Raw genomic sequence first — 72,089 nt, forward strand, 5'->3', positions numbered from 1 at the left:
CTTTAATGGACAAGGCCAAGGATTGGTTATACGAGTTGGCTCCCGGAACAGTTACGTCTTGGGAGAGTATGAAGGGAGCGTTTCTGGAGAAGTTTTTTCCAACTTCTCGCATCATTCTTCTTCGTAAAAAAATAAGTGGAATTCAACAAGATGAAGGTGAGTCTTTTCCTACATATTATGAATTATTTAAATCACTTGTTGCTTCTTGTCCACAGCATCAGATGAAGGAGGAGTTGCTTTTGCAATACTTCTACGAAGGGCTCCTACCACTAGAACGTCAAATGCTCGATGCCTCGGCGGGTGGAGCATTGGTGGACAAAACGCCTATGGCTGGAAAAATCTTGATTGCTAATCGAGCGTTGAAGGCTCAACAATACGAGGGTGTAGGCCAAAGAGGACCCCCACGGCAACAAGTTCATGAGGTAAGTTCCACATCCAATATTCAATCTCAGTTAGCTAATCTTACTTCTATTGTTTCACAGATGGCCGAGGGAATAAAGATGCAAGGACCCATGGTGTGTGGCGTATGTTCTATCCAAGGACATGCTTCCGAAAAGTGTCCTCAACTCATCGAGAATGGTGGATGGGAGAGCGCTAATGCAGTTGGGTTTCAAAGCCAAAATCAGCCAAGACATGATCCATACTCCAACACGTATAATCCGGGGTGGAGAGACCATCCAAACTTCAAATGGAGAGAGCCACAACAATCCCAACCACAAGGAGGCTTTAGGCAACAACCCCGGGGTTTCTATACCAAACCATACGCACCCCCTCAAGTCCAACCACAATCTGCCACAAATACTTCAGGTAATGCTTTGGATAATGATACACTTGCTAAGTTACTAACCACTTTGACTCAGGGGCAAGAAAATCAAAATAAAAGGGTGGACCAACTAGAGATACAAATGGGACAGATTACCGAAGTTGTTGGGCAGATTAGAGACCAAGGAAGGCTTCCTAGTTCTACCATTCCAAATCCAAAGGGAGGGTTTGAATCAGCCAAAGCAATCACCCTAAGAAATGGTAAGGATGTTGGAGTAGGTTCTTCATCAAAAACAGGTCACAAAGAGGATGAAATGATGCAAATGGAAGATGAGGAATCAAACCAACCCACGGCACTTCCACCTTTGCCGCAAGTGTCCATGGCCCCTAAACCATCAAATCTGTCCAATAAGGGTAAGAATGTGTTAAATTCAATTCCTACTAATGTTTTTCCTTCGAATGTCCCCTTTCCTAGCAGATTTTTGCAATCCAAGAACGAAGAGGAGGAAAAAGATGTTCTAGAGACGTTTAGAAAGGTGCATGTCAACATTCCCCTCCTTGATGCCATAAAGCAAATCCCGAAGTATGCCAAGTGTTTAAAGAAGCTTTGTACAACAAAGAAACGTGTCCGGGAGAAAGAAGTGGTGCATGTAAGTGAGAATGTCTCTGCCATGTTGCAACGCAAACTACCCCCCAAATGCAAAGATCCGGGGAGTTTTACAATTCCGTGTGTCATTGGTAATACCCGTTTCAAATCTGCCATGCTAGATTTAGGAGCATCTATTAATGTCATGCCATATTCTGTTTATGCATCTATGAATCTAGGAGCACTTAAACATGATGGTGTAATCATACAATTGGCCGATAGATCTAACGCTTATCCAAAAGGAGTTTTGGAAGACGTTTTAGTGCAGGTTGATCATTTAATCTTCCCGGCGGATTTCTATGTCCTCGAAATGAATGAATCAGACCATGCCCCTTCATTGCCCATCCTCCTTGGAAGGCCATTCATGAAAACGGCTCAAACGAAGATTGATGTGGCCAAAGGATTAGTCACTATGGCATTTGGTGGTGACATGATTAGTTTTAAAATTTCTGAATCCATTGAGACTTCTAATGTTGTTCATTCTTGTTGTGCCATTCATAAAATCGAAAAGATAGGACCGGACCGTTCAGCACCAAGCACAAAGGATGCATCAACAACCATGCAAGATGAAGGAATTGGAATGGAGCACAAGGACCACATGGCCACTGCCCTCAAAGTGCTCAAATTGGCCGAAAGCATCATGGGAATGTTCACATTGCTGCCACTTCATCACAACACAAAGGTAAGCCACCTAATCCAAATCCAATTCCCATTAAAGTTGATAGGTGGTTCCCTTCTTTGGTGCAGATACCCAAGCAAATCCCCGATGGTGGGCGCATGAACGTGAACCTTAGGCAACACAACGCACCCATCAACAAACATCACTATCCATTTCCGTTCAAGGATGCAATGTATGCGAACTTTATGGAGCATGTTGTGGAGGAGACCCCACTGCATGCCGTGGGTTCCAAGGAGGAGTGAAGGAGCTCTTCGTCCGGCTGCAAGACGTAAAAGAAAGCGCTACGTGGGAGGCAACCCATGCATTCGACAAAGGCAGCCCTAGGAATCACTCCAATTCCAGATTTACGTTCCTAAAACCCTTCTCTTTTGTTGTTGTTTATAATCTGCCAGTTTATTTATTTACTTGCTGTTTGTGTGTTTAATTTTGTTTGGTGTGATTTTATGCTTGAAACATTGAGGACAATGTTTAATTTAAGTGTGGGGAGGTAACTAAGTGTTTTTTATGCAAATTCGTGGGATTGTACCACCCATTACTTAGAGACTTGTTCATTGCTGTTTTTAAGTGTTTTTAAGCAGTTTTGGTGTGTTTTAGTGTGTGTTAACATAAAACTCCGAAAATCACATAAAAATTTGAAAAAAAAGTGTTTTGAAAAGCCTAAAAAGAGTGTTTTGAGTCGTTTTTGTGTGTTTGTGTCTAGGGTACCTTCCAACACAATGATGAGGATTCGGTTTGTAATTGCATGGCTGTTAAAGAAAGTTATTAACATGATGAAAGTTTGAATTACTCTTTGCTTATGCTTGGTTGTGATTATAGCTTATGAATTCACATGCAATCACAAAGGATAAAAATTAGTTTTTGTAACATGCTTGAAGGAAGGAACTCAAACAAACGCTACAACCTTGTGAGACTTGAGCCTAAACGTTTATTTGGAGAGTTAAAATCTGTGCATTATTGTTTTCTAAGTCGTTGCATGATCTCATTATTCCTTGCTTGGTTACTACTTAGAAGGCGTTTCATCATTTAGTTCCAAATGCTAGAACTCATGCCCATTTCATTCAAAGCATGTTATTGATTTGCATAACACATATTCAAGATGAAGTTGTGTAGTTACCACCACCTTAGCCGAAATGCCGTGTACCCTACTTCATTTTTATGTTTAAGTTAACCCCATTGTGCCTTGTTAGCCTACATTCTTTGTTAAACCACATTAACCTCACCTAGCCTAGATTAGGACCATCCTTACCCTTGTTCTTGAAGCATAGTAAAGCATGATTCAAATTGAATTCCTTTTGATTTATATATGGCAGAAGACAAGTGTGGGGGAAAGGTTTCAATTTGGGTATTTTGGGTGCCATAGAACACGGTAAGAAAAGAAAAGAAAAAAAAATGAAATTCGTGGAAAAAGAAAAAGAAAAAGAAAAAGTGTGTGAAAAGAATGAAAAGGAGTTGAAAAGATGTGAAAAAGAGTCCCAAAGTATTGTTTGTTGAATAAAGGGTCCAAAACTTTGAATTCGGCCCTAAATATTGCTTGAATCTTCCCTTCGTGTTTAAATGTTGATTTCTGCAATCTAAGTGAATTCTAAGTTTCAATTTCATTACTTGGCTTGCTATTGCTTTAAGAACGTTTGTTATCCATATCCTTCATTTGTTAGCCAACACCCCAAGCCCCGTTACAACCCTTGACTTCAATCTTGAGTGTTATGTGTTTCAATTTGTGGAGTTTGAATTTGGTATGAGCATATGGTGTCACTGGTTCTCGCGTCTAAGTAGTAGCATTCCATTCATGAGATCATATCTAAACATGTTTATTAACTCCATAAATTGCTTTCTTTGTGATACATATATGTGAGCGTTCGTTTCCATATCTACATCAATCTTCTCATATATAACTAGTATAGGGTGTGTAGTTAGAAAATCTGAGTGAAAATTGAGTGCATATCTTGTAAGGAATTGAGTGATTTCTCTAAGGCATGTTACTACATCAAAAACATTGTTTTAATTGCTTAAATGTGAACTAGTAAGTAGTGACTATGATTAAGCATGTGCTTAAGTGTAAAGATGACTAAAATCTGTGGGGAATAACGATTTTTAACATGTCATGTGCATTGGAAATCCCTGAGGCAAATGTTGGAAGGTTTAGGTTGTGCTTTATTTGTTTTGTTTTGTTTTATTTCTTTGTTTTGCTCGAGGACTAGCAAAAGCTAAGTGTGGGGGAATTTGATAGGAGCATATTTATGCGACTTAATTGGCTTGTTCTCGTGCATTTATGTTATGTTTCGTTAGCTATTTTAGTGTTTAAAGTTACTTTTGTGTGTTTTCAGATTCTAAAGGCAAAGTATGCATTTTGGAGCCTTTTGGAGCAAAAGGAATGGATGAATTGAAGACTTGAAGAAATTAGGATTCCTAATCAACGAAGGATTCCTAATTGACGAAGGATTCCTAATTGATGAAGGATTCCTAATTGAAGATGGATTCCTAATCACATGAGGATTCCTAGAAGAACAAGGATTCCTACTTGAAGTAGGAAAGTTAAGCCAAGGTTTCTTATTTTGGTTTGACCTTTCCTAATCCTAATTATCCCTATGTTCCAGCAACTTTGAAGGCCTTTTAAGCATTCTAGGACACAAATTACACATTCCTTGCATAGTCCTCATTCTTGCCGCACCTTTCCCACCTTCCCTCTTCCTTGCCGTGCAAGGGAGGGAGTTATTTCCTGTTTCCTTGCTTGTAAACACCTCCCTAATCTGTTTTAGGTTAGTGCCGCACCTTTTGGCTAATTTCCCTTAAGTTTCTGATTTAATTTCCTATTTCTAGAAGCTTTTGACTTAATTTCTGTTTACCAAAATAGTCTAGGGTTTTTAATTTCCTAATCCCTTTAAATAAACATCCTTGTGCAGCCACAAACATCCCCATTCATCCAGAAACTCACCATTCACGCCAGAAATTGAACTCCATCTTCAACAACCCCATTCCTTCACCATTCACCATATTTTCTGACCCAAAACCACCCTAGCCGCACCACCCATCAGCCCTAAACACTTACATACATCCTCCATCCATTCTACATCATCCAAGAACCCAAGAACCTACCCATAGTCCCTGTGCCGCAGCAAAGGAGAGGAAGAAGAAGTACTTGGAGATTCTAACCGTTCAACATCGAATCGTTGGAATATTTAGGTGTTCTCTTTCTTATATTTACAATGTATGAATCTGTTTTCCTTTGTTTTGTGAACATGAGGAACTAAGCATTTTGGCTAGGGGGTTATTCAATACCATGATTATGCTTGCAAGATGAATTGATTACGTCTAATTGTTATTTCATGAATTGTGAATGCAATTTGCTTAACCGTTTGATTGATGACTTATTTTTGTGTGTTAATTAAGATGGCCAACTTAGTTTTCATGCAGGAATTTGAAGCTAAAACATAAGGAAGTTTCACCTAATAGTTACAACTTTATGTTTGCAAGTAGTGGAGGTCGCTTATAAACGATCGTGTTAAGTGAATTCTTGGTAAACGTTTCATGCTTTTCATAGTAACAATTGCCTCGTCAATGCTTATAGTTTTCATGAAGCTTAATGATCTTTGATTATATCTTTATTGTGCTTTTCACGTAAGGAACTTTTAGAGAATGTTTTGAGTTATTGCATGTGCATTCCCATCCAATTCACTAACTTTAGGAAAACTTGAAGGTTAAAAAAGTGCTATCACAGTTAACCTAGGGCGTTGAGATTCATAATTCATCGAAAGAAACAATTGGAAATCAAAGTTGAATGCAAGTGTATCATGTGTGGAGAAGAACCCTCTAGTTGATCTATCACCCATCAATTTACTTAACTTTGTCTTAAAATCTGTTTACTTTGTTCTTGCTTTGTTTTAATTAATTTCGTCCAAAATCAACCCCACCTTATTTCTCTAAGGTCTAGGGACAATTTTTCTCACACCTTGCACTAATCTTCCATTTCTCATTCCTGTTTAGCTTAATAAAAGGTGCATCGTGCTTAATGGAGTGAGACCACACTGCCTCTCTCAAATGTGCAGCATCTCTGAACTTTAATCCCTTTTCAAACTTTGGATCATCCCTGTCGGCTTCTTCATTAAACTCAGGGTAGTTGACCTTCTCATCACATTCTGAACCTGAATCGTCAACATTGTGCAGGCCATCTGAGTCTTGTCTCTCATCATCAAGAGGAACGTCTTCTACATCCCTTGCATCAATAACGTCTTTTGGATGTTGGTTCCCAACCCTTTCATCCCTTTCAGTAACCCTTTCACCCCTTTCAGTATCTCCAACGACACTTTCTACAGTCGTATCATCTACTACACGACGATCATCATCTTCCAAACTGTAGTCACTGTCCACAAACTCATTATCTGTAATGTCATCCTCTGCATTTACTGCCACAAACAATGCATATTTGTTAAAAACCTAAACTTTGCAAAAATAATTGAATACTGAAATTAAAATTGTAAAAATAAATGTTTCAAAATTTTTACCTTTATTAGTTTCTACTACGGTCCCTTCATTAACTTCTTCAGCTTCATGACCCTCTTCAGTTTCATCACCTTCATCATCAGCATTGAGAGGACCATTTTCAGCTTCATCTCCACTTCCTTGTCCTCCCTCAGTTGCTTCATCCTCATGTTCATCATCACTATTGTAGGCTATGTCATTCAAAAGACATAGCCGTTTTTCTAAGTCATCCGCACTCCTTTTTGCTCTACCCTTCTTCAGTTTTGATCCACTTCCCTTTGTAATCGAAATTGCCACCCTCGATTCCTCAATATCTTCTATAATGACACCTTTTTTTTAATATGGCACTCTCATATAGATTCATCAAAAGCTTATGTTTCAAGGCAGCTTCTTTCGGACTTAGATGTTCTAGGTACATTTCTATTTCCCTAACCCCTGGAACATACTTTCACATTTCACCCACATCTTGGTCCCATTCAATAAGCCTTAATCCCTCACAATAAGACATCCTAGGAATCCTATAGTGATACAACATAAACCCATCATATCCTAACTCCTTAACCATTTCATCAATCTCGAAAAAGGACATGAAGTCTTTGTCTACGTAATCAAACCAAGCCTCAAACCCTCCCGTATATGCACTTTCAGACCACTTCCCACCGTGGTTAATTTTAAGGCTAAATAATTCGGGCATCCCTACAAAGTCAAGGAGAAAGGTGAAAACAACATAAAATCCTGGAGGCACATGTGGGAAATGGTGAAAACACTAGTAGGACCATGAGGAAAAAAGGTGAAAACAAAACCATGAATACAGTTTCACCTTTTTTTCCTGAAAACATAGAAAAAAAGGTGAAAACAAAACCAATGGGGACCACGATTGAAGACAAACAATTGAAAAATTGAAAGCAAAACCACGGGGACCACGATTGAAGACAAAACCAATGGAACTCACATATCCCTAATCCCTAAAATTCAAAATTGAAAAATCGAAAAAGGTAGGTTACTTACGATAAAGTGGTGTTTCACCCACTTCGATCCTCCTTTTATCCCACCCCATCGGCAGCGATGGCTTCACGACAATCTTTCCCAGAAACGTGTGTGCAACGTACGACGGTGACGTGGAGCGACGGTGAGGTCGACTGACAACCCGTGGGTAGGGTTTCGGATCGAGATGGGAGGTCGCAATTTTCCGGGGAGTGAAAAGTGGTTTCACTTTTTACTTTTTCACTTTTTCACTTTTTCTCTGTGAGATGGGGGGTCGCGATTTTTGAATTTTGAGGTGGAGTGATGGCGTGCGAGGTCGAGCAGACGGCGAGGTCGAGTGATGGCCCGTGGGTAGGGTTTCGGACGGAGATGGGGAGTCGCGATTTTCTGGGGAAGTGAAAAGTGGTTTCACTTTTCACTTTTTCACTTTTCTGGGTAAGATGGGGAGTCACGATTTTCTGGGGAAGTGAAAAGTGATTTTTGATTTTTGAATTTTGAATATTTTTTTTCACTAAAACCCCTCTCTTAAAAATAAAAAATAAAAAATAAAAAAAACACGTGGACACACATGGCGATCCATGTGGCGCCCAGTCATTGGTCACATGGGCGCCACGTCATAGTTAACTGGAGACTTAACAGTTTGACTAACGGATGTATGAGACTGTCCCAAAATTTACACTTTAGGTATGACTCTGAGAGAAAAAAAACTTAATGTACTAAATGTTGAAAACCACTAAACTTGAGGGTAGTAAACAATCTTTTACCCAATAAAATAATAAGAGAATATCTAGTATAGTGAATTTTCTATATTGACCTTTGCTTCGTAGTTCCGTAAAATCTCAATCGTAACTCTGATTTCGTTTTCACTTATGCTCACGCTTTCGTATCGTCGAGTACTACAAGGATAAGCTACAAGAATGGGTCATACGTCTCGCTATACGATACAACAACAACAACAACAACAAAGCCTTTTCCCATTAAGTGGGGTCGGCTATATGAATCCTAGAACGCCATTGCGCTCAGTTTTGTGTCATGTCTTCCGTTAGATCCATGTACTCTAAGTCTTTTCTTAGGGACTCTTCCAAAGTTTTCCTAGGTCTTCCTCTACCCCTTCGGCCATGAACCTCTGTCCCGTAGTCATATCTTCGAACCGGAGCGTCAGTAGGCCTTCTTTGCACATGTCCAAACCACCGTAACCGATTTTCTCTCATCTTTCCTTCAATTTCGGCTACTCCTACTTTACCTCGGATATCCTCATTCCCAATCTTATCCTTTCTCGTGTGCCCACACATCCCACGAAGCATCCTCATCTCTGCTACACCCATTTTGTGTACGTGTTGATACTTCACCGCCTAACATTCTGTGCCATACCGCATCGCTGGCCTTATTGATGTCCTATAAAATTTTCTCTTGAGCTTCAGTGGCCTACGACGGTCACACAACACGCCGGATGCACTCTTCCACTTCATTCATCCAGCTTGTATTCTATGGTTGAGATCTCCATCTAATTCTCCGTTCTTTTGCAAGATAGATCCTAGGTAGCGAAAACGGTCGCTTAAGTATATAAATGGATAGAGACAGGAAAGCAAACACAAGATGTACGTGGTTCACCCAGATTGGCTACGTCCACGGAATATAGGAGTTCTCATTAATTGTGAAGGGTTTACACAAATACATAGGTTCAAGCTCTCCTTTAGTGAGTACAAGTGAATGATTTAGTACAATTGACATTAGGAAATATTGTGGGAGAATGATCTCGTAATCACGAAACTTCTAAGTATCGAAGTGTGGTATCGTCTTCACTTGCCTTATCTGTCTCTTAGGTAGATGTGGCATCTTCTCTGGAAGTACTTTTCCTCCATCCAGGGGTGGTATCTTTAACTGGTGGAGATGCACAAGGTAATGTATCAATTTCACTTGAAGCTTACTTGTAGTTTCAGGCTTGGTCAAGCGCGATACAAACCATGTAGTAGGAGTCCCCCAAGTCGCCGAGCTAGGGGATCTGCTGAAAGAGGTGACAGACAAGGTAAGCAATCAGAGCTCCAAGCAACCAATCCCAGATCAGAAGTTTGATTTCGAGTTCCGGCTGATTGTTCTCATTCTCCCTATCTTGCAGGGAGCATGAAGGATAAAGATAAGAAAAATGAGAAGAGATGATATGAGATACTTTTGCTTTTGAAGAAGTAACTTTCCACAGGCTTATTCTTGAACTGGGCTGGAGGGTTTTCTGGTTTCCTCCAGAGTGTAAGGCCGACTGAAGAATTTGAGGGTCAAAACAAGTCCATCAAATCTAGAGTACGTTCGACCCTGCTGATATGGGATACTTTTGCTTTTGACAAAGTAGTGGATGTATCGGCACGTGTGCTGTTACGATTGTCTCCACATGCTTCCTTGTATCCTTCTCACTTGCCCTATCTGTTCCTCAGGCAGATGCGGTATCTTCCCTGGAAGCATAAGATGTTGAAGATGAGTACTCGAGAGCAATGCCAGGTAAGTAATCATGTAAGGGGTTTCAGGCAGTCAGTTCCTGACTGGAAGCTTGATTCCAAGTGCTGACTGATTGCTCTTTTTCTCCTTGTCTTGCAGGTAAGAACAATGCCAAAGGAAAAGACAGGGAAAAAGCATGATATGGGATACTCTTGCTTTTAACCCTGATGATATGAGATATTCTTGCTCTGGTATAGCTTGTTTGGAGAGGTATTATCGGGGGGAAAGCAAGCTGAATATTTCGAAAGGCTTCGTTGGGAGTGCCCTTTCAGATATGAGAAAGGGTTGAGCATTTTTGCAGGTCTGCCTGTCTGTTGGGAATGGAGGTCGACATATATAAGAGTCTCCCTAACAACAAGTAGTAATGTTATTCCTTTACCCTGCTTGGTCATAGCACGGTAGTGGGAGCTACCAGCTTCACATGTTTTAACTCTGTCAGAGCACTTTGAAAAAGTAGTCTATGGTATCTGGAAAGCTGATGTTGCGTGTGAAGATTACAGACAAGCAATCCTGTCGACGATCTGGCTCTCGAGATTCGAAGAACGATGCCTCTTCGATTTTTGAGAAAGCAATCCTGCTGGGGGTCTGGCTCTCGAGATTCGAAGAACGATGCCTTTTCGATTTTTTAGAAAGCAATCCTGCTGGGGGTCTGGCTCTCGAGATTCGAAGAACGATGCCTCTTTGATTTTTGAGAAAGCAATCCTGCTGGGGGTCTGGCTCTCGAGATTCGAAGAACGATGCCTCTTCGATTTTTGAGAAAGCAATCCTGCTGGGGGTCTGGCTCTTAAGATTCGGAGAGCGGTGTCTCTTCGATTTTTGAGAAAGTAATCATGTTGGGAGTCTGGCTCTCGAGATTCGGAGGGCGGTGCCTCTTCGATTTTGGAGCAAGCAATCTTGTTGGGAGTATTTTCTCGAATGTGAGTAAAGGTTGGGCATGTTTGCTAGTCTACCTTGTCACGGAGCATAGAGGTTGACACACAGGGACTTTCCAATTATCCGGCAGTGGTACTGTTCCTTTACCTTCGTGGGTAATAATATGGTAGCTAGACCTTCAAAATTTATGTGTCTAAACTTTGTTAGTGTTGTTTCTTTGCTATTCTTTTACCCTTCTTGGTCAGAGCGATGTAGTGGGAGCTGCAAGCTTCACGTGTCTCAACTTTGTCAGAGAATTTTAGCAAAGTTATCTGTGGTACCCATGAGCTAATGTTGCGTATGGAAAGTGGGTGATTGAACAGTAAGATTCATGTGCTTTCTACTTCACCAGAAATTTTCGACAGAATGCCCGTAATTTCCGCAAAGCTGAGTATGCGTGTGACAGGTGCTAACAAGGCTAAAAAAGTAGGTGCCTCTTCGATTTCTGAGATCGGCCCTCGTGGTCTCTGAGCAGCCCAGCTTTTGAGAAAGCAAGCGCCTCTTCAATTTCTGAAATCGACCTTCGTGGTTTTTGAGCAGCCCAGCTTTTGAGAAAGCAAACGCCTCTTCGATTTCTGAGATTGACCCTCGTGGTCTCTGAGCAGCCCAGCTTTTGAGAAAGCAAACGCCTCTTCGATTTCTGAAGCTCCGTCGAGTGTAGATTTTTATAGAGGTTGGCATTAAGTCCACTGTGATATTATTCCACACTCTTTGAGATAATCTAGGAACTCGTTACTCAGATATTCACCCCCTCGATCCGATCTTAGGTTCTTTATCTGTTTCCCAGTTTGCTTCTCAACTTCATTCTTGAATTCTTTGAACCTTTCAAAGGATTCTGAATTGTACTTCATAAGATACACATAGCCAAACCGAGAGTGATCGTCGGTGAATGTGATATAGTAGGAGAAGCCTCCTCTCGACGTGGTAGACATAGGTCCACATACGTCAGTGTGGATTAACCCTAGAATTTCAGTGGCACGCTCTCCTTTTCCAGTAAATGGAGATTTGGTCATCTTCCCTTTCAAGCAACATTCACAAGTACCCATCCAGTCATTACCTAATGGGTGGATGTATCCGTCTTTCGACATCTTGTGAATCTTTTCAAGGTTCACATGTCCAAGTTTAAGATGCCACATCTTTTCTTGGTTAACTTCTTCTCTAGCCCTTTTGGGTTTTGAGGTATTCCTGCTTGCAATACAGTGCATCCCACTATTCGTCTCTAGGTGAAAAAGTCCCTCTATCATATTACCATGAGAGATAATACGACCGTTCAAGTATAAAGTGCAACTCATTTTGTCAAACAATACTGAGTGCCCATCTCGTAAAAGCTTAGAGATGGAAATCAAATTCTTTATACATGAAGGAAAATATAAACAATTTTTAAGTTCCAGGACTTCCCCAGAGGGTAGGTTAAGCATGTAGGTGCCTGTTGCTTTTGCAGAGATTTTAGTGTCGTTCCCAACTCGCATAACCATCTCCCCATTGCTCAGTAGCTTGCTCCCCACTAGTCCCTGCATCGTATTACATATATGTTGACTAGCGCCTGAATCAAATATCCAGGAACTGGAGCTCACTGTAAAAGAACTCTCTATGACAGAAATAGTCTCTTCAAAAGTTCGTGTCATAAGGCTCGCAATGCGCACCCTGTATTTCTTCTTCCAACGTTCATCCTTTCCACAATGAAAGCATGTTCCTTTGGATTTCTTTGCCTTCTTCTTATGCAACCTTTTCCTTATCATTGCATTCTCATTCCCACTGTCCCTTTTGAAACCTTTTTCAAATTTACAGCACATGTCAATCATCTCTTTCAAAGAATGATCGAATCTATTCACTTTATAGTTTACAATAAACTTAGTGAAATCATCCGAGAGAGATGCAAGGAAAAAATCTTGGGCCATTTTCCCATCGATGGAAGTTCCTAAACTTTTAAGATCTTTAAATATCTTTTCCATCTTTTGTCCATGTTTATGGACCGATGTCCCCATTGCCATTTTGGCATTCATTAGACTACAAACATTTGAGAATCGTACATTACTAGTCTCAATGTCATGCATCTTATACAAACTTTCAACCATGGCACAAGAAGTGTCCATGTGCTTATGTAGCTTCATAAGCTCCTTACTAAGTGAAGTGAGGATTAAGCATTTGGCTTGTAAGTCATCCTCACAGTGTCTAACATAGTTTTGACACTCCTCCTTTGAAGCTAATTTCGTAGGAGGTACATGAGGAGGGGATTGCTTAAGCACATACAATATGTCTTTCACCTTTGAGACATTCTCAATGTGGCGATACCAAGCAAGGAAACGTTGGCCCTTAAGGCCCCTTTTGTCAAGTATAATGGTGGGTATAATTTTAGGCATGTCGTTCACTACATAACATAACAGAAATCGTATTAGATTGTTTGTTTAAAACTATTTGATTGGGTCTTTGAATCAAATAGTACCACCCACTATTTTTGGCAAATTCCACATCCCTCAATAGAATTCGAGAGTTATATTGAACTCTTAGCGGGTTATGGGAGACTCATCATTACCAAGCCCACCTCACGATGATACGATGTTGGCTAGCAAAAATAATGATGAGAGAATAACGCATTATTCATTTACAACTTTTGTAATTACCCATCCGTTTGGCCTCTAGAGAATGTTGCCTCACGATGATACGATGTCGGCTTCATTGCACTTAGTTAAGTTATTCCCACCATGCTTAGTTTGTATAGGGGTTCAAGAATAGCCTCACGATGATACGATGTCGGCTATCCTCGTTGCCTACACTCACCTCATCATATGTATATGGATTCCTCCTGGATGTAAGCACATGCTTTGTACTTCCCCATGATAGGGTGAAGCCGGTGCATGAGTCACAAACGCTTGGAACCCACCACGGTGGAAGGCCTACGAAGAGATGTTCTAAACATCTCTCGCTTATCAACATAATATTTGATTTGAGGGAGTAGTTTTGGGCTACATCAAAACATTTTAATCACATTAAAAGAACTTGGGCCTATCACAACCATTGGTCCAAGTTAATATGAATTAGTAGCATATAATACTCCCACTGTTTCGTTGAAACAAGCGAGACTATATGGAACTACTAACGAATGCATTGCATCCTCATATGGACTATATAGTCATATTAGGTTTTAGGATGATTATGAACCGATTGATTTGATCCAACACGAGCCTTGTGTTGGACCTTGGGTTTAAGGTAGATAGTTGTTGATTTTAGTTACGCGTTTAATTCAATTAAACCATTATTTCCTATTGGGCGTTGGACCCAACTATTCCATTTTGCATACATATAAACAAAAAAGGAATACATGAAATAATAATAAGGGCTTATGCCCTTTTACAACATAAATCAAATGATGGACTTATGTCCATTTACAACAAATAGAATTAATCAAATTACATTCAAATCTACACTACCAAACCCAAACATTCATAATGTAAAGCGGCCAATCACATAGCTCAATTATCGTGGCCTTTGGTTCATAATCACCCTTTTCTTAATCAATCAAATTAACTAAGAAAACATCTTAAACAATTGGTTGTTGGATCCATAGAATTGATTTAAATGGAACTAAATGAAATGAAAATCCAATTCTCATTAAAGAGACAAAACAATTTTGTTCTCATTTTATTTGGGCCAAAAGGAAACTATGACCTCAACAATTGGGCCATAATGCAAATACAAAAACTTTTGGGGTCACTTTGTATAAACACAATAGTCCACAACTTCATGTAAATACAACTAGATCCCAAAATTTTAATAATGTAAAAACATCATTAAAGGATCAAAACAATTTGTCCTTTAGAGTTTTTAAGCCTAAACGTAAAAACGTAAACTTTTGGGCCAAAATGCAAAAACACAAAAGTATCAAAACTTTATGTAATTGCACAAAAGGCCCCAAAAGGACCCCCACTAGGGGTGGCCGGCCATTTTGGGAAGATATGAAAAAAAATCTAAAAAATTTTTGCAAGTTGATTTTATTAGGTGAGGTTAAAGGTGAAGGTGATGGTTTGTAAGAAAAACTTAAAGTCTATGACAAAACATTAAAACATTTCATCACATCTCACCAATAACATCACCCATCAAATAATAAATCAATTATATACCAAAACTTTATGAAAAACATAAAATTTTTGAATCAAAACTTCAAACCTTTTTGTTCTTGGCAAGAACTTCAAGAACATTTGAAGAACACCATGAAAACTCATAATAGCCCCATGGATGTTTTCATTCACCAAAACTCAATTTTTCACCTCTCAAAAGAGGGCTAATATCCTAGGGTACTTAGGGGTTCCAAAAGTCACCTTAAAACCATTTTAACAAGACAAACATGAACCCAAAAAGTCACCCTAAGGATTTGGCCGAATTTCCCAAAACTCATGGCACCAAATTTTAGTTCCAATATTCATGCTTAAATGAAATACATCTACAACATTTGAGATGCTAAATTTTCTAGCAAAATTTATATATTCAAAAGCAAGAACAAAGCTTGTAACATTTACAACATTTAAATCACAAAATATGAACATCACAAAACCCAAAAGGATTCACCATAAACTAGGCCTAGGCTCTGATACCACTTGAAGGAAAAATTTTGTCCTAGCTAAGAACAAGTATGAACATTTGAATACACATGCAAGCTATTAACACTTTAAAGTAGGCATGCATCCAAAAACAATTCATAAAACCCATGACTTTCAAAGCCTAGTATATGGTGAACCAAAATAAACTCTTTAACAACATTAAAGAGAAGTAAAGATTTAGTGATTCTTTACCCTTGAAGCCCATCCTTGATTACACAAGGGATTCACCCAAGTGGAGGGCCTTCAAGTCACCTCCAAGCTCTTTGAATCCTCCTTGTGTTTTCCTCCCTTTAGTGCTCCTTTGATGATTTGAGGAAATAAGGATTTGTTCTCCAAAAACATCAAAAGCTTGATGTCTCTAAGTCTCTTCACCAAAGATGTATATTGTGAAGATGATATGGATGACTTAGAGAGATTTTAGATGCTAGTAAAAATCCTCTAAGTGGCCGGCCTCTATGTAGAAAATGAGAGAAAATGTTTCACCCAATTTCTATTAGAAAAAACCCTAATGAGAAACAAAGCTATAAAGATGACTTTATACTTCATCTCTTAGGTTAGTGGCAAACTTGCAATTAAGCAAAATTTCCCACTACCCTTGCTATGGCCGGCCTCCTTTTGTTATTGGGCTAAATGCCCATATTTGTTTTAGTTGTCATACAACTTAAACATAATGGGCCTAGTGGACCAAAACAATTTTGGACCCCGAAGCCCAAACTAACTTAAAAGCCCAATACGAACCTTTCGTATAATTAATTAACTAATTAATTAACTTTGACCATTCTTCAATTAAACCATTTAATTGCTTATCCATTTCATATAATTTCTTCACTAACATCCTTATGTGGTGTGCGATCCATTAGGTTCCAATTAGCGAGGCAGTGGGCGATGTTACTCTTAACGATCGATTGTGAATTGAAACCACATTTCAATTCTCCCTTAAGATTAGTGTTTGCTAATCTTCAGGGCTTCCACAAACCATGAGTGACACCTAGCAGCATATCATGGTTACCCAAGCTAAGTAGAATTGGTTGGAGAACCTATCCAGTTACAACTACAATGCAATACGGTCCTTCTCTAATACAATACTCTTAATCACATTGTTTACGTGATAGTTTGTTTCATGTCTACTATCCAATGTGATACTTTCCTATATGATTCATTTGAATATGATTTGGAACAAACTTCCTAAGTCATATTCATTTGCTTTGGCCAAAGACTTTAGAATCATATCTTAGAGTATTCTCCCTCCACCATGGAAGGTTAGAGATCCCTTGTTGTGCATTCATATGCCTACATGACTAGATAGCTTGACCCCAACAATGCCGTGGACAATCCGAAGGAATGCCGTTGACATGATCAAAGATCAAGGACCTAATCATTAGACATCTATGATGCCTCAGGTCAAAGGACTACTTTGCATATTGTAACTTTAGAGTTCATACACGACATGTATGTTCGAACTCCTTTTTTATCGTCGTTCAGTGTACTCGATTACCTTTTTCGAGCACCTATGTGTTTGTCTTAGTGTCCAACACCAAATGACTTGAGACTAGTTCATACTCACGTTTGAGTCAACATAACATATACTAACCTTAGCGGATTGTCAATGCCCAATTGGCAATCCTATGGCTAGGAACGTTTTAGGAATGAACATAAGAGAATGGTCTCGATAATCTAACTCACTTAGATCACTTGTCTCTTAGATCAAATACATCCCTTGGATTCCCTTATTGCTTAAACACATGATACAATAAATAGTGATTAACAATAAGCTTTGCCCTTCATTAAACATATAAAAGTTTAATACAATAAGTATTCCAAAAGCTATTACATCAAATGAGTGGCTTTGTGGGCATACTTCCAACAACTCGTACTCCTTTCTTCTCTAAAATCCTCCAAAGAATGTCTCTTGGGACCCTATCATACCCTTTTTCTAAATGTATAAAGACCATGTGTAAATCTTTTTTCCCATCTCTATATCTTTCCATCAATCTTCGTAAGAGATAGATTGCCTCCATGGTTGAGCGCCCTGGCATGAACCCGAATTGGTTGTCTGAAACCCGTGTCTCTTGCCTCAATCTATGCTCAATGACTCTCTCCCAGAGCTTCATTGTATGACTCATTAGCTTAATACCCCTATAGTTCATGCAATTTTGTACGTCGCCCTTGTTCTTGTAGATAGGCACCAAAGTGCTCGTTCGCCACTCATTTGGCATCTTCTTCGTTTTCAAAATCCTATTGAAAAGGTCAGTGAGCCATGTTATACCTGTCTCTCCCAAAACTTTCCACACTTCGATCGGTATATCGTCTGGGCCCACTTCTTTTCTATGCTTCATCTTCTTCAAAGCTACAACCACTTCTTCCTTCCAGATTCGACGATAAAAGGAGTAGTTTCTACACTCTTCTGAGTTACTCAACTCCCCTAAAGAAGCACTCCTTTCATGTCCTTCATTGAAAAGATTATGAAAATAACCTCTCCATCTGTCTTTGACCGCGTTCTCTATAGCAAGAACCTTTCCATCCTCATCCTTGATGCACCTTACTTGGTTTAGGTCCCTTGTCTTCTTTTCCCTTGCTCGAGCTAGTTTATAGATATCCAACTCTACTTCTTTGGTATCTAGTCGCTTATACATATCGTCATAAGCCGCTAACTTAGCTTCTCTCACAGCTTTCTTCGCCTCTTGCTTCGCTTTTCTATACCTTTCACCATTTTCATCGGTCTTATCCTTGTATAAGGCTTTACAACATTCCTTCTTAGCCTTCACCTTTGTTTGTACCTCCTCATTCCACCACCAAGATTCCTTTTGGTGTGGAGCAAACCCCCGGACTCTCCTAATACCTCTTTTGCTACTTTTCGGATACAACTAGCCATGGAATCCCACATTTGGCTAGCTTCCCCCTCTCTATCCCACACACACTGGGTGATTACTTTCTCTTTGAAAATGGCTTGTTTTTCTTCTATTAGATTCCACCATCTAGTCCTTGAGCACTTCCAAGTCTTGTTCTTTTTTCTCACTCTTTTGATATGTACATCCATCACCAACAAGCGATGTTGATTAGCCAAGCTCTCTCCCGGTATAACTTTGCAATCCTTACAAGTTATACGATCCCCTTTCCTCATTAGAAGAAAATCTATTTGTGTTTTTGACGACCCACTTTTGTAGGTGATCACATGTTCCTCTCTCTTCTTAAAGAAGGTGTTGGCTAAGAAGAGATCATATGCCATTGCAAAATCCAAGATAGCTTCCCCCTCCTCGTTTCTCTCCCCAAAACCATGGCCACCATGAAAACCTCCCTATACGATGGTCAACAAAAATCAACATTCTCGCCTTTAGGGGCATTTTCATCAATTCACTCTTTTAAAATTAATAAAATCATAAAATTAGAGGCGAGTTGTTACATCTTGTGAGAGGATGCACATATCCTTCATTTGCAAATAACGTATCTTGAGCATATAAACTCAATAATTGGAATCGTTCAATTTTGTAATCATCATTAAAAGATCACTTTAAAAAAATCATGTGAATCGAAAATCGTTTAATCATCTAAGCGTATCAAATAAATAAACGGTTATCATAAATATGTTATTTGGTATCTACACCGTTAGTTTGTTCTATATATTTCAATAACTAAATGATCTCCGATTCAAATGATGCCTTTAAATTAAGATTAAGAAATTGATCGATTCAAATTATTTAAATGAAGATTAAGAAATTGTTCCTTTTATAAAATTTGTACCGTTTAGTCATTGAAATAATCATATAAAGTTCATATACTAAGCTTCCTTTTTAATTTGACCATCAATTCAGTGTGTGACCCTTTACCAATTTCATTTTATAATTTCCCAACAGATAAGAACAGATGTAAGTGTTTCCACATCTCTACTCTTTTTCGGACAGCCCTACCTAACACAAAAATATGATACCTTTGTATATATGACCGTAAGATAATAACCTTACATATATGACTATTTTTATTGTAAATCCGAACATGTATGACTATAACCATAACGGTCTGAAGACATGCCGTTGGTGGTGGGGGACTTGGTGGGTGTTGGTGGGTTGTGGGTCAAGAACATGGTTGAACGATGTTTCAATGAAGAGGAAGCGCGTATTATTTTGAGTATGTCAATTAGCAAGTTTGGATGTCCCGATCAGATTATGTGGCATTATACACGGAATGGGATGTATTCCGTTAAATCAGGATATAAGGTTGCTCAGGACATGAATAGTAATGGAGAGCTTGGAAGGAAGGGTGTGGGACAGTCAAGTGGGGATCATGTTAAAGATCTGATCTGGGGGGCTATATGGCAGCTGAAGGTTCCTCCTAAGCTTAGTCATTTTATTGGGAAGGGCTGTAAAAATATTCTTGCTGTAAGATCTAATTTACAACGACGGGGTATCCAGTTGGAGATCGTTTGCCCACATTGTGGGGATGATATGGAGACACAGGTACATTTATTTTTTAAATGTTCGTTTGCTCGTGTGTTTTGGTTTGGATCTCCTTTGCAACTGGATGTGGTATCGGTGGAGGGGGAAGATTTTTTGGCATGTTGGAATTGGTTGTTGAAAAAATATGGTGTTGCGGAGGAGGGGGATAGGCTTATGAGGTGGGTAGTTTGCGGTTTATGGAGGATTTGGAAATGCCGAAATAGTATGGTCTTTGAGCAGACCTTGGTCGAGCCAAATGTGGCTTTGGAATTATTGCAGAAACATTGGGGGGAGATTGAACGGTGTGAACAGTCTCAGGTGCGGCCTGCACGCAGTAGCCGACTAGGGGAAGGAGAGGAAGTTCCTGTGAGGTGGGTAAAGCCTCCTTTTAGAACAATTAAGCTCAATTGCGATGGAGCTTGGCATAAGGAGACGCGAAGGGGTGGATTTGGCTGGGTAGCTCAAGATTTTGCAGGGATCTTTAAGGGAGCAGGAGGAATGGGGAATGTTTGCTGTGACTCCGACTCTGATGGCGGAAGCGGAGGCGGTGCGAGCAGCTTTGGTGGTATGTGTGGAGAGGGTCTTTGGGTGTGTTCAAATTGAAACCGATTCTAAGGTCTTGGTGGACATGCTCACATGTGTTATTTAATCGGAGGCTGCTATGGAAGGTGTTCTATGGGATATTTCCCATCTCAAGCAACAATTAAATTCAGTTGAGTTTCTTTTCACCCCCGCTCTTGTAATGGTGCTGCACATTTGGTGGCAACTCATGTTATACGTGTCGGGGGATGTCATATGTGAGACTTTATTGAATCGAAGTGGTTATTCAATACTTTGATAAATAATGTAAACATTTCAATTCGTATCTAATAAAATTCAACTCTTTGAGAAAAAAATAAAAAAAAATAAAAAACATAAAAAGTGTTCACTAATATTTTATGCCCACAAAATATAGAAAATATAACATATTCCAATTGAAGACGCCGTCACCATTTTACCAACCTATTAAGGTCAAATTCCCGCGAATACCCAAATTCGCAGGGAAAATTATCATCCCGAGATATGATCAATACTTATTTGTGCTCCTTGCGCTTTTGTGATAGACCTTGATATCTCGAAGGTTGTGTGGTTGCACTGGCCTTGCATTCGCCTCCGCATACTGCATCAATCGATTTAAAAACATGAAACAAGATTTTGATTATTTCCCATTTTTCAATGTTTTTTTTTTTTTTTCTGGTTTGGGGGTGGGTTTGAACAACTACTTACGTCATGCACAGCCAATCGAAATAGATTTACTTGATCCCTTGAGACTGTATGTATCTGTGAAGAAATTAATCAAATATGGCAACGGGTTACATACTTTGATTTTAGTGAAAAAATAAAGGTATTAGCAGTATTAATTGATTATTAAGGAGCATTTTGATAACTATTTTGTTTTCAATTTTTTATTTAAAAATTGAAAATGAAATTGTTATCAAACTGCTCCTAAATTACCTTTTTATTGATGGTCCAAATAACGCCTTCAGTGCAAGGAGGAACAGTGAGTGAACCCATGTATCTGTAATAGGATTCCCCACGAATTTTGATTTCTCTAGGATCAATAATGCCCATGCTTCTCTCTTCCTTTTGATCAATCATCGATTCTACGTCCTTCATCAACTGTAATTAATTCACAACTTGCAACATGTTAGGGTCATATGGTATTTTCATAAGGTTTTTTAGCCAAAATGGTCTCTGATATTTGTATAACGCCTTACTTTGATCCCTGAGATTTGAAATCGATTGCATTGGTCTCTGAGTTTGTTTACATTCAATCATTTTGATCTTTCCATGAAAAACTTCATAAATAAAAATAAAATGGCAAAAATATCCTCAATTTTGATCAACATTTTTTTTTTACTACAAATGAATGTCTTAACGTTGAATTTAGTGTTTCTTTGTAGAACTGAATCTGTTCATTTTTTTTTTACTACAAATGAATGTCTTAACGGTTTGGGATTTGTCTAATTTTCTATAACGGTGATCTATGAAAGATGAATTGAAACATAGATGGTTTGGATTCTTGAAAAAAAATTACATAATGGGAGCCACAAAAACGTGTGTCCTGGATCATCTTTACAAAAAATTAGACAAATCCAAAACCATTAACAAATTCATTTGTACTGAAGAAAATAGATGAATACGGTGCTACAAAGAAACACTAAATTTAATTGATCTGTTATATGGTTTAGGATTTTGGTGATTTTTGGTAGATATGATCTTTGAGGTAAGACATAAAAGATAGATGGTTGGATCGTTGAAATACATTACGGAGTGGGTTGCACAAAACATGTTTGTCGAAATGCATGTATAATTTCCAACAATGATTGTGTGTTTAAAGCGTATGTACCTGGATCCTAAACCCATATATATATTAAGTGGACGGATTTGTGACACTACTTTTTTTACATAATTTTTTACACACATTTTTGTGAGACCCACTCCATAATGTATTTTAACGATTCAAACCATTTATCTTTTAGAACATCATTCATAGATAATTTTTGTAAAAAATTAGACAACCCCGAAATCATTAAAACATTCATTTGTAGTGAAAAAAAAAGATACGGTTTTAAAAGAAATCCTAAACCGTATTCAACAATCATATGGTTTCAGATTTGGGTGATTTTTGGAAGACATGATCTTTGAGGTAAGACATTAAGATAGACGATTGAATCGTTGAAATACATTGTAAAATGGACCTCACAAAAACATGCATCAAAAGGTGTGTCAAAAGCTTATATCCTCGGCTTATATCCTCGGATCCTAAACCCATACATACATACATACATACATACATACATACATACATACATACATACATACATACATACATATATATATATATATATATATATATATATATATATATTATTAACCATGGTGAAGCCAAAGATCTAACTGTTAACCATGATTAAGCCAAAGAACACATTGATACTCACCTCTTTAACATGGTGAGCAAATTAGGACACTTGAGTTTAGTTGAGGACGTACCGTAGAAAGGAAAGAATCTGCACGACCAAACTTGTAGAGAACTGCAGTGACAGCGATCTTGTTTGCTACGTTGGGATCGGGGCTTAGATGAACCAAGTGGAGCTCCATGTCATATATTCTGCCGTTGATGGAATGCTCCGCTGGGGCATGCCAGTGACATTGTTTTAGCGGATACTCAGTACCATTTATCTTAATTGTTCCAGCGTCGCCCACCCATTCAACCTGCAAATACACAGATAATAATTAAGTTGATAATCTTTTCTTTGTAATTCTTCTAGTTTCAACGTTTCATTTTCTAGAGAGACAGAGAAAATGAAAAGCTATTTTAATTTATAAGTTTTGTTCTTTTCATTGTCCTTTATTTCTCCACCACCCTCCCTCCACCTACTTATATATGTATGTATGCACATAATTAGAGATGGCAATTCATTCTGTTAAACCTGATAACCATTCGAATGGGGAGAATTTAGGGATGAAAATTCATGTATTTTTCAGATACAGGGGAAAATGTGAATATTATTCAGTTGAGGTTTCAAATATGGTTTTAGGGTTGCCAATCTGTATCCAGCCTCGAATCTGCCCCAAATAATATATATATGTATATGTATATGTATATTCATCAAGTATTGAAATTATTTAATAATTTGTTTTGTTTTTCTCCTGTAGTGGCTGTTGTATTTGCTTTTGTCATCGCTTTCATTTTTTTATGGGACCAATTTGCCTTAATTTTCGTGGTTATGATGATGGCTATGACATTTGGATTCCCAAACTAAACCGTTATCCCTATACGTACGTAAGATGAATATAAAACTATGAACAATGAACTGAAGTTGATGGAGCTTATTAGCAACATACACAATATCAGAATAATAATGTTATTTAGACATATAAAAATGATACACTTGTTGACAACGAAAATGTTTGTTTTACTCAATGACTAGTACTAGAGTTTTAGTGATATTTTTTCTCTACTTGTAAGAAGAAACCTATATTTTTATTCATGTGGATGATGATTTTGATACCAAATTATTATAGGTAGCCCATTGAATAATCTATCTCAAATCTCATATTTTAGTGTTAAATATTGTTCTGTATCAAAACTAAATAAATAAAATAACATTACCGAAATATCATGGCCTCTGTTCTTGATAGTTGCATTACGAGGTCTGTAGTTGGTCTTGAGCTTCCCTAAGTTTGGGAATAATGTAACCCTGTGATTTGATAAATCTATTGGAGATTGCATGCTCCCGTTGTTACACGCCGCCCATTCTTCCTTAATCTCTCCCCAATGCTTTGGCCCCTTTCCACCCTCCCGAAGATAATCAAACTCTCTTTCATCCTCTGCAATACATATGCAGAAAATGCATATGATTGATTTTTTTTTTTAAAAACAAAGGAAAAATAAATAAAAACATGTTGTGGGAGCTTACTTACCGACTTCTTGAGCTGTGAGTGATCTGGAATACGCGAATAGAAGTAAAAAGAAAAGAAAACAAGAATTTGAGATGGGTTTGCTTCGATGGGGCTCCATGTTTATCGCAAGCAGATCGGAGATTATTAGCAGTTGTTGGCACTACCTAGCTCGCAAGTGTCAGAATATATAGTGAGAGTAGGTTTATATATAAACATGGATGAGTTCCGTACCGTACGTAGTTGATAGAAACAGAAATTTAAATTGTACACAATTAATCAATAAAAAAAAACCAAGGAGAAGGCGTACGTATCAGAAGTTAGTGGTTGATTGTTTCGGAAATTAAGGCCTTACTACGATCAAATTCTCTCTTATTTAAGGTAGTTATTGCTTGTAATAAAAAAAAAATCGTATTAAGTTACAAACTGTTATCTACTAACCTAACATGCAACTAGATAAGTTCTACTAAATAATCAATTCAATTGATTCCGAAAAACAGTGAATTGAACGGTTAACATCTAATTGTTAACCATAACTAATTATAAAAATAATAAAATGAAGTTACAGACAAACAAGAAAAAATACACACAATCAAAGTTGACATTGTTTTGTATAATTGATGCTAACATTAACTCATAAGTTGACATTTGTTATCAATAACATTAACTCATAAATTGACAGTTGTTATAAACATATGTAAACCATAATCCTGTTGGATTTGATTATAAAGAAGAAGCTCTTAAAGTCCAATTATTTTGTTTAACTATTGTTTGTGAAATAAGTAAATGGTTAGTTGAGGAGGTGGGTCAAAAATCCTTTATCGTTTATCAAAAAGTCTTCGTCAAGGTGCCGTGGCATGATGATTGTTTGGACTTTTATGTACCGTACACATGGTTCACCACAAATAAAAAATAAAACTAAAAATACCTACCGTACACATGCAGATCATCGTACTTGCAACACATAGATGATAATGTTGACTTCAAAAGCTATGCACACAGTCCGAATAAAGGCTGACAAAATACAAGGATGTAGAGTAATATTAAGGAGATTAAATTTTTTAAATTAAATTTGTAAATAAAATAATATGATTGTAGATTATATATTTAATTAAATATCAATTAACATGTTTATTTTTTATGGAAGTTCTAACGAAAAGGGCCTGGAACTATTCATTCTTAATCAAAATGACATTTTATGTATGAAAAGTCCATAATGGATCATGTTCTTTTCTTTATTTACTCTTATGCCATTACAACGGGGTCAACAATGATGTTGACATTTCTATCTAGGAATACATTATTTTACATTATGCTATTAAACTTATGCTAATTTACAGCTAGCTCTTCAGGCTTCCATCATGTTGTCGATGTTATGCAGCTCTTCTTCTGTCAAATTATTCCAGTACTGTTCATCGTCTTCTACTAACTCCGCATCTCTTTCTCTATCTTCTTTCACCTTGTAGTATATTTCTATTGTTTCTTCTTTGAAATTTTGGGGCTTCCAATAAGGCTGATGAATGATCCTTGTCTTGCTGTAAATATACATCTCTTCTTCTTCTGCTACTAGTACCATGTCATACCTAAAATCTTCAAACTCATCTAAAGCAAACATTTGGATCCCTCTAAATTTTAAAATATCTTTGTATGAAGGAGTCCACCTATGTGAGGAGATAGGGGTTAGTCTAAAGGACTCTTCATTGATCATGGCTATATGTCTGGTTTTCTCCTTATGCATATGTACATACCAATCTGGAGGACTACTAATAAAACTTATGCAAATTTCTTTCCACCTTTCTAGATAATCTTCTGCTACTTTTATAAGCTTTTCAGGAAATGATTCTAGTTGAGAAATACGGTTAATAAATATTTTATCTAGATAACCAAACTCTAATAGTAAGGCAGGGGTAATTTTTACCACATTATGTTTTTTCTGATGCTCATAACTAAAATGCCATAATTTAAAATCTCTCATTTTAATCCTGGTCACAGCTACGCTAACCTCTGGTTTACAAATACAATTCTCTGTACTATCACAAAGACATGGAGAATACATCTTTGTAATAATATCCATCACTGATTTTGGATCAAAGATGGATTGATACAAGGCGCATTGTAATTGTAATAGTAACTCTTTCATGGACTATGATGTTCTGCTCAGGACCTCATTTTGCATATCTGTTGGCATTATTCTTAGTTTTGTCTTTGAAATTTCTTATAATAAAACATCATCTAATATTAAGTCTGAAGATATATTCCTAAGAAAACTTTCATATTTTTCTTGTTTTTCTTTGTCACTCAGAACCTGATGCTGCTCATTACTTTGATATTACTCCATTTCAACGTCTTCTTCTAAGAGCTCAATCTTAATTTCTTCTATGGGCTCATTAGCCTCTTGTTCTATGGGTTCAATAACCTCTTTTCTTTTATTCTTATGCTGATCAATTTCTAAACCTATTTTTAATTCTCTTTTCAAGGTGTCACTTTCCTTTTGCTGCATTCTAAGAGATTGGAGTTCTTGGTTCATTTTGGTAAACTTACCAAGTAATGACTCATGGTCCCTAGAGATAACTTGAAGGTTGTGCTCAAGAGAATGAATATGTTGCTAGTTTTGGTGGAAATTAAAATTAAAGCTATCAAACTCTTGTTCCATGGCTCTAATTAATTTTTCATGACCTAACCTCATGCTTGGCTGCTTAATTTGGATATTCCAAAAATTATCTAAGAGAACCTGCTGCCTATCAGAAAGCCTTGGTATCCTTGACCTATATCTCAAAGTTGGATTTCTGATTCCTTCAACAATATTGCCATTAAAGTTGAACGTAGGTACTGGTGGTGATGCTGGTCCACTCATGCTATTTTGAAATCCACTGAATGGTGGAGGTTGATGGTGCATCATCATGCCATTGAAAGAAACTCTTCTGCCTTGCAGCCTTGTGCTATTTGCTGATGATGGTCCACGATATTCCATACATGTTCAACAAATTAATCTTGATAAGATATCAGCTAATGTATTGTCATTACCTTTTATATGTTCAAAAGTTGGTTTAAAACTATTTCCTGTAATTGAATCAACAAAATTAACCCATCTTCGTGCTTCCTGTTTATTAGCATGTATCTTGTTATAATGAGAAACTATATTTTGACAATCTGTTATAATCGTAAATACTTCATTATGTAAAAATAAAGAAAAATTTTCAAGTGAATTAATTATCCCTAAAATTTCTAAATCTGTTGATGGTAATCTTGATTGTACATCACTAAACTTTCTTGATGAATATGTACAAACTTGTTCGTCAGACTTTGGAGACTCCCTATGCTTTTTCTGGTATAGTATATTTGCCCATCCTAATGATGAAGCATCTGTTTCAACTATCTTGTAACTATCATCTAATAGTAATGTTAATAGCTTAAGTTTAGTAATTTCCTTTTTTATTTTTTGAACTAATTTAATATTTTCACTATTAAAATACTTTTGTCCTGTTTTGCTAGTTTTACTATGTAATACATCTATTTTTCTTCCTAAATCATGGATAAAATTTCTTGCATAATTTAGCAATCCTAAAAATGCTTGTAACTGTTTCTTATCTTCTAATTTGTCTGGAAAATCTAACACCTTTTTAGCTATATGATCTTATAATTGTATTGTACCTGAATTGATATACATTCCTAAAAATTATATATCTTGCTTTTCTAATGCTATTTTATTTTTTCTAATCACAATTCCATTATTGATAAATTCTTGTAATACTATCTTTAAATGCTTCCTATGTTCATTTTTATTTTTACTATGTACTAAAATATCATCTACATAAACACTACAAAAATTATCATATTTCTTGAAATTTTGGTCCATCTTTCTTTGAATGATCGATGGAGCATTTTTAAGTCCAAATGGCATAACAAGCCACTAAAAATGTCCTTCTGGACAAGTAAAAGTTGTCCACTCAATTGATTCTTCTGCTAATCTTATTTGCCAAAAGCCTGATTTACAATCAAATTTGCTAAAATATATACTCTCTTGAATTTTATTTATAAGCTCATCCTTATTTGGTAATTTATAACTATCTTCGTATGTATTATCATTTAATCTCTTGTAATTATAAACTATCATAACCTTACCTCTCTTTAGTTCTGAATGTTTTCTTATAATAAATGCTGCTGATCTATGTCTAGACTTAGAGGGTCTAATTACTTTTAAATTTAACAATTCTTTTATTTGCTGCTCAAACTCTTGTTTATCTATTAGACTACAAGGCATATCAGCCGTCTTAATGGTTAAATCTGGGTTAATTATATCTAATTTTACGAGTATTTTATTTTTACTCTAATGTAACTGTGGGTCTTCTCCTATAATCTTAGTTTGTTTTGCTAATTGTAACAATTCTTCTAAACTTTTTGGTCTATCTAACTGTAATATTTCTATACAGGTTCTTTTTTCTAAAATCGGGTATTCATGTTCAAATATATCTTCATCAAACTCTTCTACATTATTATGCTCATTATTTTCTTTTGAGTTTTCTAAATGATAACTATCTTGGCCACTAGGCTCTTCTATACTTATGTTTTTGTATGCTTCTACAGTATTACTTGAGTTAGTTATTGTAATGCCTCTTTTGAAAAATGTTATGTTAGGGTCCCTAAAATAAATGGATATGATCCTACTGGTGAAACAAATGTTAACAGTAAATTAAATTGTTGTTTTTCTACTTTAATAAACTCATTATTTATACAATGTGTTAAGTAAACTGGTCTCTCATCAAATTGTGTTATTCTTACTGGTTTTGCTAATTTTTGTCTATATTTTTCTGGTACTAACTCTTCTCTTATGACACTTTTTGTACTCCCTGTATCTATCATATCTATTGTTTGTATCTTATGTTATTTTGCTAATTCTATTTCTCAATTTATGGTAATTAAAGAACTATTTTTTGGTTTTTCTATACTATGAACAATATTTCCTAATATTTCATTATTTTCTTGAGATTCTGCTGAATTAACTTCTAATAACCTATTATTGTAACATTTTTCACATAATATTGAATATGTATTATAGTATTTATTTGCAACTAATTTACTACACTTATGACATTTTTCTGGCCAACCCAAATTGATGTATTTATATTCTTCTTCATGTTGTTCTTTTATGAATGCACACATATACTCTTCTAGATCACTATTTGTGCTACTTGAATCTTCTAAGTCTGAATCTATCATGTTAATACTCTCTATACTATAAATACTCTCATATCACTTAAATTATCTAAACTGTATATTGACTGAATATCCTCATCGTCTTCTAACTTAAACAACTTCATCAAATGTACTTTTTATTTCGACTGTTTACCTAATTTTGGGCATTTAGGTATAATATGTCTAGCTTCTCCGCATGAATAACATTTACAATTACTCTTACCTTTTGGTGCTTTATATTTTCTAATCCAAGGTCTGCCACTTCTTTTTCTAAATTGTTTTGGAATATATTTTCTTTTCCTATATGTTCTTGAAGGTCTTATGCTGAAATTCTTATGCTATTTGTAAGGTTTATACGACTTATATTTCTTTTTGTATATTTTCTTACGCTTTTTCTTATGGCAACCATACTGTTGTGGTAAATCAATATTTTTACAACACACGTAAAATAGTTTCCTAATTTGTCTCTTAGCTTTTATTTGACTACACTCTTGTCTGAGTATATCATATACATGTTGAATTCTAGGTCCTATAACAATATCATTTTTCGTCGGATGCTTTTGTCATTCATTCCAAATCTTTTTACATATTGATCCTTTTATTTTTGTCATATAAGTATCTAATAAATTAATATCACTAATTCTACATGTTCTTCCTAAATATTTAAAGAAATTTGTGGTATACTCAGCTATATACTGTAAATCGCAAATTTGTAATTGTTCTAACATATTATGATCTAAAAACTCTTGTTTAATCAAAGTAACAAAACCATCAATATTAAAATGTGTTTTAGTTGCCTGATGCTGTTCTGGATTTTGAACTTTCTATGACTGGAAATAATAAAAAACTAAACCATCCAAAGTATGTTCAAAGTAATCTAACATATTTTGTGAATTACTAAAATCTAACATTAATGTTGTATGTACGCAGCCTTTTTCCCATCTCTCAATCGTTCTTTCCCAATCTTGTGGATCTACATTATCTAAATTTAATATATTACCAACTATATTAATTTGTTCTAACCCTCTCAAATATGGAATCCTATTTTTTCTAGGTTTTATCATACTTTCTTGCATATAGTCTACTTTTGCTTTTTCATTATATTGTTCCTTTGTTGGTCTCAAAAATTGTTGATCAGTTCTACTTACGTGTCTTGGATTTTCTACTCCTGATGTACTATTTTCTTCTGCTGGATTACATTCTGCTTTCAATTCTAATAACTTATTATATTCTTTTAATTCTAAAATATGTTCTACTCCGATTTCTAAGATTAAAATTTTCATTTCTTCGTCTGGAATTTTATGTAGTCCTAAATCATAAGTCTTATATTTTTCCAAATATTGTTTTTCATCTAAATGATCAATATCTTCTATAAGTTTATCTACAATGTGATCAAAATTTTGTTCAACTAAATTAATATCTAAATTATCAAAAGCCATATGTATACTCTCATTTTCGATTTCACTCTCATCCTCTTCTATTTTTTCTAGTTGCTTATAATTACTAAACCTAATTGCTGCTTGACATGTACTAGTTTCATATATTTGTACTTTATCTGGTTGTCTATTTGGTGCTACTTGTAAATTAGGCAATGTCCACTGAGTTCCTTCTAAAAAGCTATTATCTACGAGTTTTGTTTCTATTATATTTACATGTTTACTGTCAAATATTTGGACTAAATTTTGAAACTCTAAATTAAACTTATGATTATATCTATCAGACACTTTACCTATATACATTAAGATAATACACAAATTTTTATACTCTCCCTTCATATTATAATTTTTTGTTCTTATGCTCACTTTAATATATTTACTAAATTCATTAATCGTCACAGCATAATTTGGAATACAACCTATGACTACTAAGTTTGAACTTAAGTCTACTTCAGTTATTGCTATTGCTGCTTGTTGGTGATTATCCCATCTATCATCGTATATGTATACTAAAGCTTTTGTACCTACTTGTGCTCTGGTTAATCTTGCTATTCCAATTAATATTGTTCCTATATGAATCTGACTAAAATGTGATTTGCTCAAATGAGTAACTGCTTCTTTACTAATCAGATTAAGTGTGACTTCTTTATCAATACAGCTAACTTCATGTTGACTGATGTTGCTTACAATTCTACTTCTGTTTTCAAATAAACCTAATTGATACAAGTTATATTTATTTTTCTGTGTTCTCTCAAAACCTCTTCGAATAAATTCTTGTGCTTCTTCTTCATTTGGATAAATATCTTCCGCTCTAACTACTTCTTTTCCTTTTTTCCTAAAGAGTTCCATTTTCTATTATCAAAAGGATTTAGCTTAGGTCTTCTATTATTATTTGCACTCAAAGTTAAATTTTATAATTTATCTAGCAAGGATGGTGGAAGTGATGAAGATGCGTTATGTAAAACTTGGTTTATTTCTGCAATTTGTTCTTCAACTCGATCTAATTTTTCAGCCAAACTTAAAACTAATTGAAAAATCAAATTATTTTGCCTAATGGGAATATTACTACTGGATACTTGTGTTGAAAAATCTGTTAAACCTACTGGTTCTTTATCTAACTTACTGATTTCTTTCAAAGCTTGGATATATTTTCTGCTAGTTCTAGAATTTGTAATTAAACCAATAATTTATCTATTTTATTATGCAACTTATCTACTTGTTCACTCCACTCCTTTTGTACTAATTGAATTTTTTAACTTCTAATTTTAGCTGTTCAACTATTTCAAATGACCTAAGTTCTACTTGCTTTGGCTTACTATCTATAAGGTCAACAAGCTCTTTTATCTCTCCTTTGCTAGAAAACCTTTGAATATTTTTATTATTATCTTCTAACTGAGATGTAATATAATCTAAATTTTGTCTAATTATTTTTATGGAATTTTTCTGAAAATGCTTTAACAACTGGTTTAACAAAAGATTATGCCTATTATTTTCTAATTTTATATTTTCTGCTTGACTAATAATAAGATCTACAATACTATTGGCTTGTGGATTTTTTTCACTATGCAAAATATGATTGTGATTTCTCAATGGAAAATAACAAACTAAACTATTTTGGTCTAAAGTTATTTTTCTTTTTTGAGGTTAACTAATTTCTAAATTAAGATAATTTATCATAAACTACAGTCTACCTTTCTCTAGAGTTACAGCTAACTGGTTTCTTAAAAACTCTCTTTCTTTTCTCAAGGTCTCTAAAACTTGATCTGTTGTTCTTTTTGCTTCTAAAACTTTATGTTGCACTTCTGTTTTATTATATTTACGAATAAATGAAGGATGTTCAAGATAGCCAAGATAAAACTTTTGCTTCTTCAAAGTACTAATAATTCTTTTGGATATATATGCTAATCTTCTCTTTATGCTAGTTATAGTTGGATGTTTGGGACAATAAATACCTAGTAATTGTGGTTGACAGGGTCTACAAGGACAATAATATCTGTTGTTTATACACAATAAACAAATATGATATAGTTGTATCAATGACTTCTATCCTCAAGGTACTTTACTATTATAATTATATTATTAAAATGTAGAAGCAGTTGATGAAGTTATCTCGTCTAGTCGGCACAAGTAGCGAATGCGAGTCTCAAAACAAACGGAAGAATGCATGGGTGGTAAAACTCACAAAACCTCGCTATGGCAAAACCCAAGGTGGGACAAAAGCCCATAGTCAAAGGAGAAAAAGTGAGAAGTTGCATTAAGTCAAAACTATACGTCTTCAGGATGCAAGTAGAATGTACATAAGGGTATGACCAACCCATAATGGGTACCTCATCAAAACCTAGTCAGGTAGCAAAAACCCAGTGGGAAAAATGCTCCTAATCGTAGGAATAAAAGTACATTAAGGTTAAGTAAGTATACTTCTTGATACTCTTCCTGAGTTTGACAAAACTTCAGAATGAAACTATAAGCATCGCAAGTGAGAAAGTTACGCATACCATCGAACAAGCTTCTGGAAGGTAGACTTCGGTAGTAACGTCGTGTAGAGGTTGACAAGGTTGTCTAGGATCGGACTGCTTGACTTTAATCTTCTGATGCTGATTTAGACATAATATGCTTGGTGTTGACTTCTTAGATGTATCATGATCTGGTCGATACATACAGTGTTGTCTTCATTGATCATTATAGGGACTTAACGATGGATGAAAATCGCAAGGATTTTGAATATGCTCCACAAGAAGTCTCGACCATATCTCTTACTTGATGAGATACAGTGAATTTTGGAACGATTCAAAGGTTTCACAACGAATGGCCTATCTAGTTGACCTCTAAGATATTGCAGTGTTCCTTAATGGTAAAGACATAACCATTCGGGAACGTACCTTGTGCGGTCAGATAGTTAGTCTGATTCAGCGAATCCCATAAGGTAGGCATCATTCCAAAGATGAAAGGGGTGTGATCTATTCTGAGATGCATAGGGATAGATAAGCCCAAATCCATAGTAACAAAAAAACGTCTTTAACACCAAATTTGGTAGAGGCGTGTAGGCGTAGTGCTGCTTTATGCCAAAAGATTATCAAAACATAAGATGTTTGATCTATTACATTTGAGTTAAGTACAACGCCAATGGTACTTAGATATGATTGCCTCACGTTCCAATATGGAACCTTATGCTTCATACCCTTCGTAAAGGTCTCATTTGCATCTAGAATACAGACGATCAGGGTATACTCAGACGTAACACCTTCTAGGTCTAGTTCGACTAGTGGACCAGAATACCATTAGAACTAGCTTGAAAATTCAGGTCAAGATAATGTCAAGTTCTCCCAAGATCATTCATCTTAAAGTCCAACTTTAGGTGCGAGTTAGTTTTCTCAACTCTAGCAATTTCGGATTTTGTACACGTAGGGGCTTATATCCCTAACTGATCAAATATTCACTTAGACGGGTATACTACATCCGCCCAGATAATTCTACATCCGTAAAGTGAAGGGCTCATCAAAACCGAGAGGGTGTTCTTGTGGTCTAGAACTTGAATCAGTACATGTAAGTCCTTTGGAAACCCCATGTAAGTTTCGTATCATGATCCCAGAGATACTACAACCATGTTTGTAATGCTGCAATCAATCACATGGTGTATGAGAGAAGCCAGGCGCCACAAGGCATCATTCACACTATTTCATTCATCCCATTCGTCATAGATTGATTCTTCTAGTTCGGTAGTTACCATACAAATGAAACATCATCTATGATAATCTCATTCCAATTCCATATCTCATCTAAACTAGTACACTAGACCAAGAACTTCAGGCCTCAAGAGTAATCCAGATTTAATCTCATGAGATGAAGAAGATTGAGACAACGATCGAAGGGCGGATTCGCTCATGCCATGTTCCTCCAATTTTTGGGGAAGTGAATCCTCATACCGAGTGATCTACCACGCTTCTAGCGTAGGACAGATTGATTGACTAGCCACTAATGTACGAGGGTCGGCAACAGTAGTGGCATTCCTACTTTTGGGACGAAGGTTCGTCGTACATTTGGTACATTTATCTTTGTAGGCATATTTGCAACTGGTATATGTGATCTTGTCACTTTTTACTAGATCAGAGGAAGTGTCTGGTTATACTCTGACAATCTAGATTGGGATCGAGATGAAACATAGTGAGGACGTCTACGATAATTCGCGTCGTTCTTATCTCTTTCTAACGGCGGGAAAACTATCTCATAAAAGTGACAATCCGCAAAACAAGCTGTAAAGAGATCGCATGTCAAAAGGTTCTAAGTAACGAATGTTAGAAGAAGAATCATAACCGACATAGATATCCATTATTCCCTGATGACCATTTTTTTCTTTTGTACGTAAGGGTGATGCAAAATGGCACATAAACCGCACAACCAAAGACGCGCAAATGCGATATGTCGGGTTCGTATCTAGTAACCAACTGACATGCACTTTATAAGGTTGGGTGGTGACGGGCCTCAAGCGGACCAACATGGTTGCTTGCAATATTGCATGGCCCCAAATAGAGATCGGGAATTTGGCATGTATGACTAATCGATCGCGCAATCATTTGAAGGCGTTTAATGAATGATTCTACTAGGTCGTTATAGGTATGAAAATGGGGTACTGGATGTTCAACTTCAAAACTCAACCGACATGCAATATCCATCGAAAGTTTTTGATGTAAATTCTCCAACCTATCTAATTAAATAGGTTTGATCAAATAATCAGGGTGGTGAGCCTTGAGCTTGTTAATACAAGCCAACAGTGTGGAGAATGCAGCTTGTGGACAACAGCCACACGTGTGACCAACGTGTAGAAGTATCAACCAATACCATAAAGTATCTAAATGGTCCGCAAGGTGGTTGAATCAATCCACAAATGTCCTATTGGAATCCTTTCTAGAAAAGATGGAGGGTGCTAAGGTATAATATGTGTCAAGGTATAATGACTTTACTTCTGGTAAGAGGATGCCCAAAACGGCGCATCACGGATCATCCTAGATATCCCAAACGTACATCCATAGCAAAAATTCCTTTGAAATCGCGAGTTTCTAGCCAGCCACATGGTGGGCCTAAATGGGTGTAATCCACTTGTTAAGCGTTCCATCTTCTCTAGAATATGCTTCTGGCTATATTCGTAGTGCACTATGGTAATATGCCAAGGAATTTTACTCCATTTTCTACATTGGTTTCAATATGGAAATAATGCTCTCGAACATCCTTAAAGCTCAAAAGGCATTCTTCCGGAACGAGTGAGTATAAGGCTTCCCTTTATGGTAAAATTAGTACCATTGGACAATATAAGGCAATGCCATGCCCAACAATCAGGTTGGATAAGCCTAAAAGGTTGTCAGGGGATGATTAGGTATGAAGTTAGCATAGAACCAGTCAGTTAACTTCCCCACAAAACATACCTAAGCATGAGTTAATGATATTAGTCATATATGGTAATTTTCGTTAATTAACTTTTATTCGAGAATAATCGCGACATTCAAACACCAATCTTAAATCCAAGAATAAAATAAATTATTCACAAAGTAAACCAAATATACAAAGGGGTTCACCTAATACGGTTTTCCATGTCAAATTTCGCTTGCCAAATGTGTTAGGTGGAGTAAAATTGGTCTCAGAGATTGACTATGGGAATGGTACTCCTCAACAACATTGGTAAAGGCACATACAAGTGTATAACCAATGATCTATTTCATCAAAACTGAATTAGATTCTAGAGGGTCAAGGATCGGGAATACTATCCCTTATTCTTGAAGTTTTAGGTGCCAAGGATCATGCTTCAAGCATGATACCACCTTTTGGTAGGCCCAAATTCTACCATAGATTGTAAAACAAACTCGAAATTAGATTGTATGAGATAAAGACAGACCCAGACTTGGATTCGGTAGGCTTCAGCCGAAATTGGAGGGGTCTGTTCTGTAGCCTCTGCTGAAGCAAAGCAATAACGTTCAGTGCACCTCCACTGAAGCAGAGCATACCCTTCGGTGCACCTCTACCAAAGTAGAGCATGCATGTCGGTGTATCTCTGCAAAAGCAGGGCACCACCATTCGGTAGACTCCAACTGAAACTGGGTCTATATCATTTGGTAGCTCCTAACCGAATTGTTGGTATACCATTCTTTCACAAATATGGTAGTAATTAGATTCGAGAATTTAGTAAACTTCCGCTCTTTATACTGCTACATCAGGAGCAATTTAGATGTAGAAAAAAGAGAGATTTTCTTCCAGTCAAAATTTGATCAGATATAAACTTCATAATTGTACTTATTCATGGACATAAAAAGGCTTCAATCATGTTTTGCTTCAGACAAGAATTCATCTTTGTATGATTTGAAATGGTCCATAGCGAGCCAAAGAGCCATAGAGTCCTCAGCAGTGAGGTACGTCCATTTGATATGCTTCAGGCATAAGTTTTCGAATAAAGATCATGGTGGAGGCTTTTTCAGCTCTTCCACACCGTAACTAGCTACAATGATTTCGCAACTAGTCATAGTCAAGCAGGGTGTCACGTCTTGTATCCACATAAAGTAGTTTCTTATTCGAAACTTCCAAATCAGTGAAATCGAACTTGTTATGGTTTGACAATAGGCTGAATGGCGGAAACAAGAATATGATTAGTATTTGAGGAAATAAAATTTCCATAAACATCAAAGTTAGAACATTCATGTTCTAAGACATGGTTTGGTTAAAATGGATTTAAGCATGGAGAACTTCGGGTCTCAACATGAGTGTTGCGCGTTAAGAAACTTTAGGTTTCTATGGCACTTTTCTGAAACTTCAGGTTCAGAAGTATGAACTTCAAGTTCATAAAACCTGCAAACAACCTTAAAAATGGTATGGAGCTTCAAATCCAAAATTATTATTTTAATCAGCCTGGCTGCGGGCCAACAAAAAAAATTGGATTAATAGAACACAGGCCCAAATATGGGCTAAGAAAGAAAAAGTGAAAACTAAATCCCGATTTATAGGGTTTAGGGTTTCATATGGACTAAGTAAATAGACCCAAAAAAAAAAAAACACACTTTTTTCACACAAATTGGACTGCAGGTCCAACTAAAAAAAAACAAAGATTGAAAACCCAAAAAGAATTGGAAAATGGGCTGCTAGGCTGGCTGCTGATGCAACAGGTCTAAAACCCAAATGGGCCAAGAGGTTCTAGGCCCAAACTGGGGCTGCTTGTTGGGTGTGAGCCGAAAGCAGTGTAGGCCCAAGGCCTTTAGGGCTTGTGATATGAGCCCATCTGCGATGACACACCCCAACCCGAAATGTCCACCTGAACTCTGAATCGAGCTGTGCTGGCTGACACCCGGAGGGTGGCGAAGCCATAATGTGCAGTGATGTGGAAAATGTGAATAAATTTGAACCTAAAAGTGCCTAAACATAAGAGTGCGCTGGTGAGCGGGAATGAACCCATTTCACACGTGATGTCAGAGCATAAGTAAAGTACAACAAGGTAGGATGAGAATCATACCATCGAAGATAACCATCTATATCAAGATTTGCCAAGAATTTTTGTCGACAAAAAGTTCAGCCACTAAAACATGGAGGGGCGAAAAACAAGGGTGAGTTGGCCTGAAAATAAAGCTTTGTAAAAACCTTTTTGAAAACATAATAACCTCTCGCCGTAAAACAAGTATAGTTTCCAAAATATACATACTACATATAGTATGAAAATACTTGCCAAAGTCAGCAGTATTTCAAGAATACAATACGTTACAAACTTTCATAAATAAACACATGAAGTTTGTAAGTTCATAATCTCGCATAAGCAAACATATCATAATGAATGCTCATCGACACATACTGACACATGAGTTCATGCAAACGTATTCTAACATGAACATGACTAAGTGTAACAATGATATACGCTCTAGTACTACAATCAAGTGAAGACTAGCGCTATGTGTAACACATACGAGTCCTAATTGCCTATAGTAATCTATAACAGAATAGGCACCTACAATGGATCCAAAGTGACCGTACGGTGCAATGTGCACATATACGTCAAAGCTTGGCCATGGCCTGTGGGAGTGCTAACACCGGTGCAGCAAACGATGAGCAGATAACATAAATGTAAGCATGCCACAATGACTCGATAACTTTAGTCAACACCACATAATTCATGAACATAAATATAATTCAGGCATCCCCTTATAGTAAACTTACATGAGCATCCTGTAGGATTATTTCATACTTTCCTAACCATAAGGCATTTCTTATGAACGTTAATTTAATTATGGCAATCACATAAAGAATTCATTACTGGATTTATAATGGAAACTAAATAAATATATGTATATATAAAAAAAAAGACCCATTCACATTTCATGTCGTCGAGTCGAACCCGCCACGTAGTATCGAGAGTCTTTGCATTGCGTTTCGCCTAGAAATGAAACCATTTATGTAAATATGTAACGTATTAATGTATAAACGTGTTTTTGTACAAAGTACAGTTAATAAAAGAACAATTTTAAAATGAACAAATTTCAAAAAACGGAGGGCGGATTTGGGTCCGGCACGTCGAGAAACCTAATGAGGGACATCGGGTTCCTCAACGCGCTGCCGCACGGGCAGCCACACGCCGCACGCACCGACCACCCTCACAAGTCCACGCGTGCGCCCACGTGTCTGCGAGTACAAATGTACTCGCCTTCTTTGCGAAGCACAAGTTTGGCCTGATTTCTGGGCCAACTTCCAGAGTTAATATCTAGGTCAAATCACCACCAAAATTGATGATACAACAACCAATTTGAAGCTAGAAATGTAGGGAATCAGTTTATACCTATTGAGGGACCAATCATGGTTGGTGTTTGCCAGGAATTTGGTCTGAAAGGGGTCGGATAGCCACTATTTCCATTTCCCAAAAATCTAGAAAAATCTTCTCCCTCGTCTAATCCTCACTAACATTTCCCCATATAACATTCAAGGGTTAAAAAATGGTACCAAATCATGTTTAAAAGGAAAATCAGAAAGATTTCAAGACTTACCATGGTGGCACAATGCTTATGCGCACATAGAGTAGAGAGAGTGTGTTCGCATGGGAAGACCACGAGGTGAAGGATGATATGGTATGGTCTGGCTTGCTAGAATGTCCATCGCCGTGAGTGGCTGGCGGTGGTGTTGGCCACTGCAACTTCTCAGTGTTTCGTCGAGAGAGAAGAGAGTTGTTAAGAAGAGAGGTCAAGAAAGAGATGAAAAGGAATGTGAGAGAGCAGAAGAGAGAGTGACAGAGTGATATGGTTACCTGAGGACTTGCCGGAATACGCAACAAACGACGATGAAGCTCTTTGCTCTACGTTGCACATAGAGCACAGAGAGAGAGTTTGAAGATGAGAGGTGAGGGGTGAGAGAACATGAACTAGTGGTTTGAGAGAGAGAGATAAGGGGTGAGAGAGAGAGAATCATGGCAGTCGATGGTGGTCCATGATTAATCCTAATGGTCGTGCTCGCCGTTCCGGCGAGAGTAGGGTAGTGTGACTTCTATGTTTGTACACAGAGAGAGATGAGAACTCACTGAGAGGAAGAAAAAGTGTGAAGAGAGAGAGAGATGTGACCAATGAATGAACAGCCCGAAAAATGGGAGACACGGAAGAAAGGGAAGAGTATGGGAGACACGAAAATGAATTATTAAAATATTTAAATTATCAAATCAGAAAATAATAATATAATAATATAATAATTTCAAAAAAAGTATAAAATATAAAATAGTAATTTTTCACAAAAGTAATTCTCGTAGTTCCGTAAAATCTTCATCGTAACTTCAATTTTGATTTCGCTTGCACCAATGCATTCGTATCATCATGTACTACGCAAATACGCCAAAATAACGAGTCATAAGTCTCTCTAAAAAATGGTGAACGAAAGTCAAAATCCTTGCCTCTAGGGGCATTTTCATAAATTCACACTTTTAAAATTTATAAAATCGTAGAATTAGGGAAAGGTTGTCACTTGGGATGGGTGAGTGGTTTCATCTGGAAACATTGGAGGCCGACGGCGTCACGAGGGCGAGCATGGATCACAGGGGTTGAGGTCTAGGCCGTCGTCGTGGAATCTTGAAAACTGAGACGGTGGAAGATGGCTAGGAGGGCTCCAGGAATCTCAATGGGTATCTAAAGAAATTCAGCGAAGTGTTTCGACACAAGCCAATGCGAGCTTGGTGCTCAAGCACTAGGCTCTTATAGATCAGGCCCAAATCTGAAACATATATATCCATGTTTTCAGGCCCTAGTCGAGTTCTAGGGTTTTCTTCTTTCTTTTTCCTTTCTTTATTCACACATTTAATTCACATAATAAGAATATTATGAATATAATGCATAAACAATTTATGTAGAATCTAAAATTCGTAAATATTAAAGTTGGGCCATGCATTAAGGTGAAGGTTCATGCAATTAAGGCTGAAAAAAAATATTGAGATAAACACCGTTGTTTTAGAAAAACCTGGATTGTGTGATGAATATTGTGAACATGTTTGTAGAAATTCTTTCTTCAATTTCGGCTTTCATCTTTAAGCTGGATTGCGTGATGAATATTGTGAATGGGTTTGTAGAAATTCTTTCTTTAATTTCAGCTTTCATCTTCAAACTTGTATCACGTTCAACATAAAAGTATATGAATTCAATAAAATCAAAATTTAATCAATTAAAAATAATTGAAACGTAATACTCCCATGATTGAAGATGAATAAAGTCTCTTTAGCACAACATGAAAAGCGTGCTGATAACGTCTTGTGGCCTATATTTAACTGAGGGGTGCAGCCTAGAGAGAAAGATAGTGGAGAATAAGCTTGAGGAATTGTGTATTAATTCCCGAATCCTTGTGCCTTAATTTATAGTAATAAGGAGGAGAGTAACTTACTCTCCAAGTAATACAAAGTCTATAAGGAAAGATCTTCTAAATCCCAAAGGATTCCTAATCTATTTCTACTAAGAATTTACACAATCACAATATTGATAAAAACATGTCACAACAATATATATATTATTTTATACATTAAACTCAAATCTTAGACTTCATCTTAATATGATTTGAGCACAACTTTTTCTGTTTGCTTAGATCATGTACATTGGCTCATCGAAGATTCATTGTTATCTTGTTATCTTGGAGAAGCTGATTTTCCTTGAGATCATATTTGCATTTCTGCATTTCTAAAGTGACAAGGAGAAGCTATAGCCTTCATTATTTGGAAGCCAAATCTGCAAGGGAAAGCATCGTTGTTAGGTACTTAGCTACCACATAGAGAATAGGATATATTCTTAAGTAATTAAGCTTGATTGTACTTATTTGATAGCTTTTTAGTATATCTTGTTCTTTAGTGTGGTTTGCTAAATGAACCCTAATTTTCCAAGTGGATGTTTCTAGGTAATCAATCTTGTTACATATCTAGTTCTTGGTATTTACTCAATTTGTGTTTGCATACAGTTTGATATATTACTTAAGTGAGAAGTTCCGAGTGTAAAGTGTATTATTCATTACTACGAGGAATCAGATCTTGCTTATTGTAAATTTTTGGTTGATAGGAGCATATTTATGCGACTTAGTTGGCTTGTTCTTGTGCATTTATGTCGTGTTTCCTTAGTTATTTTAATGTTTAAAGTCATTTTCGTGTGTTTTCAGATTTTATGGACAAAGTAGGCAAGAAGATGCATTTTGGAGCATTTTGGAGCAAAATGGAGCTTGGAATGCATGTCACATGTTTGGGCCAAAGTGGATGGACGAATTTGAGAACTAAAGAGGCCAAGAATGTGAAGAATTATGGTCCAAAAGATGAAGAACTCAGCCCAAAAATTTGTCACCCCAACTTGCCTTCATTGCCATGCAAAACAACATAGAATTCCCTTTGGATTCCCATGCCATGCTTGATCACTCTTGTCCCCTACATAATTTCTGATTTCATGTTTCAATTCATTTAATTATTACACTTAATTGCTTGATACCTCTTGTTCCCTTCACCCACAAAATTTTATACAACTTTCACAACCATAACATGCACCAATTGATGCTCCATCATTCACATTTGGAATCCCATGCCTTGTGTACCACATGTTGCTGCACCTTTGACCCATTTATTGACACATTTTCACCTCCCTTTCCATCTCTATGCAATGTACACAATCATTCATGCCCCCTAGCTACAAGACCACTCCATTTTACCCTTCACACTTTGCATCATCACTTCATTTTCACCCTTGGACCATTGCACACCACATACACTCTTTGCCGTGCATTCTCCCTAGCCTAACCTGATTCTCTAAGGTTTTTGGGGCCTATATATACATGTTTACACCCCTTGGCAAAGGGTTCACACTCTCATATTCACCATTCATCACAGAAATTCGTCCATACTCACCCTAGGTAGCAAAACACCCCAAAAACACCATTCTAGTGCCTAGAAAACATAACAGCCACTCCACCTTCTTCCACCCTCTTTGCCTAGCTCTCCACCACCCTCCAACCCTCAAACACTCCTCCACACTTACCCTAAACCTTTCCGTACCATTCCCCATCCATTCTACATCATAAAACTACCCAAAAATCCGTCCACAAAGCAATCTGCCGCAAGCAAGCAAAGGAGAATTCTTGGATGCACTTGCTACCCAAGTTGGAGCATTTTAGGTGTTTTCTTTCCTTTGATTTTAATGTCTAATTTTATGTATCTTTGCTTTGTGAGTATGAGGAACTAAACCCCTCTTAGTTAGGGGGTGATTCGAAACCATGTTCATACTTGCAATATGATTTGATTACATCTAGTTGTGATTCATAAGTTGTGAATTCAATTTACTTATCCGATCGTATAAAAAATGATTTGTGTATGTTGGTTGAGAGTGCACGCTTAATTTTCATGCATGAATTTAACTCTAGAATATAAGGGAGTTTCACCTAATCGTTATGAACTTATATTCACAAGTAGTGAAGGTTGCTAGTCACAATCACGTTAAGTAAATTCTTGGCATAAGTTTCATGCAAATCATAGTAACGAGTGCCTCGTCAATGCTTATGTTTTTCATAGAACTTAATGATTCTTGCTTGTATCTCTATTATGCAATTCATGTAGGGAACTTGTAGGGAATGTTTTGGGTTGTCGTATGCAATCATCCAATCCAATAACTTGTGGAAAAATTGAGGGTTAATTAGTGCAATTCACGGTTAATTTGGGGCGTTGAGTATTCATAGCTTATCGAAAAGCAACTGGCAATCGTTTTGTATGCAAGTGTGACATGTGTGGAGAAGAACCTCCTAGCTAGCCTTCCATCCATAAGTTTCATTCAAATTCATTTTACAATCTGTTTTGATTCACTTAAATTTGTCTAAGAATTTGTTTACTTTGTTCTTGTCTTAATTTAATTATTTTCGTCCAAAATCAACCCCATCTTATTTCTTTGAGTCATATTAATTAGAACTTGTCTTAGATTATGTTTTTAAGTGTTTTAGTTCATTAGAAAACCAAAATTCGTCCAAGTTTGTGTTAGAGTCCCAAAACTGCCCAGATTGTGTGTTTAAGGTAGTTTTGAGTGTTTAGGGGCTGTTTTGAGTCTTTTGGTTTGTTTTAGTGTTTTAAAGTATAGTTTTGCATTCTTTGAGTCTAGTTAGTGTTTTAAACTTTGTTTTTACGTTTTCAAGTCAGTTTCCAAGTGATTTAGCAATCCCTCCTAATCCCCGGCCTAGAACGATCCCTACTTACATACTTTACTACAATTGATAAAAAGAGGGTTTAATTTTGTGTGTTAACTTATTTTTCACATCATTGGTCTTTAATGAATCCGAGAAAGATCTATTCTCCCATTCATTTGCATTATCTGTTTCCAGTGTTGGTTTGTAGATAAGGCTGGTTTGTTGGAAGTTGTTAGAAGGTAGCTTATGGAGTAAGCTAGGAAAATTACTATATAAGGAATGAGTTGTAATAATTAGACAGTTATATTGTAATGTTGATTGGTTAATGCACGATATTACTATACAATTATGAAGATGTAGAGAAGGTTTCTAATATTGGTATCAGCCAGTCCAGGATTATTCTTGATCCTTTGATGTTGTATGACTTGCCAAGCTTCCCGGAAAATCAGGGAATCCAGAGTTTCTAATCTGGAAACCATGATCACCTATCTCAAAATTGAGTTCAAGAACAGTCAATAGATGATTCTGGTGCAGCTACAATCATTGGTGGCCAAGGGCAACGATGGTTCTTGCGGCGAGTCCTATGAAGCTATGCCGATGAATTTGAACCTGCAGGATGGAGTAAACCCTACTTTTGGCCCCAATTATTTCGTCGGGATTATGGTTAGAATCCTACCTAGCAAGTGCAATCTCAGTTCTTGAAGATGGACTTCCCAAAATCCTTGGGATGGGTTTATAAAGCTGAGCACTACTTTGAATTCTTCAATATTGAAGACTCAAAAAATGTAAAAATGAAGTCTTTCCACATGAAGGGTGAAGTTGTGCAATGGTTCTAGTGGGCAAGGTGTCTCACAAATTACTCAACTTGGGAAGATTTCATGAAGATCCTTTGTCAAAAATTCAGACCCTCTGAGTTCAAAGATTTCGCAGAGAATTTGGTCAAGTTAAATCAAACAAGAACTCTTTGAGATTATATCTTGGATTTTCGTCGACTATCCAATCGCACAAAAGATATAAGTCTTGCTATTCTCAAATCTTGTTTCATTGGTGGGTTAAAAGCATAATTGAGGCATGATGTGAAGCTTCTTAAACCTAAAGATGTGCTTGAAGCTTCTGCATTTGCCCAACAAATTGATGCCAATCTATCATATTTAAAGGTAAAATCTTGCACAAATCACCCATAATTCAACCTAGTTTTCAATCACTAGTCTTGCAAAATGCCACTAATCAAGCAGTGGTTGATAATCGTCCTAAATTTACCAATGTTCGAAGGTTAGCTCCTGAAGAAGTAGACCATTGTAGGAAAAATAGGCTGTGTTTTCACTACAAAGAGAAATATGTAAGGGGTCACTCTTGTGAGAAGAAGTAATTACTGGTTATTGATGTTCAAGATGTTCAAAATCCTAAGATTGCAGAAGTAGAAAATGAAGAATGGAAAATGAAGAACTAGAAATTTCTGCATGTGCTTTATTGGGCACTCTTGCACATTCTACAATCAATACCGTGAAAGTTTCTGGATTTATCAAGAACTGTCCTATTACAATTCTTATTGATTTAGACAACTCTCATAATTTTGTTGATATTGGTTTAGTTAAGAGATTGACTGGACACACTTTTAATATAAAGATTGCAGAGTGGCTATAAAAGATACCTTGGCTTAAACCACTGTTAAAATTCAAGATTTCAGCTGCATTACATATCTTTATGCAAATCCCTTAAGGCATTGTGAAGTGGTATTGGGAGTTCAATGGCTTCGAACCCTTGGACCAATTCTATGGGACTTTGACAAACTTTACATGCAATTTTCAAAGGGTTTTCAAACCTTCTGTATTACGAGTCAAGGGTCCTCTTTCACTCAAATTGAAGATATATCAGCTTTTCAAATGCAAAAGCTTCTACTGCAAGAAAGCATAGTAAGAGCAGTTATTTACCTTATGGAAACTGATTTTTCCTAATTGCATTATGTGGAAAATTCTATGGCGGATCAACACTCTGAGCATCTCACTGCGTTTCAACAGCAAAAATTACATTTCATATTGGAGGACTTTGAGGTATTGTTTTCAACTCCTTGCACTTTACCTCCAAATAAAGTTCATGACCACATAATATCCTTAATTGAAGGCAGCAAACCTCCAAATAGTAGACTTACAGATATGGCCCTGTGCAAAAAACTAAGATTGAGAAATATGTTCAAGAATTATTGAAAGCGTGTTTCATAAGAGTTAGTAATGGCACTTACTCATCTCCAATCAATTTAGTTAGAACAAAAGAGGGTACTTGGAGGATGTGCATGGATTATAGAGGTCTTAATTAGATCACTATCAAGGATAAATTCCCAATTCCTCTTATTGATGAGCTTTTAGATGAACTGTTTGGTGCTTATTATTTTTCTAAATTGGATTTGAGAGCTGGTTACCATCAAATAAGGATGCACCCTAATGATATAGAGAAGACAACTTTTTAGAACACATGATGGCCACTATGAATTTTTGGTTATGCCATTTGGGTTAGCCAATGCACTTGCCGCATTTCAATGTTTTATGAATGAAATCTTTATGCCCTATCTCATGAAGTTTATATTAGTATAGTTTTATGATATATTGGTGTATAGTTCAACTTGGGAATCTCATATACAACACTTGAGAATAGTGTTTGAAATTTTGCAAAATAACAGTTTGTTTGTTAAGAATTCTAATTGTGCATTTGGAACATATAAGGTGGAATACTTAGGTCACATTGTATCCAAGGAAGGTGTGGCTGCATATCCTACAAAATTAGACTCAATTGCCAAGTGGCCTATACCCAATTCTGTTAAAGCGTTGATAGGGTTTTTAGATTTAACTAGATAGCACAAAAAGTTCATTCCCCAGTTTGAAAAAATCATTGGCCCATTGACTACCTTAACCAAGAAAGACAGTTTTAAATGGAATGATGAAGCTACAAGGGCATTTCATACTCTTCAAGAAGTCATGTTGTCAACTCAAGTCTTCACTTTATCTGATTTTTGCAAACCTTTCATTATTGAGAGTGATGCTTCTGGGCAAGGTATAGGTGCAATATTGCAGCAAGATGGCAAGCCTATTGCTTTCACAAGGAAGGCTCTGAGTCATAGGTTTCAAGCTATCTCAGCTTATGAAAGAGAGATGCTAGCTATCATTCATGCAATTCACAAGTGGCATTCTTATTTGGTGGGCATTCACTTCATAATTCAAACTAATCATCATAGTTTGCATTAATGTTTTTACAAGGAATGGCTTATACTCAATTCCAACAGAAATGGGTGACCAACCTCATGGGATTCGATTATGAAATTCAATATAGACAAGGGTGTGACAACCAAATTGTTGATGCTTTATCTAGAAGTCCATTTGTTACTAATCTTTCCTTAATTCAGGAATGCAGTCTGGAATGTTCGGCTATATCATATCCTTATTCAACTTAGATTGATGATCTCAGAAGAGCTATTAAGAAAGATACTTGGATCATTAAGGAAACTCAGAAGGTGATGGCTACTTCATCTGAGTTAGCACCAATTAGGAATCTCAGGTTTCAGGTTAACAATCAATTTTTGAAGTACAAAAGTAGAATTGTTCTCAATCCAATGAGTTCTTAGAGAGTTAAAGTTTTTTAGGAGCATTATGCTACCCTAACTGCTGGTCATGAAGGGTTCTTGAAAACTTACAAAAGGATTTCAAGATCTTTTTACTATCACAAATGGTCCCTGAAATTGACCATCGCCATCAATGTAGTCCCTGAAAATAGGTGTCGTAAATCAATGTAGTCCCTGAATATGAGTTTTGTTTTTTGTTTTTTATCATAAATGTTCCCTAAAATTGATCCACACCATCAAGATGATCCCTGAAATTGACCCACACCATCAATATGGTCCCTAAAATTGAACATCAATCAATGTAGTCCTTGAAAATAGGTGTCGCAAATCAATATGATCCTTCCACCAGAATTCTATAAAAAAAAATTGTTATGTGATGATGTGGGTTTATTAATTAATTAAAAGGTTGTCTAAATAACTTTTTACACAATGGAATTTTTTTTCTTATAGTAGGGCCTCCTTCGAAGAAAGATCCCTTCCATAAATTCTCAAAGGCACAAGCTTAACCAAGGCTTAAGAGGGGGTGTGGAAATAGTTTTCAACTAACAATGGACGCACCTCAGTTATAACCTCATTATCTTAAGGCAGACCCCGTCGTTCTTTGCATCACCAAACCACCAAGGAAGTGCAAAACAAGTTCTCCAAGATTAAGATTGTGAGAATGTTGATCGCCTAAATATTAATGATGATGTCCCAATAGTTGTTGCCAATGGGCCAAGCCATCACCAAAGGTGTTCTCGATCCATGTTCAATTCGGTAAACGGTGTCGAAGTGTGTAAAGATGGGTGTATTAAGAATTTTTTTTAGAGAATAGAGAGCGAATAAGGTAGAGAAATGTGGACTAGGATCAGAAGTGATTGTGGGATTGAATTTTTGGGTTAACAATTTTTTATTAACTATTAAATTATTAAACCTATTTGTAATTTTTTTTAATTTAATTAAACTTGTTTGACCCATTTATGTGTCACATTAGAACATAACAGAATTTTTGACAGAATTGTGATGGAATTACTACATTGATTTAAGACACTTACTTGCAGGACTACATTGATCAATTTTCAATTTCAACAACCATTTGATGTCGTGGGTCAATTTCAATGACCATTTAAGAGAAAAAGGACTTATAGGGCCCATTTATGTGCCACATCAGCACTTAAGAGAATTTTTAATAGAATTGTGACGGAATGACCACATTGATTTGTGACACCTATTTTCAGGGACTACATTGATTGATTTTCAATTTCAGGGGCCATCTTGATGATGAGGGTCAATTTCAAAGACCATTTGCGATAAAAACCCAAAAGATATTAAAGATATAGTAGCTTCTTGTATAGTATGTCAAGAACACAAGTATGAGACACTCTCTTCTTCTGGTTTTCTTCAGCCTCTACCTATTCCCTCTAAGGTGTGGATTGATATTTCAATGGAATTCATAGTGGGCCTTCTTCCATGTAAAGGTAAAACTGACATTTGGGTGGTTATGGATCGATTATCAAAGTAAGCACATTTCTTAGCTTTATCTCATCCATTTACAACTTCTATGATTGCTCAACTCTTTGTTGACAACATTTTTAAGTTACATGGCATGCCCAACTCTATTGTTAGTGATATAGGGATCCCATATTTTTTAGCAAATTTTGGAATGAGTTCTTTGCATTACAAGGTTCAGCTTTATGCTATCGTTTTGGTTATCACCCCTAAATAGATGCCCAAATTGAAGTCTGAACAGATGCTTGGAAACCTATCTTAGGTGTTTTTGTAGCTTGCAACCTAAGAAATGTGCTCTATGGCTGCTATGGGTTGAGTGGGGCTACAAAACAAGTTACCATACTGCCACTAAACAGACACCGTATGAAATAGTTTATCGTCAACCTTCTCCAATTGTTTCTTCTCAAGAATCTGGTAATACAAAAGTGGAGTCTATGGAGCAATGTTTGCAGGAAAGAAACAGGATGTTATCCTTATTAAAGACCAGTTTAGAAGCTTCTCAGTGTAGGATGAAAGTGTAATATGACAAGAAAATGAAGGAGATTGGGTTTATTTGAGGTTGGTTCCTTATCAGTATATGTATGTAGCTCCACATTCTTTCCACAAGTTACAGCCTTGATTTTATGGACCATTTGAAGTTCTGGAAAAAATAGGCCCAGTGGCTTACAAGTTGAAGCTCCCTGATACTTCTAAATTGCAATCAGTCTTCTCTTGTTTAAAAAAGCATTTGGGCACTCAGGTTCAACCTACTATGCCTTTACCAATTATCACCAATTATCACTGGTACTTTGCAAGAGGTTCCAGCTGCTATCTTGGATCGTAGAAGGGTTAAAAGGGGTCATGCTGCGCAATAGAATTGTTGGTGCAATGGCAGAATCATGCTAAAGAGGATGCTACTTGGGAGCTCTATCAAGAATTGAAGTCCATTTTTTCCAGAAGTTGCCCATCTGTGATGGTTCTGTTTTCATGAATTCTTTTGTTTTCACATCAGTAAACAATTTCATTTGTTTATTGTTTCATTGTAATAAGTTTGATTTCAAGGGGGGTACACAATGTGCCAAATGTACTGTCAAGATGACAGAATATTAGTAGATAAGGTTGGTTTGTTAGAAGTTGTTAGAAGGTAGCATATGGAGTAAGTTATGAAAGTAACTATATAAGGAATGAGTTGTAATAATTAGGCAATTATGTTGTAATATTGATTGGTTAATGCAATTACTATACAATTGTGAAGATGTAGAGAAGATTTCTAATATACTGTTGGACTTAGTTGATTGGTATAGTTCATATTTGTCCGTTGCTTTAGGAGCACCACATGATTTGCAATTGGTATTAGAGCTCTAACTCTAGATATGCATAGAGTGATATCGGGTTTGGTCACCTAGATATTGATATTATGGATAAAGATAGAACTTCTATCAATAGTCCACCCCACTTCGATTCACAGGATGAGGAAGCTTATGGAGTGATCTGAGTGGTCAATAAAGAATCGAAACCTCACACCAAAATAGTGGATGGAATGATATGAGTGGTCAATACTAGAACTCAAAGCTTATAATTCGAATAAGAAAGCTAGAAACCCTTGCCTTCTGTGAAATTTTCTCATATTCAGCATCTACAAAATACCACATACTAGTACTATGCAAGTCTAGTAGTATTCATCTTCACTTGTAAGTAAAAGCTCCCAAGTTTGATTCACATGAATGGTAAGGAAGTATTATATTTGTGTTGAGTTCGATACCAAGTTGTTGACTATCCCATTTTGTGGCCTAGCCAAATCTCTCATTCTTAGAGTATAATATTTCATTCCTCTTAAAGTATAATATTGTTCTACCAAAATCAATAAACAAATAAATCTGCCAAATGCCAAATAGACATGGGATAAATTGAAGATAGTCCATGAAGGTGATAAGTAGGTTAAAGCCTTGAAGTTGCTGATGGTATTAGCTCAGTTTGCAAGCCATACCTTGCAAGAGCAAGGGGAAACAAAATCTTACTAGAAAGCGAAGAAAGAAAAGCTCTCCAAAAAATAAAGAGGAAAAGGTTGGAACCTACGTGCCAGTTCGGTATTCTATCTAAAATTTTGATTATTCATAAACCATTTTTTAAGAATATCACTTAAGAACATGTTTTTTTAGTCCCAAATTTTTTTTTAAAAAAAAAAGGTTGTTAATTAAATACTTGACGATATTTTTCTTTTAGTTGAATTCATACCTTGAGCACGAAATTGTAGGAGAGAGAGAGAGAAAAAAAAAAGCAGCAGAAATTGGAGAGGACAGACAGAGGTTAGGAAGGAGAAAAGATCCGAAGAGTGGAAGAAATTGGAGGTGTATTGGTGTTTTTAACAAATTGCCTATTTTTTAAGTTAGTCTTGAGCCGAGTTTTTAAAAATAGTTCAACCAAACAAGAATTAAAGGCTTAAAACTCAAAAGGAGTTTATGAGTTTAGAAAGTTGGATTCAAGTTGAATACCAAATAGGCCCTAAAGGTTCTTTAGTTTAATTTTTGCTAAGATCTAGGGGTTAACCCTGGATCCAAGGAGGAGGTGTTCTGGGTATTCCAAGTTAAGGGGAGAGAGGTTGGCCCATTGTGAGGTTTGGTCCACTCTCCCACCTCCTTAATGTAGATAATATCATTAGTTAAAAATAAAAATAAAAAGTTAAGGGGAAAGGGAGTGAATGAGAGAAAAAAAAAAAGTGACAACATATTTCAAAATTTGGATTCTTACAAATTTAATAGGTGAAGACGACCCAACAGGTGGAGATGAGCCAACGGTGGATTCCATTCTCGAATTAGTGTTTGTTCTATATGCATGGTCTAGTAGGTGACGTGTCGCCTGATGAGTGATGTGGCCTCGCTTGTCAATGATGGTTTTTGTGCTCTCGCTTGCCGACCATGACGTTGTGTGTGACTTGGTATAGGTCTACTTCATGCCGCCTTTGTGGCAGATTTGTATTGAGGTGCTTGTGCTGGTACGAAGTTTCTTATGCATGTGGTAGCTGTTAGTAGTTTACTACTACGCTTATTTGTGCGGATTATCTTCATATCAATATATTGGTCATTAGAGCATGTACTCATACAGAAACCCTTATAATTGTATTCTCGTGTGTCAATGAAAATTACTATTTCTTTAAAAAAAATTGAAAAAACTTACAGGATTAACTTGCTTAAATCACGCTCTATGCTTCAACATAAGATTTCCGAATCATCCCGCAGAGTATTCTATTCTCTTACTGAAGGTTAGAGATTTTTAATCATACCCTCATATGCCTTTGTGATGTGGTAGAAACTAACACACAAATTAAATCCTATAAATTATGCAATCGTAGTATGAGTAAGTAGGGATCATTCTATTCCGGGGATTAGAAGGGATGCTAATCAACAAAAATTAAACTTATAAAACTGAAAATTAAGTTAAACTAACAACAAAACAAGACTGGGGGGATTTTGGATGAATTTAATTTAAACAAAAGTAAAGTGCAGCAAGTAAATTAAGTTGTGAATGAAATATGGATGAAATGATAGCTAAAGGATTGTTCTCCACACATGATACATATGCATACAAATCGATTTCCAGTTATTCTTCCTATAAACCATGAATGACAATGCCCCAAATTAATTGTGTTAATTGTGAACAACATTAATTAACTTCCAGATTTTCCTTAGTTCATTGAAATGGACTCAACAACGCAACCAAATTATTCTTCTCAAGTTCCCTAACTATGAAAAACACGATAAAGATACATCTCAAAGATCATTAAGTTCTGTGAAAATCATAAGCATTGGCAAAGCATTCGTAACTATGAAAATCATGATACTCCTGCCAAGAATTTACTTAACTCAATCATGACTAGTGACTTTTACTACTTACAAATATAAGTTCATAACAATTAGGTGAAATTCCCTTATATTCTAGCATCAAATCCCTGCATGCTAACTAAGTATGCATCCTTAATAAATATACAAGAATAAGTTCTCTATAAATCAGATAAGTAAATCGCACTCATGTCTTACGAAACAATAACTAGATGTAATCAATTTATATAAAACATATGATCATGGCTTTGAATTCACCTCTAGCTAAAAAGAAACTTAGTTACACATGTTCACCATAACTGAAAAGCAATCTAAAATAAACATTGAACCGAAAACAAAGATAGAAAGAACTCTAAAAATTCCAGCAACTTCAATGGATGAATGGTAGGCATGACACACCTAAATCACTGCAGGAATTTCATATATATAGGGGGAATGGCTAAACCCAAAGAGAAAAGTGATTAGGTGTTTTGAATTATTTTAGGACTCTAAGAATCAGGTAGAGAGTGTTGGAATGTGATTAGGATTCCTTCTTGTAGCTAGAGATAAGATAAGATAAGATAAGATAAGATAAGATAAGATAGGATAGGATAGGATAAGATAAGATAAGATAATGTTCCTCTCCAACAAGGATTCCTCTTTCTTGTCTAATTCCTTGTCTTCCAAGCCTCAACTTTAATTTCTCCATATTTAAGCACATATCTAGCACCATTTAAACACCAAAAACATCCAACCCATATGCTATCCACGCATACTATCCAATCCAAGTTCAAAACTACTCCAAATTGCTCCATTTGGTTATTTATTGTCATCTTTACCAACTGGACCTATAATAATACGAAAATAACTTAAATTACCAAAATAAGTGGAAATTAACTAAGTAAATGCAAATAAATAAGATAACAAAGTCGCATAAATATGCTCCTATCACTTTGTCAGTCAAAATCTCCATCATTAGAACACACCCTTATCAGTTAGCCAATGGACTACACACAAGACAATTGTTGCGTCTCAAGTCGAAGGATTGCTTGCATTAGTGCAACTTCTAGAGTTTCTTGCAATGAATTCATTCTCTATTGAGCACCAGGACACTTGTCTTTGTGTCTCCACACTAATGGCTTGAAACTAACCATCCTTCCAATTGATCAAACATAGTGTGTACTAGTCTTGTCAAAATATCAGTAATCACCTAATAATCCTACAATTAGGAACAATTTAGGATATGATAGTTGGATAAAAGAACATCTTCTTTAGACTACTTTTTCAACTATATATTATCCATATACTCACATACGTATAAATGAAACATTTTCTACATTGGTATTTAACCATTTGTTTCAACAATAAATGACACACCCCAACCTAGAATGTCCACCTGGACTCCAAATCGAGCTGTATTAGCCAACACCAAGAAAGTGACGAAACCATAAAGTGTAATGTGATGTGGAAATGTGAGTAAATTTAAACCTAAAAGTGCGTAAATGTAAAGGTGCGTTTGTAAGCAGGAATGAACCCATTTCACAAGTGATGTCAGAGCATAAGCAAAGTACAATAAAAGTAAAAGAGGAATTATACCATCGAGAGTATTCCCATAACTACGTTTTTCCAAAAATCCTCGTCGACACGAAAGCTTTGCCACTAAAACTTGAAGGGGCGAAAAACAAGGGAAAGTGGGCCTAAAAAAAAAGCTTTGTAAAATCTTTTCAAAATGTAATAACTCATCACCGTAAAACAAGTATAGTTTCCAAATATGACATACTACATATAGTATGAAAATACGTAGCTTAAATAGTAATATCTCGAAATGCAGTAATTCACAATATTTGCATATAAAACATATAACTTCCAGAAATCACCATATCTCGAATAAAAGAACATATACTATTAGGTGATCATTGACATATCCTGACACACGAGTTTAAGCAGAGGTATTTTGACATGTACAGGATTTGGTATAATAATGATTTACGCTCTAGTACTACAATCACGTGAAGACTAGCGCTATACGAGTCACATACGAGTCCTAATTGCCTATAACAATCTAGGACAGGACTAGCACATACAATGGATCCAAAGTGAGCGTACGGTGCAATGTGAACATACATGTGAAGCCTGGCCTTGGCTCGAGCGAATACAAACACCAGTATAGCACACGATGAGCAGGTAACGTAATTAAAATTATGTAACAGTAAATCGATAATTCGATAATTCTAATCAACAATATACTATTCATAGCCGTAAATCTAAGTCAGGAATCCCCTTATAGTAAGCTTACATGTGCATCCCGTAGGATTATTTCATAATTTTCCAACAATATGACATTTCTTATAAACATTAATTTAATTATGGCAATCACATTGATAATTCATTAATATATATATATGTCGAAACTAGCAAATATATATACTATATAAAAGAAAAGACTCATTCACAGATACTTGTGAATGTCGTAGCCGTTCAAACTAGGAAAGTCGGAGTCTCCGAAAGTAATTGCACCTAATTATAATATTGGGACTCATTAGTAAAACTCCACTAAAATGATTAAATTTGAGAAAAATGAGTGCAAATTTAGAATCAGGGTGTCGAAATACATTAAGTAGGGTTTCGGGCAATTTTCTTAAAAAGTTAACAAAAAGTCAACGGTCAACACTAAAAAGTCAATCGAGCCGCCCGAGCAGTTAACTACGTTAAAACTTTGGAATTTCACTAAATGGATGCCAAAAATGGATTCGAGGTGTCGAAATTTGCCTAAGAAGGTTTCCAAGAAAATCTCAAAAAAGTCAACTAATGGTCAACAATTAACTTTAACTGAATATTCCATTCTTAGATGGAATATTCTATTAAAGTTAAATGGAAGGTTAATAAAATATTCCAATGGAATATTCCTTCCTAAATCTTAAATGGATCCAGGTTAGATTTGGGTTAAGGTTAACGGGTCATGGGTTTGGACCGGTTCATGGATCAGGTTTTGAGCTTTTTTTTTAATCGGGTCGGATTGACCCATTTGGGCTCACGAGTTGCACCCGCCGAACCCAACGAAGAAAAAGGCCAGATTTTTTACCGGAAATTTTCCCCGACTACGCTTAGCTTCAAATCTCCACCATTTCTCACAATCTACCTACCAAAATGAAGCTTAAGAGGAAAGGAATGGAATTATACCATCACTAGGTTCTGCCATGGCCGAAAAATGGCTAGAAAAGCTTGCAACACTCTTGGCTCCGTCGGAAAATTTGGGAAGTTCTTCCCCTACGTGGTTCTATTTTCAAACATCACTCATCATACTTAAATTTGATACCAAACAACGTAAAAGGAAGATATAGGGGGTATCCTGAGGCTTACCCCAAGTCGGAAAGCAAAGATCTCGCCAGAGAAAATGGTGTCGACAGCCTGGGTTCGCGTTTGCAGCTCAAGGTTTAGGTATTCGGTTTCACAGCCAAGAGACGAGGTGGGGCTTTGGGTTCGTGGCGGTGATGCTCGCTAGAAAGGATGGTGGGTGGTGGTGAGGTTCGCCGGAGCACCAACGGTGTGTGATGGTGTTGGTGCACACGAAGGAGAGATGGGGGACTAAAGTGTAGAGAGAGGAAGAGTGAGTATGAGAGAGAAAGTTGATAAGCTCATATTTATATATTTTTTATATCAAATTCACTTGTCTTGTCTTAGTTAGTTCCTTATATTCTTGAGCTATTTACTTTGTTTTGTTTTGTGGGATTTGTCAAGTAAAGAAATGAAAAATAGTACACATGGGATTTTAAGTGACAAATTCGTCAAAACTACCTGTGCAAATCAGCTAACTTTGGAAGCAAGTTTCGAACAGCTCAGAATGAATTAGAGAATGAGCCTTATATGCTTGGAAAACTACGGATGTCTATTTTCTGGAGCATTTCACGGATTTTTAATATCATTTGTCTAGAAAACGTTATGGCCGTTTTAACACTGAAAGGTTACCAAGAGGCTGAGCAGTTTGTAACTGCAATGGAAGCAATAAACCCAATAAATCTAGCAGCCAAAACTGATGCAGCCAAGAACAAATCAGCTGACACTTATTCAAATATAAAAGGGAATGGAATTAAAGATGAGGATTAAGAGGGAGTAATTGGCATAAGGGCTACCCAAAGAGTTACAATTGTTTTACCATTTCCTCTCACTTATTGTCATCATTAAATTGCTATTAGTGGGTGAGTTAAGGAGAAGAAAATGATGCAGCAAGAATTGGTTTAAAAACAGCGTTGGGGAAGGAAGGAAGTGAGGAGGAGGGCTCGGTCGATTTCTTTCGGTTTTATCTTCTCAAACTCAGGTCTATCTTTTGTTTTAACTTAAGGATTGTGTGTAACTAAATTTTTAGTAGTTAGGGGCTGTTTTGAAGCCCCGAATATGATTGCAAGTTTGTTATGACATTTCGTTTGAATTACTTTTATGAATGGATGAAAATTGGTTCACTACTTGTCTCATTGATGAATTCTTTATTTCTTTTCTATGGATGCGTACGTAGTAAGCATATCTAGGATTCTAATGCTATGAATATGTGTGTGCCTGCCCTTGTCGAATGAGGACCTACATATGTTCTAGAGTAGTACTTGTTAATTGTGATTAACATGTGAACCAATTTCTAGGATAAGTAAGACAACACTAGTACTTACAATGCCTTGTGATGACTCAAACTCTTTTCATTCTTAATGATTTCTACTTGTTAAATCTATGAATACGCCATTCTAGATTGCATGCTAGGAACTAAGTAAAGTTGAAAACGGCATTCTCTTAACATACTAAATAAGAAAGAGTAATAGGTTGAGTTCTAACATTGAGCCAACTTGAGCATCTTCATCCAGAAATAAAAAGAATTTGAATGAAATATAACATGGTTGCATGATTATTTGGTGGTGGATAGCAATTCCCCTAACTCGTTTTTCTTAATTTGTGAACTACTTAAAATCTGTTGTTGTCCTGTTTTGTTCAATTTAATTTAAATAGCAAATCAACTCCAAAAATCCTAAATATTTTTGTGAGTGTAGCTTTGTGTGTCTAGTGTGTTCATGTAAAATTTTGTAGACTTTAGATAAGTGTAAGTTGGTCTAATAATTAGTTTTCGATGGCTGGTCAGTAGGGACAGCAACCAGTTTTTGTGACATTTTAAGTAGTTAGATAAAACAATATTCTGCGGGAAAGACCCTTATTTTCATATGCTACAATTGACAAATCTTAGTGTTAATAAGAAAAATCCATAGGACATTTGTGTGCTACTTTGTGGTGTGCTTTTAATCCTAGCAAAAGTGCCGAAAGAGATGAGTGTGTGGGAGAAGGGACACTTGGCAAGAGAGGAGTGGAGAGTTTGGTGTGGTTGTGGGCCCCATGGGCCATAAAATCATTAAAATAATTAAAATATCCCACCAGAAAATATTAAAATATTCAAGGGCCAAAATTCAAAAATACAGAATTACTAAAGTACCCTCATGTTCGTATTTTCGTAATATCTTCGTCATAACTCCGAATTCGATTCTGCTTACACCTACGCGTTCGTACCGTCGAGTACTTCGAGAATATGATAAAATAATAGCTCATATGCGTTATGAAATGACAGTCAAATAAAGTTAACAATCTCACCATTAGGGGTATTTTTGTCAATTCAATCTTTTAAAAATAATAAAATCGTAAAAGTAGGGACGGGTTGCTACAATAGACGCCACACCTAAATCCATTGGTTGAGTTGCAAAACAAATACATCCAAGTATATGTGTGTGTGTGTGTGTGTGTGTGTTTGTATCCTCACTCACCATATGTATTAGAGTCAATTAAAATTTAGGGTTAAACTCAGTTTACTACCCTAAAATTTCGTGGTTTTCAACATTTGGTACATGAAGTTTTTTTCATCCTAGAGTCATACCTCAAGTGTTAATTTTGGGACAGTTTCATACGTCTGTTAAGTTTTCTGTTAGAACTTCTATTAAATGATGATGTGGTGCCACGTGGACAAAAACTGAGTGCCACATGTCAATATGGGCCCACTTCAATATTAAAAAGTTAAAAATAAAAATAAACCCACCCGTCTTCTACCCCCCCAACCCCCTCCATTCCTTCTTCCCTCTACAACCCACACCCTCTATTCTCTCATCTGCAACCCTTACCCTCTTCACCTCCCTTCCATTCTCCCTCATCCATCCTCTTCACCTCCACCCATTGTAAAAACCCTAATCCCCAAAAGCATCTAGGGGCGAAAGTCAGACAACCCCACCTCACCCAAATCACAGCACCTCTCAATTTTCCATCAATTTGACCCATTTTGGACTGGGAGCCAAATTGGACTAGGAGTTGGAATTAGAGGTTTCAAGGGAAATGGAGAAGGCCTAAATGGCAATCTGATTCACCATTGGAGATAGAACCGGATCTGGGTATTTGCACGATGCAAAGCTCAGATCCGTTCACAATCGAGTTATTGCAGAAGAATGCTTGAGGTTTGGGCTTGCAGGAGGCAGCGTTTGCCAACGTCGACACGTTCTAGCAGAGGCTGGTGACCTTGGCGAGGATCATGAGGGAAAGAATGGTGGCTGCGTTGTGGGAGGCGACGCAATAGCATGTGAGGATGGGTGTTACAGAGGGAGAACCTAGTGTTGGGGTCGGAGAGAATGGTGTAAGTGGAAATGACGACGTCAGGGGTGCTGTGGGCGAGGAGAATGGGGGCGTGGAATTGGAGAAGAGAGAAGGGAGAAGGGAGGGAAGGGGTGCGGGTTGCAAAAGAGAGAAGGGAGGGAGAGGGCCCGTATTGACACATGACGCTCAGTTATTATTCACGTAGGCGCCACGTCATCAGTTAACAGAAGTTCTAACAGAAAACTTAACGGATATATGAAATTGTCCCAAAATTAAGACTTGAGGTATGACTGTGGGATGAAAAAACTTCATGTACCAAATATTGAAAACCACAAAACTTCAGGGTAGTAAACTGAGATTAACCCTAAAATTTAAGAAGAAAAAAAATACAAACAAAGAAACTTGAAAAGATTGTGCAAGCATTGTCCAGTGTCTTGTCAGCAAGTCAACAAGAAGTCTACTAATGGACAAGAATAGATTATACATTAGTTAAACACGTACAAATTGATTCCTAACCATTAGTTAGCGATGAAATACATTTGACGTACAATTTTCACAAATCAACACACTTTGAGTTTTCTTGAGCCACCTCCTCTCCCATTCCCTCCCCTTTTCTTGTCTTTTTTATAGATACTGTACATGATGAACATCCATGAGCACCCAAATTAGTTTCTCTCCCGAAATTATTCTTCCTTAATCTCGTCGGATAATTTAAATTACGCATGGTGATGGCCACTTTCCCCAGTTAATATATTATCTGCATGCTTGTGTACCACCGCAAATTGATCAAACAAATACATCCTCACGCCGCTTCTTCGGGTTGGCTTCTGGGTTTCCTTTTCTCATCATTGCTACAAATTCATCGTAATTAATTCGACCGTCCTGCAGGACATCATCCAGAAAATAAATATGTTAATTAGCATCACAGTTAATTTCATATTACCATCTGTATTCAATTAATCAGAACTGATCATGCATAAATTGATTTGGAACTTACATTATCAGCGTCAATTTCAGCAATGATTTCCCTGATATCCCTTCCATCATGCATGCCGTATTCACGGAGGACTTGCTCTAGTTCTTCCGTCGTGATAAACCTGATAATCAGAATGCATTTTGGCAACATTGTTATAAATAAGATGTTGACGATGATGAGTTATAACCTTACTCACGTCTTATGTAACTGAAATTTAAGAGCATTATGTAAAAGGAAAACAAAAACCCATCTATTTGATCTCTGCATACCCGCTGCTGTCTTTATCGAAGTGTTGGAAGGCAGTGTAGAGATGTTCTTCTTTATCCATCCGGTTCAAGTGCATCGTTGCTGTGATGAACTCATCATAGTCTATGGTTCCGTTGCCATCAGCATCAGCCTAATGAAAAGACATTAATTAGAACCAAATGTGCTTGGAATTAATACAGGTTATAAACCAAATTTACATGCATGTGTATGGCGACTGAACATGCACAGGTAAAGCATAAGTAAAAGAATTTCCAGCTGAGAAAAAAAGAGATTTAGAGAGTATAGCAAGAGGAGCAAGCACTCACTGCTTCCATTAATTGTTGAGCTTCAACTTCAGACAGCTTTGTCCCTTGCTTAGCAAGTCCTTGCCTTAGCTCTTCAAGTGTTATTGTTCCACTGTTGTCTGTATCAATGCCCTTGAACATCTCTTTTAGCCCCATGATTTCTTCCTCTGATAAGCATCCCGCAATTACCTATATATTGTATTCATATGCATGTTCATTTCAACAAATTAAGTGACATGCTGAATACACTTCTTCAATTCATCAGAGCTTAAAACATCAATTGCAGATACGTATATGTATATGTTATATTTATGGTGAGTGACCAATAGAGAGATAAGGATGAAAGACATACCCGAAGCGCAACTTTCTTGAACTGGTTCATTGCTTTAAATTGTTTGAGCCGGCTCAGCACAGCATTGTCCAGAGGAACGTCAGGTGCTTCATCGTCCTTAATCCATGGATGATCTGTTGAAAACCATATATATTATATATGTAAATGCATGTTAGAAATCATGTTTGGGATGTATACTAATTAAAACTTGTATTATGTAAATGTATGAATTTATCATTAATGAACTTACTAAGAACTTGGAAGGCTGTCAATCTCTGTTTGGGGTCTGAATTCAACATCCTCCTGACAAGATCTTTCGCTTGAGTTGATATTGAAGGCCATGGGTCGCTTGAAAAGTCTAGGTGGCCTCGTAAGATTGCGTTGAAGATTCCATGTTCCGATTCTGTCAATCAATCAATTATTAATCTATAACTTATAATGAATTCTATCTTGCATACAAAATTAGTTTCCATCTCCCAATTAATTGATAGACTGGTTGATTAAATTATGTTACCTGCCCAGAAGGGAGGAACACCACTGAGAAGAATATACAACATGACTCCAACACTCCAAATATCGACTTCTGGCCCATATCTCCTCTTCAACACTTCTGGTGCAATGTAATATGCACTGCCCACAATATCCTTGAATACTTCTCCTGCACTTATCATCACATAGAACATTAATTTTTATATTCGTCGATTGGAATCCGTTGAAACAAGTACAAAATTTTAAAAATTCCTTTTCCATATATCTCATAGTTAATCAAAATGATTTAGCGCTCAGTTCAAAATGCCATTATTTGGCTGATTGAAAAGAACAAACTAGAATTCCGAGCTACCATTAACATTGGAGATGAAATTAGGTTAAATTTACAAACATGATTACTGAGGCTAAAACCAAAGCTTGTTGTTACAGAAATGAAATGAAACGAAGAGGCAAGATTATCCTTAATTACATACCTTGTTTGTAAAAGACGGATAGACCAAAATCTGTAGCCTTGAGCGGAGAGTTTTCATCTTTATTGAGCAAAAGGAAATTCTCAGGCTTGAGATCTCTGTGAATAACGCCCATGGTATGACACGTGTGCACGATCTGAACTATCGTCCTCAACAAGGCAGCGGCAGCGCGCTCCGTGTAATGTCCTTTTGAGATGATCCTGTCGAAAAGCTCACCTCCGGCGCACAACTCCATGACCAAATGGACGGACTGCTTGTCCTCATAAGCTCCCTTGAGTTCCACAATGTTTTGCTGTCCCGTCAAATGATGCATGATTTGTACCTCCCTCCTCACATCCTCAATATCCTCCTTGTTCACCAGCTTCCGCTTGGCAATTGTCTTGCAGGCGAACTGCTCTCCCGTGGCCTTGTGCGTGCACAAGTGGGTAACACCGAACTGGCCCCGCCCCAGCTCCTTGCCGATGCTGTACGTGGTACGGACGTCCTCCATGGGGCGGCCTAGGACGGGTCCAATAGGGCCCGGCTTGGCGACCTTTCCAGGGTGAGTTGGGGAGGCGGAAGGTTTATTGGGGTGAGTAGCGTGGCTGGAGGGGTTGGGGGCGGAATTGGCAGCGCTAGGGTTATTGTCTGTGGCATTGTTGTTGTCTCGCTTATTATTTTCATTGGGGGCATCCTCGGTGTTGCGTTGAGAGCAACAGTTGCCCATGGCGGAAGAAAGAGAGAGAGAGGGGGAGGGGTAGGGATGTTGGGTGTGGCCAAGAGAGGCAATGTTGGATTAATTTTTGGGGCTGAAGAAAGGGTAGGGGTGGAGAAAGACAATTAGGAAAAGAAAGAGAGAGAGAGAAAGGTGGCAAAGGAAACAAGGGTTACAGGTTGGACTGACGAGGGTAATGCAGAGGACTGATGACGAGGGATTGTAGGAGTTTGGTAGTTTGGTAAGTTTGGAAGCTTGGAAAGGGGTTTGAAACAGTCTTAGGCGCGTCTCCTACGTGGGAGCCTCTCATTTTTGTATATTTGCCATATTTTCCCGGGAAACGGTAACAATCTGTTAGGCTTCCCTCTCTACGTGAACACAACTCTTCATCACTACCTACATTTTGTATACATATATTTCCGCATTCATAATGCAACAATGTTAATTAATAGTTAAATTATTGTTACAACTGTTCTAGAAATTTAATATTACTGAAAATATAACTTTAGCCCCTAAAACTTAATTTTCTCTACATAAAACCCGACATATTTTTTTTTCTTGAATAAAACCCATTGACTAGCTTCCACATCAGCAAATTCATTAATTATGTTTGACTTCACATAATAAAAAAAATTTGGATGCCTAAAATACCCCTATTGGAATTTTTCTTTAAACCCTATTTAAATGTTTGATGTACATAATTAATGCCATACGGATAGATGGTAAGGGAGAATTAATGATTTTACAAAAAAAAAATTAATGTTATAAATTCATTGCCTAATATATAATAACATAAAACATGTCTAATATATGTTATTATACATGCTTAATTAAGTCAATAAAATTATATTTTACATATTAATGTAGGTAATTATTTCACACACGCACACACACACACACACACACACATATATATATATATATATATATATATATATATATATATATATATATATAAATGCCTGATATATGTAAAATTCATGCAAAATAATTTAACTACAAAAAAAAAACATTTGATTCAAATAGTGCACCTACTATTAAATTTTTAAAATGTTAGATTGCTTAAAAAAAGAAAAATAATATACCCAGTATATGTAAAATAATTTACCTACATAATAACAAACCCATATATGCAAAATACATGCAAACTAATTTACCTTATAAATTCATTGTTTAAGTTTTAAAAGAAACAATGTTTCTACTAGTTTTTTTTTCTTCCAAAAATAAAGTACCTATTATTTAATTTTTACGAAAACTGTGTACCTATTGTGTAATTTTAAAAAAAAATTACACACTGTTTATTTTTTTTTATGAAAATAATGTAACTATTGTTTAGTTTTTACAAGAAACAATGTATCTACTAGTTTATTTTTACCTTTTTTTTTGTAATTTTCACAAGTTAATGTATCTACTTTTTCAATAGAATGTATATTGAACTAATTAGATTTGGATTAGGCAATTTCACATAAAAGAAGAAAATAACTTCTTCTCTCTTTTTCTTTTTCTTTTTTAAATTAAAAGCAAAAAAAAACTTAAACTAATTGAATGTTGTTGACAAACAAAAGACAATAAATTAAAAGGAAAACTAATGAAAAGGGCTTGAAAACTTTGAATTTTAATGATAAGGACAAAATAAAGAGTAAAGTGAATAGTACCAGGATTGAATTTTTAGTGTAAAAATGTGGTTTTTCGTTAAAGTGAACAGTACCAGGAGCTTTTCGTTAAAGTTCCCTAAATTAAAAGTATACAAAAAAAACCGTAATAGCCATATTAATGTTGGTGGAATGGTGTTGTAAATAAATTTAAATGTATGGACATCTTTTATCTTACATGGCATTAAATTCAAAATTTGGGTTTTATTTAGATGTTTTAATATAGGTGGGTTTATATCTAGAGTTCAACAATTGTAGGGGGCTAAATCTAAAGCACCCTATTTTATATTATCAACTTTTAGGTAATTCTCGGTTTACTACCTTGAAGTTTCTTAATTTTTAACATTTCATACATCAAGTTTTTTTCATCTTAATTTGATATCTAAATGTGATAATTCTGGGACACTTTCATGCATCTGTAAGCTTTCTGTTAAAACAGTCATTAACTTGTGAGGTGGTGTTGACGTGGACAATGATTGGGCATCACGTGTCAATCAAGAGCCCACGTGGATATTAAAAATTAAAAAAATAATAATTTAGAATTTTGAAATTTGAAATTTAAAATTTAAAAAAACCTAAATTCATGAAAATGAAGTCCTACCGTCAACCCTGCAACAGTATTTGAAGTTCTACAGAGGTGGATTGAAAACAATATATGGTGATACTAAGTCGTTCACCGAAGGGGAGTCGCATTTCGCCGACACCAAATTTTACATGGGTGAAGATATGGTGCCGAAGGCTCTCCCTACGAAATTCAATCAACAGGCAAAGATAGGCCTGGGAAGCAAAAGCAACAAGCAGTGTCGTCTCATATGAAGAAAAGAAGTGACAAGCAGTCAGAGTGCTCAACGTTTGAGGAGAGTGAAGCATTCTCAAAAGGATCGAACACGCCAGTCATTCGATACATCCCGGTGTCACGAAGAAAGAATTGGGAATCCCCATTTGAGGAAGAGACAAACAATGATCATTCGAGAAAGTTGTAGAAAGAAAATGTAAAGCTCCTGGAAGCAACCATGGTCGTGCATCTACCCAACCTAGTAAATTCAAGCATTTATAAGCCATTGTTACAGAGTTTTGTCAAACCGATTCAAAGCGTGATGGAGCATGGCTCTCTTCCCACCAAGAGAACCAAGGTAAGGAACTCTTTACAAGGACCCCATACCCCCAAAAACATGATCCCAGAGTTCCATCGAAACCCTACCAGCCCCACCTCTCGCACGCACGACGTCCCTCATGCTCGTCGTCTCATGCCTTCACACATCGAAGAAAGGGGCGTCGTCACTTGGAAAGCAATCCCTCAAACCATCAGAGGCAATGGGGTGGGGGGAAGTGGAAGATAGAAATTGTTGAAACACCAGAATATTGTAAGAATTAATCCTACCTTTTAAATATGCTTGACCATCTCCAACCCTGGGCTAAAAGCCAAATTACCCCCCAAATTACCCCCCCAAACACTCTCCAACCCATGCTAAAATTTTAGGCTAAATGCCAAATGCTATTTCTGGGCCAAATACCCCCCAGCTTTCCCCCCGGGCTAAATGCGAAATGTTTATCGGAATTTAAATTTTTTTAGATTAAAATGTTCATAAAATTAATTTACAATAATCTACATATTTATTTTTTTTTAAAAAATTGATTTAAGAAAAAAATTTAGGCTAATTTCATTCTTTAATAATTCCGGGCTAAAATTTTAGAGTAGAAGGGTTGGAGCAGAAAAGATGTTTCTGGGCTAAAAGCTAAATTTTCCGGGCTAAAAAATTTGGCTTTTAGCCTAAGGGTTGGAGATGGTCTTAGGGTTTTAGGTTTTGTGATTTTTCAATTCTTATATTTTAGGGCTTTGAGACTTTTCCCTTCCGATTAGTTTTTCGTAGGTTTCTAGAATTTTGTTTTGTAGTGGGTGTCTCCATGGTTTAGTGTTTCAATGTGCATGTCTGGTTTCTGTCTCCATTTGATGGTCCCAACTGCATTTCTTCAAAAATAAATAAATAAATATATAAAAACCTTTATTGATGGTCCCCATGGTTTGGTTGTCTGTTTTTTGTCTTCATCCGGCCTACAAAACCCTTCTGGTCTTACATGTTTCTGTTTTCTGGCTTTTAAAACCCTTGGTATTGATTTTGTAGGCATGCTAGATTTGTTTACCCTCAAGATTAACCAAGGTGGGAAATGGTCCGAAAATGCATATGTGGGAGGGTTTGAGGATTGGTTTGACTATGTAGACAAAGACTTTACGTCTTTCTTTTTAGATTGATTCGGTGGTTAAGGAGTTAGGGTACGAAGGGTTCATTTTTGTATCACTATAGGATTCTTGGGATATCTTATAGGGATGGATTAAGGGTAATTGAATGTGACCAAGATGTGGATAACATGTGCAAGTATGTTCCAGGATCTAGGGAAATAGAATTGTACCTAGAAATCTAAATCCAAAGCAAACTGCCCTAAAACATAAGCTTTTGATGAATCTAGATGAGAGTGGCATAGTAAAAAGGGGGTAACTATAGAAGATATTGAGGATCCGCGGGTTGCACTATATATTACAAAGGGTAGTTGATCAAAATTGAAGAAACTAAAGAAAAAGAAGGTGTTGATCCCTTAGAAAATGACTATGCATTTTGAATGAAATAGCTTACAATACTGATTTAGAATATAATAGATACGAGAGTGATGGTAGTGTAGATGTTGGAAGGAATGACAATAAAGGAGGACAAGGAGTAGAAAAGGAAGGTGGAGAAATTGGTATTGATGAAGTGGCTAATGAAGGTAATATTTTAGCTGATGAAAGGATTGAAAATGTGTTGCAGCTGGAAGTAATCTTGAAAACATTTAATTTTGCAATTTTATTGAAAGTATTCAATTGTTTTGTACTGAAAACACATTTTTGAATAATATGCATTGTAAGAGGTAGGTAATGTATAGGATAACACTACTGATAGTAAATTTATGGACAGTGTTTATACCATATTTAGGGCCTCGTATAAATACTCGGGGGACTTAAATGTAATTATGTAATAAAGGAAGGGGCAAATATGTAATTAGGGGAGGAGCCCTTATTCTATAAAAGGGCCTCCTCACCCTCACAAACCCTAGGTCTCTCCTATCTAGGGCAAAGCTCTCACACTCTCTCCCTCACTTCTCAGAGAAATACAATACAATCAGTATGGACGTAGCCCAAACCTTGGGGTGAACCACGATACATCTTGTGTTATTTACATTATTTGCAGATTCACGGCCGGATTTACGTTGTTCCAAGACCTCTGGTTTTATGCATCAACATTTGGCGCCGTCTATGGGAATCGATATGAAAAGTTGTGTCGGTTCTCTTTCATTTTTTCATCTCCGTCGTGAATCTGCAAAAATTTGCAAAAACCCAGAAACAGAAAAGATCCAGATCTCAAAATCACTCATCTCTCTCTCATCACTCGGTTTTGGTCCTCTGTAAACATCAAGAGCCAGATCTCTCTCTGTGATTTATGTAGAGATCGAGATCTCTCAGCAGGCATCAAGACCAGATCTCTCTCTCTTTCTCTCTCTCAGAGTGAAACTCAATCCCTCACTGGCCAATGGAGTGAACAGCGACGCCTACTCGCCCTAACTGTAATTCAAGGCACCGGAGCTCTACCTCAGCGTCTCGCTCAACAAGGTCTCCTTGACCCAGCTCGCCGACGACCCGCCCGAGTCAACCCAGTCACTCGTCGTCTGCAACCCTCTGACTCACCAGTTCTGAGTCCTTTCTCAGCTCAGCTCGACTTAGTCGCACCACGGCTCGGTCCTCGTTAACTCCCAAACCCGAGTCATGGTCCTCACTAAACTCGCTGCACTCTACTTCTCCAGTTTAAACCAGTAGCTCAAGTTCTCATCGAACCTCCCAACAAAACCACATACAACCCCTGTTTCTTGAGAAATTGAAACTGCGAGCTCCGTCGCGACTCTAGTTTTCCCGGCGAGAATATCTCCGTTTACGGCGAAGGAACCAATATGGCAGTTGAAGAAGCAGACTCACCAGTTGCAGATGGGTGAAATAGGAGGAAGACAGAGAGACAGATTTCTCGGGTTTTCGTCTGATGCACCCATTATTCATTTGCCTCCCCAATGGCCTTCTACCCTTCAAAGACATCGAGGAGTGCAGGATCGTGAGAGAAATCGACTTTGTGTGGCTCAAGCAAGAGAAGAGCTGCATCCACAAGTTTGAGAAGATTGGGCCAAACCTCCATCCAACGCTCCCGCCTTGATTCGACTCATTCGAAATTCGATGAGTCAACCAGCCGCCGAGTGTTTGTGTTTGTGAATTCAGAAGAAAAAAAATCATGGCAAGCTCTGAGTGCTGCTAAAACCCACCAGCCCTGAACCCATCCAGCGGCTCCAGCCACATCGAAAAGCTCGGCGATTTCGATTCCTATGTCATTGGCTCCCCTGACTCAATTCTTCATATGGCCGGACTCTCGAGGCGTGCTATGGCGAGAAATGCTGAGGGAGAACGTGAGAAGTGAATTTCGAACGAGGCTCCGAGATCTCGATCTGTCTGATCAATCTCCGGCCAGATCTCGACCTTGAACCCGGTCTGATCCTCATAAATTTGAAACCGCTATGGCTCCTGTTTCGGCTCTCGCCAAGTACAAACTCGTCTTCTTGAGGGATCAGTCTGTCGGCAGTGAACGTTGTGAACATTGGGATAGCGGTCCAAGCCGATTGGGAAAATCGCGAGTTCATCTCCCACATTTCTCTCAACGTCCACCGCCTCTTCGATTTCCTTGTCCAATTCGAGGCCACAACAAGGAGCAAATTAGCGTCGTTAAACGAGTTTCCGTGGGTACTACATCGGCCAACCTTTCACTTTTTGCTCGTGATGCTTAGCGAATCATGCCATTGTCATAGACTATAGTGTACATGGGTTTCCTGGCCGTCATCTCTGCTTACTACTGTGGCACCATCGGAGCTCTCTTGCCCTCTGCCTTGCTCCCAATCATCGTCAACATCCAAAACCCATGTGGCTCCCTCCAGCCTAGGGTTTTCATCCGCCGTCTCCAAGTCCATCAACCCTTTGAGAAGCCGAAGAGTGGAAAGAAGAAATCAGGTGCTGTTGAAGAAACGCACAGAACGCAGAGGTGTGTTTAGTAAATGGCCCATTTTTCCGTTTTGTTATTCCACATGGACCAGCACCGTCGAGGAGGCCGCCTCCGACTCCTCCAAATCCCAAATTCCAGACATTCTAGAACCGACCCAGAAAATTCCTCCATATAGTAGAAGCAATATGAAGTTGATCGTATGCAGCGGTAGCGCCGACGACTCAACGATGTGAGTGGGTAGTCGCGCGACACACGATGTGAGTGGGACGAGTGGCATGCAAAACCAAATCTGTAAGGTCGTATGAGGTGGTAAAAGTGAATCTAGTGGCGACAAATAATATTGATGGGACTCGAGTGGGACCGGAAAGGAGCGCCCTCGATGCGAGGGGTGGTTAAGGTATGCAAATATGATAATGGGGCACTGACGAGGCAATGCGTTGTCTGCCATCCTTGGCACACTCATAGATAACACATTTACACTTATAGATGGCCCATTGTGCTATTAAAAAGAATAAATCTTCACTCCTTAGACCTAAAGTCTCAGCAGCTCAAGGTGTCGGCTTACCTATTGCTGCCCTCACAGCTCACCAGTGTCTCTCGGAATTTGTTGGGATCAAGCTGGACGAAAGCGGTCAGCAAAAGAACATATTGATTACTGCTGCCTTTGGGGGCATGGGTCAGTATGCAGTCCTTTTACAGCTGGAGTATACTGACATTTACAACCAACAAAGCGGAAGAGGAAAAGCAACAAAGAAGATTCCCACACTTTCATTATGCATATTTCCCAGTTTCTGAGAAAGCAAAAAAAAAAAAGCAAAAAGCAAAAGAAAAAGCAAAAGATTTTCCTATTATTATGATTCCTTTTGTCTGCCAGGTGAAGATACAGAGAGAGGGCAGCAGAAAAACATTGCAAAAGCAAGGAATAAACACCCCACCCGAATGATGTAATTCATTTTTATTATCTTTCGAAGACATCTGTATAAACCCCATTAGAGGGTAATATGTATAAACCCCATCAGAGGGTAATTAATTTTTTTTTAAAAAAAAAAACCTAAAATAATGGGCTACAATGTCATGGGCGAAGGCCCATATGCCCAAAAAACCCAGGCCCTCTATTACCACTAACCAGGTAATCAAAAGTACGCCCAGTACTCCACAATCATTCAGCAACATGCCGCTATTACCACCAACCAGGTGATCAAAAGTACGCCCAGTACTCCACAATTATTCGGCAACCTGCCGCTATTACCACCAACCAGGTGATGAAATGTACAACCCGTACTCCAAAATCATTTGGCAACTAGCCATTCATGCCACCAACTAGGTGATGAAATGTACAACCCGTACTCTCCTTCATGCCACCAACCAGGTGATCAAAAGTACGCCCAGTACTTCATATTATACATAAGCATTACTCATGTCAATCATACATAAACATTCATGAGTATCACTCATATCGATCATACATAAACATTCATGAGCATCACTCATGTCAACATTCATGAGCATTACTCATGTCAACATCCATGAGCATCACTCATGTCAACATCCATGAGCATCACTCATGTCAATCAACATAAATATTCATGAGCATTACTCATGTCAATCAGCTTCAAAAGCTTCATTTACAGAGCTCTAGCTTCAAAAGCTTCATTTACAAAGGCTCCAGCTTCGAAAGCTTCATTTACAGAGCTCAAGCTTC

The 72,089-nt window shown here is 37.0% G+C and overlaps 4 protein-coding genes across 4 annotated transcripts; 1 reads left to right on the forward strand and 3 right to left on the reverse strand.

Moving 5' to 3' along the window:
- Positions 1 to 6,011: 6,011 nt before the first annotated feature.
- On the reverse strand, positions 6,012 to 7,028 carry LOC126617055 (U3 small nucleolar RNA-associated protein 18-like). The gene is made up of 3 exons (XM_050285126.1): positions 7,010 to 7,028; positions 6,587 to 6,892; positions 6,012 to 6,487 (listed from the first exon to the last, which is right to left on the reverse strand). The coding sequence occupies exons 1-3, from the start codon at positions 7,026 to 7,028 to the stop codon at positions 6,012 to 6,014; spliced, it is 801 nt and encodes a 266-aa protein (XP_050141083.1).
- A 12,535-nt stretch (positions 7,029 to 19,563) lies between these two features.
- On the forward strand, positions 19,564 to 20,574 carry LOC126617057 (uncharacterized). Its single transcript, XM_050285127.1, has one exon. It carries the CDS (start codon positions 19,564 to 19,566, stop codon positions 20,572 to 20,574), a length of 1,011 nt encoding a protein of 336 aa, XP_050141084.1.
- Positions 20,575 to 20,649: 75 nt separating this feature from the next.
- Positions 20,650 to 24,577, reverse strand: LOC126617268 (alpha carbonic anhydrase 7-like). The gene is made up of 6 exons (XM_050285295.1): positions 24,439 to 24,577; positions 24,128 to 24,345; positions 23,005 to 23,226; positions 21,466 to 21,630; positions 21,238 to 21,291; positions 20,650 to 21,130 (listed from the first exon to the last, which is right to left on the reverse strand). The coding sequence occupies exons 1-6, from the start codon at positions 24,533 to 24,535 to the stop codon at positions 21,038 to 21,040; spliced, it is 849 nt and encodes a 282-aa protein (XP_050141252.1). The 5' UTR covers positions 24,536 to 24,577; the 3' UTR covers positions 20,650 to 21,037.
- A 35,971-nt stretch (positions 24,578 to 60,548) lies between these two features.
- Positions 60,549 to 63,813, reverse strand: LOC126614406 (calcium-dependent protein kinase 17). The gene is made up of 8 exons (XM_050282062.1): positions 62,982 to 63,813; positions 62,534 to 62,677; positions 62,270 to 62,422; positions 62,041 to 62,153; positions 61,710 to 61,877; positions 61,407 to 61,534; positions 61,159 to 61,258; positions 60,549 to 61,043 (listed from the first exon to the last, which is right to left on the reverse strand). Exons 1-8 carry the CDS (start codon positions 63,682 to 63,684, stop codon positions 60,948 to 60,950), a joined length of 1,605 nt encoding a protein of 534 aa, XP_050138019.1. The 5' UTR covers positions 63,685 to 63,813; the 3' UTR covers positions 60,549 to 60,947.
- Positions 63,814 to 72,089: the final 8,276 nt, after the last annotated feature.

This window comes from Malus sylvestris, chromosome 3 (assembly GCF_916048215.2).
Source record: "Malus sylvestris chromosome 3, drMalSylv7.2, whole genome shotgun sequence".
Taxonomy (NCBI): Eukaryota; Viridiplantae; Streptophyta; class Magnoliopsida; order Rosales; family Rosaceae; genus Malus; species Malus sylvestris.

Coding starts and splice junctions, on each gene's coding strand:
- LOC126617055 (XM_050285126.1), bottom strand. Junction 6,488..6,586: donor CGTAGTAGAAACTAATAAAG/GTAAAAATTTTG, acceptor TGTTTGTGGCAG/TAAATGCAGAGGATGACATT.
- LOC126617057 (XM_050285127.1), top strand. CDS start 19,564: ATGCCGTTGGTGGTGGGGGACTTGGTGGGTGTTGGTGGGTTGTGGGTC.
- LOC126617268 (XM_050285295.1), bottom strand. CDS start 24,535: ATGGAGCCCCATCGAAGCAAACCCATCTCAAATTCTTGTTTTCTTTTC. Junction 21,292..21,465: donor TTTGGACCATCAATAAAAAG/GTAATTTAGGAG, acceptor ATTTCTTCACAG/ATACATACAGTCTCAAGGGA. Junction 21,131..21,237: donor TTCGATTGGCTGTGCATGAC/GTAAGTAGTTGT, acceptor CGATTGATGCAG/TATGCGGAGGCGAATGCAAG.
- LOC126614406 (XM_050282062.1), bottom strand. CDS start 63,684: ATGGGCAACTGTTGCTCTCAACGCAACACCGAGGATGCCCCCAATGAA. Junction 62,423..62,533: donor TGTTCCTCCCTTCTGGGCAG/GTAACATAATTT, acceptor ATTGATTGACAG/AATCGGAACATGGAATCTTC. Junction 61,044..61,158: donor CTGAAATTGACGCTGATAAT/GTAAGTTCCAAA, acceptor GATGTCCTGCAG/GACGGTCGAATTAATTACGA.